Below are 72,089 nucleotides of genomic sequence, written 5' to 3' on the forward strand. Positions count from 1 at the left end.
ACCAGGGGACCGCAAAGGCGGCTCTGTGTCACTGCTGGATTCCTGTGGGCTCCCCACACCAACTCTCTCTATGAATGATATAGATATATATTAGGAAACACATTTGGGATATGACTAAATCACATCTGTATCGAATTTTATGATTAATCAACTTTAAAATGTGAAGAATAGAGCAGTCATTAAACAAAAAAATGCTTGATTGAATCAAGGGGATTCTGTTAAAAAATGATGTATTGAACATATGTTTAATTTCTGACTATATTAGACATCAAACTAATCTCATACAATGCTATTGCATATCTAAATATACCCATTGATCAATGTTCTTCAAACAATACACACAAACCACATTTTGAAGAACAGCTGTTGACAAATATAAATAAAGACATGTGGCACATCGAGGCATTTGTGCAATGTACAGTAATCTTGTTTAGGACACAACACATATTGATCACAATACAAAGCAAAATTGATTAGTACAAATATGTAATCATGGTGCTGTGAGAGTATGCTGATATCTATAAAGTAACTCCAACAGTGAATATGTGAATTATATATCAATATTGTTTAATCCAAAGAATGTAAAGATGAATGAATCTATTGTTTATTAAAGGGACACTGACATGATTTATTTCAATCATTGATTTCACTGTTCAAACTGTTCAAAATGATTGAACATTGACTCCTATTATAATTTTAATGTTGCTACATTTTAATATTAAAGGCAGATAAGCAATATTGGATTCCATAAATATTGTTTGTTGAAGGTATCCACCAATCATCAATAAAAACCAAGGTTGGTCAACCAAAATTGAGCTGCAGATAAACGTACATTCTTGATTTTAAAATACATTTAGCAATAGAATATTTCACATATGATTATAGTATTATATTTAAATGTTTATTAATATTGCATACTCTATCTGAATGACAACATTAATAATTTTAGCTCAGTATACTTTTAATATAAAATTTTATTGATTTGACAATGTTGGTGTTAATGAATTCTCTACTCCATATGTTGATGTAATGAATGGGATTGAGCATGCAATTCAAATCTAATATGTTATTTAAGGATATCCGAAGAATTATTTAATTTTCATCTATTAAAGGGACATTACATATAAATATTGAACAATGTGGATTTAGTATGTAATGTTCTGTCCATGTTTCTAAGACAAATGTCAATTAAAATGAGACATACCATACTGTGACAAGCCCTGCCTTAAGGATCCAGCAGCAACATCCATATCTGTAATATATTAAATGAGGATTGCATATCATTAATACAAATCATGCCATGTTTAAAATCTTTACATTATTAGCAAATCAATTTAAAACTATTAATCCTTTGGTAGTCCCATGAGTTAATTGTTTCCTCAATTAAATTCATGATAAATATATCCTGTACTTTTATTTTCAATCAGTTCTGTTGTTTACTGTAGCTTTAATTATTTTTTGTTGTTATTTCATTCTCATCAATTGATGGGCATATGTTATAATTTATTTGTATTCTTCTTTTTTTATTATGTATAATATTGAAAATAAGAATACTGTATTCTTCACATATATAATAATTCACATTTCATTTTGACCAACATGTGTAAAGCAATGCCACTTACAGCAAAGCCATGTTAACGTGGATGCGCAATTCCATTTTCGCGATCATTGCGCAATGATTCCAAGCGGAATTACGCATCCGTCATTTGACCAACATGTGTAAAGCAATGCCACTTACAGCAAAGCCATGTTAACGTGGATGCGCAATTCCATTTTCGCGATCATTGCGCAATGATTCCAAGCGGAATTACGCATCCGTCATTTGACCAACATGTAGAAAGCAATGCCACTTACAGCAAAGCCATGTTAACGTGGATGCGCAATTCCATTTTCGCGATCATTGCGCAATGATTCCAAGCGGAATTACGCATCCGTCATTTGACCAACATGTAGAAAGCAATGCCACTTACAGCAAAGCCATGTTAACGTGGATGCGCAATTCCATTTTCGCGATCATTGCGCAATGATTCCAAGCGGAATTACGCATCCGTCATTTGACCAACATGTAGAAAGCAATGCCACTTACAGCAAAGCCATGTTAACGTGGATGCGCAATTCCATTTTCGCGATCATTGCGCAATGATTCCAAGCGGAATTACGCATCCGTCATTTGACCAACATGTAGAAAGCAATGCCACTTACAGCAAAGCCATGTTAACGTGGATGCACAATTCCATTTTCGCGATCATTGCGCAATGATTCCAAGCGGAATTACGCATCTGTCATTTGACCAACATGTAGAAAGCAATGCCACTTACAGCAAAGCCATGTTAACGTGGATGCGAAATTCTATTTTCACTCTGTGATGCATATTCTGTAGAGCGCAAAACACATCATTCCTATTTCATGTATCACTAATCTAAAATCAGATATCTAAACATCATATAAGTGTATGTTGTGAGATCTGTATAGGTTTAGTATCTGACTATATACACATTTTTTTATAAAAATAACAAATATTAAGTTATTATATGAAGTTGGATAATTACCTTGTTCAGATTCTCCATCTCCTCCCAGGCCACCGGACGGAGAAGCAGCTGCCCTGGCCCCCACGTCAGGACTTTCAGATCCCGCAGCTGGGAGGGAAGAAGAGGAGGCCGAGGATGGCGAGGATCGAAATCTTTTGGGGACCCGGAGATTGAGGAGCTCGCATAAAGTCACCTCATAAGGGAGTAGGTACAGTTTCCGCGGGGCCTCTCTTTTGCCACCTCTTTTACGGGCTTGTACCCAGTCCCTTATGAGGTTGACTTTTTTTGTTAACCGCAACCTCATATCTCTGAATCTCCTCATGATCTGATCCTGGGTCCTCTGGACGTCACACACCAATCTAACCGCATTGGTGATAGACTCCCAGAGGGCCTTCTTAACGTGCGCATCTGTCAACCTCCTCTTGTTCCCAAACAGCTGGGGATAAAAGTCCTTGACGGCGTGGACCAGTGCAGCGCTCTCCTCCTTGGTGAACCTGGGAGCTGACATGCCTGCTGGGTTGTCTTCTAAAATATATATATATCAAAATATATCGAGTACGCCTGCCGGCATTAGAGAACTGACAAAGATGGCAACGTGTAATGGACTTTTATATGGTGAAGTAAACATGAGATGCACCATGGGACAAGTTATCTGTACATCTGATTGGATAAAAGTTTGAAATATTGTTAGAATGTCTGTGAGACCATCCTGACTCAAGTTGTGTTTGTGTGATGAACTCGGATTGGCCGTTCCTTAATGTTTCATATCTTATTAACTTCCTTACACATACCTCATGGTGGTGCTGTTACTTCATTTTTCATGTAGAATTATTAGTAACTCATGGGCCTATCATGCGGATATGTGTGACGCAGATTTAATATCCGTGATCCGTTAAATATTAATGATTAAATTCTCTTTAAAATCTAATACTGTCACATTATTAAATGTTGGAGACATTTCTCGGCTTAATAACGGTCTTTTTCTTTAATACAAATACACATTTAATATTGTATGTCTTTATTGTTCATAAAATAAATTTGTTGACTTATTGTGAAGTATTGACATTGCTCTATCAAATGTATTTCATAATGCACATTGATTGTGTGCTATTGCGTGACATTAGACTAATGTTTAAAGATGCTAATCTGGTGTTTCAAGATGCGTTTCCCACGCAATATTTCTTAATGATCAAATTCAGGTTATAAGGTCAGTAACTTGGATAATCTGTTTATAAATGTTAAACTACAGGTTTGTTTGTTATTAGCAAATAAACCTCGAGCTTGTATTTGTCGGAAGTGCTCATATATGTTATTTTGCAATGGCGTCTTTATTTTTAAATAGACATTACAAACAAACAATTGTATCAAATGATCTGTAGAGATAGCAGATTGTTTAGACTTTAAAATGTAAATCAATTTATCTTAGTATTTATATATCCTCAACAGAAGAAATTTAAATGCACATGGTTGAGCCAATCACATAAGGCAGCTCTGTGCATCCACCAATCTTCATCTACTGAGCCTATCTCGATATGCTTTTCAAGCAAAGTATGTCAAGATAGGAAGAGAAGTAAATACACTATTTAAATTTCTTAAAGGGACACTGTCCAAACAAATTTAGCGTTGGTGATTCAGATTGAGCATGAAATGTTAAGCAACTTTATAATTTAATCCGATTTGCAAATGTTAACAGTTATCTTGTTATCTTTCTTTGCAAATCAATAATGATATTTTAGATTACGGACAATTGTTTCCAAAAAACCGGGGTTGTCCTTGATGATTGTTGGATAAATTAATCCAACCAAAAAAACCAAGTTCTGTCCAGAGTACTGAAGCAAATAAATTATCTATTTAATGCCTTTTTTTTAAAGTAATGATAGCAACATCACAAGGAGCATTCATAATACGAGACAATTTTTAAAGTTGCTTAAAATAGAATACTCATTCATAATGTATAAATCATTAATTTTTAAACTGTCTCCCTTTAAGTATATTTTGATTTCATGTCCCTTTAAAGAAACATTTCACAATAATGCTTAAAATATCAGAAACCTAGGCACATTCCTTTTGATAAATTAGTATAACATATGAGTAAAGCAAATTTAGATTAACTTCTGGATTGTTTTACACACTGACTGAAATATATTTTGTAAAGGAGGTATTTTGGAGCCTTCAGCTTAGAGGGACATTAAGCTATATGTTATGTATGCATTTTGTACAAGATTATAATATTTGAACAACTTAATATGTTTTGTTATTCAATCATTAGATTGTAATTATATATATTCTTGGATTAAATACATATCTACATAGTCTATTTTGATGCTGATTGTTGGTTGCACATAGATGCCTTATGTAATTGACTAAGATATGTGCATTGATGTATTTTTTTCAAAGTATATTTAAAGACTGAATGTAATTCTATATTACTTTCTAAATATGTTTAAATTATTTTATGATTTTTAAAAAAATCTATACACAATATACTTTGTGAATGTCCCTTTAAGGACCAAAACATTTGGAATGTTGATTTAACATTGACAAAATAAACTAAAGGGGAATTAAAATTATATATAGATATTTGATGTCTAACCCAAGAGGTAAGATTTTAAAAACTACATAATATTAATAACTATAGTTAAATGACTCCACTAGAAAATTACATCGATTAACCTGGCATCCAATAACTAGCTTGTGAAAAATATCAAGTTAAATGACCTACCATTTATAAAAGTAAAAATTTAAATAATTTCGAAAATAATGTTTTGAGATACCTAAGGAAGATACAAGATCTTATAAAATTAATTTTACATTCAACAACACTGTCACTTTAATGTAATTGAACCACTTCCCCTTCTTAAAAGTGAAAATAAATAATTTTTGAGAAATTTTGACTACATATCCGAAATTAATTTAACATCTAAGAATTTCAAAAGAAAAGCGTCGATGGATCTCACTCCCCAATTAATGTTAAAAAAGATAGTTTTATGTAATATTCTCGGAATCAGTAGATTTTCTAAAATTAATGCATTATTTGATCTTATGCATGTGCTTGTCAAATAGCCAACTACCAGTCATGGGAGTCAAAAAAAAATTTATTGACAGATTATATGGATATTTATTATAATCTGTTCAAAAGAATGTATTTAATAATAAAATGTTTATTATTAACATTTAATAAAAAAAAAGTTTATGAAAAAATAAAAAATTCCTGGAAGTCATCAGATGCCAATCTGAAATAAAAAAAAAAAAATTGAACAAAGTTAATACACACGTTGTCAAATATTCATAAAATACATTTACAATCATCTTGTGTCTATGCTCTAACTTTGTTCAACATTTTTTAAAGATATTTATTAAATTGATTTTAAAATAAAATTAAAACATACACCATTATATTGTGGAATAAAAATTAAATTTAAATATCCAAATTTCTAATTATACATAATAATGTATATCACATTTCAACAATATATGTATGCTGAACATAAATGTAATATTTCATGTCCATTCAAATACCTCTATATCAACTATAATATGTATTCCTTTTTCTGATTGTGATCCCTAAATATCTAATGATGAAATAAGTATGACTAATGTATGTAAGCTAACAATAATCAACATTCTTCCTGTGATTCTTAACTAGCATGCACCAACCTGGATAATGCATGGTCTTTGAAAGTCAATTCAGGGGTAAACAGTTGATCTTCAATAGGTGTCTTATTCATCAGTTCATTAAATAGAGGACTGGGAAATACCATCTAAAAAAGTAAAACCATCTAAGTGTCTGATTGTGATCCCTAAATATCTAATTAAGAACTAAATATGACTAATGTATGTAAGCTACTAATATTCAAAAGTCTTCACTAGCATGCATTGGTACACCAACCTGGATAATGCATGGTCTTTAAAAGTCAATTCAGGGGTAAACAGTTGATCTTCAATAGGTGTCTTATTCATCAGTTCATTAAATAGAGGACTGGGAAATACCATCTAAAAATTAGAAAATCATCTAAGTGTCTCCAATAGGATGCCTCCACAGCCTTATTCTATCAAATAGTTGGCACTTACCATGTGAACATGTCTTTGTATGGTTTTCAAGGTCAGCAGATTTGAAAGATAATGCCAGACATGATCCCATTGGTATACTTCAATTTCAATCTTGGCTTTTTCCACTGTCAGTCTGGACAATCTTCACTGTCAGGCTTCTAATTCTTCCCTTTCAGTCTTTAGATTAAGTCAGCTCCCTAATGGCATAAAGAGTTTATTCAAAATTACTACAAGTGTGTGAATCATTTCTGTAGCCCTCTCCCACCCCCCATTTCATAAGAAATTTCTGTCACTAGCTTACTAAGCGTGTGTAGCATCTTGTGTTATGTTCTATCAAGTGTGAAGATGAGTCATATTGAGCAGAACAAACCTCTAATGTGTGACATTGAACCATAGTCATGCTAGAGGATCCCTTTCTGAATATTTACATTTTAAGTAATGTGTAAACTAAATACTAGTTTATAAACTGTATGCCATATGATGTATTTGTGTACAATTCATGCCAGCAACAGTCAAGACATTTATACTTACCAGCTGATGTCCTCTTTAAAAACCAGGTGGCAAAGACTCGATACAGGACCCAATGCCCAGAGCATCACCTATATTAATAAATGAAACACATTTTTAGCATTGGATGAACAATCCTAACATGTTTGCACAATTCTCTACTTGTCATTTCCCTAGAGTTCACATCTATTGATAATACTCCAGTCTAACTTCTATTCTTTACTGTCTAAAGTTGCGGTTGATGATGTCTGCTCTGACATTGAGCCCCTCGTCCCGGAATGGCCCCTCTAGAACAGGATCATCCTCCTCATCTCTGAGGAGGTTTCTGTCCGACCGGACGGCCTGCAGCATCCCAGCCCGCTGTGCAATATTATGCAGGACGCTACAGGCTACAACGATCTTAGCCACCTTCTTTGGGTTGTACTGGAGGGCTCCTCCCGACCTGTCCAGGCACCTGAACCTCATCTTCAGGAGCCCGAACATCCGTTCAACCACCGCCCTGGTTCTCTTATGAGCCCTATTGTAGCGCTCCTCAGACACATCAGTCGGGCTACGCAAGGGGGTAATGAGCCAAGTCCGGCTCATGTACCCAGAATCACCTATAAATTATGAACATAATTCTAACAGAATCCTCAAAATAGTATTTGTAGTACAATAAAAAGTTTTTTACACGATAATCCATTAACAAATGTTTATTTTAAGTTTAAAATATCTAGTTCAATATAATTCTCTATCTTCCCATTTCAGCTAAGACATGCTACATATGCGTATTTCTCCTAAATCAAGGCTTGTGTAAAATGCTAACTACATGGTTACATTACATTCTCTATCTGAGCATTTAAGGTAAGACATGCTACTTATCTGCATTGAACTAAAAGACATTTGCGGAAAGAGACAATGACATGGTTAAATTGCATTAGCTAATATCTTCCCATTTCAGCTAAGACATGCTACATATGCGTATTTCTCCTAAATCAAGGCTTGTGTAAAATGCTAACTACATGGTTACATTACATTCTCTATCTGAGCATTTAAGGTAAGACATGCTACATATCTGCATTGAACTAAAAGACATTTGCGGAAAGAGACAATGACATGGTTAAATTGCATTAGCTAATATGTTCCCATTTCAGCTAAGACATGCTACATATGCGTATTTCTCCTAAATCAAGGCTTGTGTAAAATGCTAACTACATGGTTACATTACATTCTCTATCTGAGCATTTAAGGTAAGACATGCTACATATCTGCATTGAACTAAAAGACATTTGCGGAAAGAGACAATGACATGGTTAAATTGCATTAGCTAATATCTTCCCATTTCAGCTAAGACATGCTACATATGCGTATTTCTCCTAAATCAAGGCTTGTGTAAAATGCTAACTACATGGTTACATTACATTCTCTATCTGAGCATTTAAGGTAAGACATGCTACATATCTGCATTGAACTAAAAGACATTTGCGAAAAGAGACAATGACATGGTTAAATTGCATTAGCTGATATCTTCCCATTTCAGCTAAGACATGCTACATATGCGTATTTCTCCTAAATCAAGGCTTGTGTAAAATGCTAACTACATGGTTACATTACATTCTCTATCTGAGCATTTAAGGTAAGACATGCTACATATCTGCATTGAACTAAAAGACATTTGCGGAAAGAGACAATGACATGGTTAAATTGCATTAGCTAATATCTTCCCATTTCAGCTAAGACATGCTACATATGCGTATTTCTCCTAAATCAAGGCTTGTGTAAAATGCTAACTACATGGTTACATTACATTCTCTATCTGAGCATTTAAGGTAAGACATGCTACATATCTGCATTGAACTAAAAGACATTTGCGGAAAGAGACAATGACATGGTTAAATTGCATTAGCTAATATCTTCCCATTTCAGCTAAGACATGCTACATATGCGTATTTCTCCTAAATCAAGCCTTGTGTAAAATGCTAACTACATGGTTACATTACATTCTCTATCTGAGCATTTAAGGTAAGACATGCTACATATCTGCATTGAACTAAAAGACATTTGCGGAAAGAGACAATGACATGGTTAAATTGCATTAGCTAATATCTTCCCATTTCAGCTAAGACATGCTACATATGCGTATTTCTCCTAAATCAAGGCTTGTGTAAAATGCTAACTACATGGTTACATTACATTCTCTATCTGAGCATTTAAGGTAAGACATGCTACATATCTGCATTGAACTAAAAGACATTTGCGAAAAGAGACAATGACATGGTTAAATTGCATTAGCTAATATCTTCCCATTTCAGCTAAGACATGCTACATATGCGTATTTCTCCTAAATCAAGGCTTGTGTAAAATGCTAACTACATGGTTACATTACATTCTCTATCTGAGCATTTAAGGTAAGACATGCTACATATCTGCATTGAACTAAAAGACATTTGCGGAAAGAGACAATGACATGGTTAAATTGCATTAGCTAATATCTTCCCATTTCAGCTAAGACATGCTACATATGCGTAATTCTCCTAAATCAAGCCTTGTGTAAAATGATAACTACATGGTTACATTACATTCTCTGAGCATTTAAGGTAAGACATGCTACATATCTGCATTGAACTAAAAGACATTTGCGGAAAGAGACAATGACATGTTTAAATTGCATTAGCTAATATCTTCCCATTTCAGCTAAGACATGCTACATATGCGTATTTTTCCTAAATCAAGCCTTGTGTAAAATGATAACTACATGGTTACATTACATTCTCTATCTGAGCATTTAAGGTAAGACATGCTACATATCTGCATTGAACTAAAAGTAGACATTAGCGGGGGGAAAATATATGGTTAAATTGCATCCTATAGCTGAACATTACGCTAACATTTTAAAACTACAGTGGCAATTGTCACAATAATTAACCATGTTGTGCACAAATACTCACCAACGAGATAACCAGGGGGCATTTGTCTTTCCTCAAACTGTCTCCACAGGGAAGACAGAGAGAGGATGCGGGCATCATGACAAGCCCCTCCAAAATTCGCACACACATGCATAATCCTCATCTGTGCGTCACAAACATACTGCACGTTAAGGCTATGAAAATGTTTGCGATTTCTGAAGGGCGAGTCATCAATTGGAGCATGCAGCGCAATGTGGGTACAATCTATGGCTCCCAAGACATTGGGCATTTGAGCAATATCAAAGAATTCCCGCTTCAGGCGCCTCCAATCACCATCATTCTGTGGGAATCCTATGTATTGCTTACTGATACGTACCATGGCGTCCAGAAAGTTATCAAACACCACAGAGAATGTACCTTGAGCCAGGCCATGCATGTACAGTTGTCCGGATTGAAAACTCCCGGAGGCCAGGACGTATAGACAGCTTAGCATCCTACTCATGGCGGGAACAGCAGTCCTTATTCTTATACGTGGCTCCAAATGAGGTTTAAGAAGATCGTAAAGGCCAATGAGCTGTTCGCGATCGAGCCAATACTTATCAAAAACCTCAAAGTCACTCATGTTTTCCAAGGTGGGTCTCACCCTGTAGACACGAGGACCTCGAACCAGATGACCCCTTCGTCTCAGTCTGAGCCGCCGAGGCTGCCTGATTCGACCAACAGCTAGTTCGCCAATAGCAGCACCAGCAGCGTCTACCATGTCATCGTCATCCATCTTTCAAAACAGCGTAACAAGGTAAGCACTTGATCTGATGTGGATCACAAGTGATGCATTGGCCATGTTGTTTGGGGGATTTATAGTATGATTAGTCCAATGGTAGTGAGTTTGTAATGATTGCTAATTGTATTCACTTGTTTGTATGTTAGCGGCGCGAATGCTTTCACAGTGGGCGTTTATTTGTTGTTTGCTGAAATGTTAGTTTCAAACAATGATTGTCAATGTGAAAGTGTCAAATATCACACATACAGTGCATGTTTGTAATGTTTGTTCATATGCGTAATCAATATTTCTTAAACGCGATCTTATAGTAACAAGCACACGTCCAGGCTAACATGAATGAAAGTGCATAGTTGTGTATAATGTGCATCAAATGTGATCGATCAATGTTGCTGCAATATTGTTTGTAAACGATAAAGTAACATCTGCCATCTGTAATATTGTATATATAAGTGATTGCCGAGCAGTCAATATTGTATGCGTCCCTTTAAAATCGCACTAATACTGAATAACTTCCGGCTGTCATCTGTAGTATTGTATATATAAGTGATTTCCGAGCTGTCAATATTGTATGCGTCCCTTTAAAATCGCAATAATAATTCCGAACTTCCCGTCTGCCATCTGTAGTATTGTATATATAAGTGATTTCCGAGCTGTCAATATTGTATGCGTCCCTTTCAAATCGCATTAATACTGAATAACTTCCGGCTGCCATCTGTAGTATTGTATATATAAGTGATTGCCGAGCTGTAAATATTGTATGCGTCCCTTTCAAATCGCACTAATACTGAATAACTTCCGGCTGTCATCTGTAGTATTGTGTATATATAAGTGATTGCCGAGATGTCAATATTGTATGCGTCCCTTTCAAATCGCACTAATGCTGAATAACTTCCGGCTGTCATCTGTTGTATTGTATATATAAGTGATTGCCGAGCTGTAAATATTGTATGCGTCCCTTTAAAATCGCAATAATAATTCCGAACTTCCCGTCTGCCATCTGTAGTATTGTATATATAAGTGATTGCCGAGCTGTCAATATTGTATGCGTCCCATTCAAATGGCACTAATACTGAAGAACTTCCGGCTGTCATCTGTAGTATTATATATATAAGTGATTTGCGATCTGACAATATTTATTAATTGTCCCATTGAAATCGCCTTAATAATGCTGTTCAAAACTGTTGTTTACGTATATGTTGTATTGTAGTATTGAGTGTTAAAGTTCTGAAAGGGGCGGTACAGTGGTGAATCTGTGATGTGTATGGTTGAATCTTCTAATGACGTCATGATATTATTACCCTGCCTATGTAGTTCATAAATCCTCATTGTGTTGTTGTATTTGACTACATTGTTATTGTGTGCTGAATAAAATCTAAATGTGTGCTTTGTGGTTGCGTGATGGGTGATGCGTGTTATGTACATGTACGTATATATTGTGATTGTGTCCCACATATGCTGACTTCTATATAGCGGTCTGGCATTGTTGTTCCTTCCCATAAAGTGACATCTGTAATCTGGTGTACTGATGTTCTTGTTGTACGTAATTCCTAATGGTTTCTGGTGATGGAATCATGATGTTAAAAGTACAGTAAAATACATATGTTGTGTTTTGTGATTCCTCTAGAGAATGTAATGTGTTTGTCCCCCATCATTTGAATGCACATGTATGAGTGAATGTTAAAAGTAATGTATGTGCATCCATGAGTGATCATGTGTTAAGCCTATGTAGATATGCTGTTGCTGCAAGCATATGAGTTGAATAACTGAAATGCAATAATAAAGGTAAATGAGAATTGTTTCCCATTGTGTAGTGTTTGTGAATCCTGAAAAGTTGACATTATTTTTGTGTCCGTTTAAATGTAATATTTTTAAAACTAAAATTTTGTTAATAGTGATGTTGAATTGTAGTTGATGTAATATAAAATTCTGAAAGAATGTAATGGTGTTGTGAATATTCAAACAGTAAAATCCATAAATCCACCGCATGAAATCATGTCTTTTCTAGCGCTGGTATTTGGAGTTTTTCTGTCTACGCTATTTGCGTGCGTTAGGGAAATGAGGGTTTCGCGTGCACGAGCACGTCTTCCCAATAGAAGTCAATGGAGGCTCTAAAAATTGGTAATTTTTTTTTTCTAAGACTGGTTTTCATCGTAAAGTGAGTGACGTCATGAGCTTGTGTGAAAAAGTAACTAAATCGTGTTCTTTTTGTAATAAATAAATATTTTGTGTATGTCATGTGGTGTATATTGTTTGTATGCATCGATGAGTGTATGTTTGTGATAATGTTATTAGTTAGATGTAGGTATTTGAGGGTCTTTTCCCGTGTGTCAATGTAAGTCAATGGGAAAATGGATTTGTGTTGTTTTTTTTCAAACACCCGAGATCTCGCAACTTTAATCCTTTGTATTTTGCTGAAAAATTATTAAATATGAAAAATAAACATAGTGTAGTGTTTGTATGACTGTAAGTGTAGTTTGTGTAATAATTTTTATTTGATTCGTGGATGTTTTTTTGTCGGTATATGTTTACTACTGGGTCTGAGGTGTCGGTAGAAATGTGAGCGTTAGGTTTTTTTTGAGTGTCGGTAACTGAACTCTAAATACCGGAGTACGTAAGAAACCCGCGTTAGGAGCCTCTAACGCTGGTTTTCACGGCTAACGCCGAACTCCAAATCTAGGCCTTAGAGAGCTGTGTATATCAGAATGATCAGCCATACACTCTGCAACGGAGTGACCTAGCAAACTGCCGGTATCTATGGTATAAGGACATCACCCTGCATACGCCAGTGTACTAAGGGCAGAGAAGAGAAGACCTTACACAAACAACAGATACAACGGAGTGGGATACAAAGGTAAGAACTTGCTCAAGTTTGAAGATCAGTCCCGGGAAACTGTAACATCATCAGACAGAGACGCTTGGGAATACTTCCTGAACACAGAGGTAAGGTGGTTGCTGGCTAATACTATAAGGATATTGGCGGTATGACTTGATTATCAGAAGTATGTTTGGATACAAATGCTAAAGGAATACCGCCAAAGATTGCGAGCTAACGAATATTTTCTGAATTCCCCTATGCATCATTGAGGTGGATTCTTTCACCACCCTGCCATTTTCGGAATCCACCTGGATGCAGCATAGAATAAAGCCTTAAAAAAACACGCAACCGCCCACATGAAATAACTAAAAAATACGCAACCGCCCGCAAGAAATTAAAAAAAAACCAATGAACCGCCCGCACAAAGAATTAAGAAAAAAATTAACCACCCGCACAAAGTATAAAAAATATAAAACTAACCACACACATGAAGTATTAAGAAAAAAAAATAAACATAACCACCCCTACTAAGTATTAACAAAAAAAACTAACTCTTACACCGCCAAACCCCCACAACGCCAACTAAATAAATTACAATATTAACCCCTAAACCTCCAAATGCATCATTGAGGTGGATTCTTTCACCACCCTGCCATTTTCGGAATCCACCTGGATGCAGCGTAGAATAAAGCCTTAAAAAAAAAACATGCAACCGCCCACATGAAATAACTAAAAAATACGCAACCGCCCACAAGAAATAAAAAAAAACAATGAACCGCCTGCACAAAGTATTAAGAAAAAAATGAACCGCCCGCACAGAGTATAAAAAATATAAAACTATTAAGAAAATGAAATAAACATAACCACCCCTACTAAGTATTAACAAAAACACTGCCAAACCCCCACAACGCCAACTAAATAAATTACAATATTAACCCCTAAACCTCTAAACCCTACAACACCAACTAATTATACTATTAACCCCTAAACCGACAACCCCCCACATTGCAATAAACCTAATTAACCTAGTTAGTCAGGGTTAGTCAGGCAGAGTAGTCAGGCAAGCAGAGTTCAGTAGCAGTATATCAATCCAACAATACAGTGGTTATAACAGGCAGAGTAGTGAGACAGGCAGGGATCATCAGCGATAAGGCAAATAGCAGTAGCGATCTATCACACCCAGGAGCACACAAAGTAACACCTATACTTGTTCAGTGATAGATCGTTACTGAAGGACTTACATAGCCGCAGGATTCAGGCCACAGGAATCAGGACCAGCATTGACAGAGGAGTGTGCGGCGATGACGTCAGCACCACATGCATCTGGACCCGACACAGTCCCTGACAATGAGCCGAGAAGGAGACGCTGTGCCCCTAGCAACGGCTAGAGCGGCACGGCATGACATAGACCCCCACTCAAGGGTTCCCTCTGGGAACCAGAGTCAGCTTTTAAGGATGAGTAACATGGAATCTGGAGACCAAAGATGGAGCATGTACATCACGGGCAGGAACCCAGGAACGATCTGCCACAGAATAACCCTTCCAATGTACAAGATACTGTTGTAGTTGTCTGCACCTGTATCTGGAGTCCAGGATCTTGGCAACCTCATATTCAGGATCTCTATGGACCAGGAGTGGAGGAGGAAGAGCTCTGAGTTGGGTGTATCTTTTCCTGATGTAAGGCTTGAGTAGAGAGATGTGGAAGACTGGGTGTATACGTAGGGTTTTGGACAAGGCCACTTTGTAGGCAACCGGAGATAGTCTCTTCAGGATTTTGTAAGGACCAATAAACCTAGGCCCTAATTTGTGACAGGGTTGATGTAGACGAATATGTCGAGTAGAGACCCAAACACGTTCACCTACCGAGAAGGCACATACAGAGGCTCTATGAAGATCAGCAAACTTCTTGTATCTAAAACAGATGAACATAGCTGAGAGCGAATACATCGCCAATAACTGGTGAGTCAGTAACATGACGGTATGCCGCAGGAACCCCAGTGGACTGAGCAGAAAGAGGGAAGATACGAAGTTGATACCCTACTGTGGCTTCACGGTAATGCCATGAAGTCGTACCACATGCAAGAGAAAAAGAGATGATAATTCCTGGGCCAATGGCAGTTTTGTTAAGGGTACAAAGTGAGCCAGTCTGGAGAACTGATCCACCACAACCCAAATAACTGTATGGTGGTCAGAAGGTGGGAGGTCCAAATGAAGTCCATAGTTATGTGTGTCCATGGTTGTTTGGGAATGGACAATGGTTGGAGCAAGCCAGGAGGCAAGGATCGGGGAGTATTGTTGGCAGCACAAGTTGTGCAGCCTTTCACATAATCCTGAGCGTCAGACTTCATAGTAGGCCACCATATATAATGGATAAGACACTTAAAAGTCCTAGTCAAAGCAGGATGTCCTGAGAGTTTACTATCATGAGCCCAGGATAGCATAGGTGTGTGTAGGTTCAGAGGCACAAAGAGGATATTGGGGGCCACAGGGGCTCCAGGAGGTTTACTGGACTGGGCACGTTGCAGTATTTGCAGAAGTGTGGTATTTAGTTGAGCAACCACACAGGAGGGAGGTATGATTTGTTCAATAGGAGCTTCAGAAAAATCACTTGAGTGAGGGAACTGATGGGAAAGGGCGTCCGCCTTCTTGTTCTTGGTCCCAGGAAGATAAGAGACGACAAAGTTAAAATGGGAAAAGAACAAGGCCCACCTGGCCTGTCGAGGATTGAGTTAACAAGCAGTCTCTAGGTAAGTTAGATTCTTGTGGTCGGTGAGAATCTGTATGGGATTGGCAGTGCTGGCGGTGCCCTCTAACCAATGACGCCATTCAGTTAAAGCCATCTTAATGGCTAATAGTTCATGATTACCCACATCGTAATTCCTCTCTGCAGGAGTAAAGCATTTAGAGAAAAAGGCTACAGGGTGTGACTTGGAAGTCTAAGGATCCCTTTGGCTTAGAACTGCTCCTGCCCCTATGTCGGAGGCATCAACCTCTAAAGTGAACTGTAGGTCAGGATCAGGATGGCGGAGCACAGGAGCAGAACAGAAAGCCTTTTTCAGACAAGAGAAGGCATTTATGGCTTCAGGAGGCCAATGTTTACAGTCTTTGTTCTGTTTTGTCAATTCAGTGAGTGGAGCGACTGTTTGAGAAAAGTTCTTTATAAACTTGCGGTAATAATTGGAGAACCCCAAGAACCTCTGTAATTCTTTAATGAAGTAGGTTGAGGACATTCTAGAGCTGCAGTGAGTTTAGCAGGATCTATGGCAAAACCCTCCTTCTAGATGACATAACCAAGGAATTGGATCTGAACTTGATCAAACTGACATTTTTCTAGCTTGGCTACCAAAGAATTGTCTCTGAGACGAAGAAGTACCTGTCTCACGCATTTATGATGTTCCTCCAAAGTGGAAGTGAAAACAAGGATGTCATCCAGATAGATGATGACAGTGCGTTTGAGGAGGTCACGGAAGACATTGTTGACAAATGCCTGGAAGACAGTAAGGGCGTTACACAGCTCAAAGGGCATTACAAGGTACTTCTCCATGAATTTGGTTTCAACTTTGGAGAGTGGATAAGTCCTCCCTTTAGGAAGTGGGGCTCCGGGAAAGAGGTCAATTTAGCAGTCATAAGGACGATGGGGTGGAAGCACGTCGGCTGCTTTTTTCTCAAACACAGCTGCGAAGTCTGCATATACTGAGGGAAGGTTTGGAGGAGTCTGTATGCTGGCTATGAGGATGCGGAACAGAGGAGTTACTTTAGCAAGACAGGAGTGGAAACAGGAAATACCCCAGGAGGCCAGTTGTCCTTCAGCCCAGTCGAACTGTGGGTTGTGTATACGAAGCCAAGGAAGATCAAGGATGACAGGCTGTGCTGTGGAATGAATGACCTTGAACTGCAGCTGTTTGGTATGAAGGACTCCCAGAGTCAGGGTCAGGGTTGCTGACTCAAAGTGGATCAACCCAGAACCAAGGGGGGTACCATCCAGAGTAGTTATTTTGAGACAATGTCTCTTCTGCAGAAGCGGTAAGCCAACTTGAATCAATCATAAAACAGTGATCCAGAAAGTTTCCTACTGCCCCTTAATCAATGAAGGCTTGAGTGTGGACAGTATTCTGAAGGAAGGTGAGGGTAACAGGCACCAGAACCCGAAAGGAGTGAGGGGATTTAGTAGAGATCATGCTTAGAGGTACCCCAATATTATCTCCTAAGCAGTGGCTTTTCCCAGAGCAATGTCACAGTTCTTTAGTTGGTGGGAGTTAGAACCACAATAAAAGCATAGTCTCAATTTCCTTCTTCTCTGTCTTTCAGACTCTGAGGGTTTGAAGGAGGAAAGATCCATGGGTTCCTCTACTGGGGTGGCTGGAGAAGTTGAAGGGGTAGAAGATACTGCAGAAACCGGATGAATAAAAGGACGGGAGGGAAGTAGTCTCCGAGTTCTGTCTCTCTCGGCTTGTCTCTCCTGGAAGCAAGAGTCTAGACTGATGCAAAGTGTTATAAAGTCATCAAAAGAAGAGGGAATATCACGATAAGTGAGTTCATCTTTGATGTGTTCATGCAGACCCCTCCTAAAGGCTGCCTTGAGGGCACTGCCATCCCAACTGGTCTCTTGTGCCAAGGTGTGAAACTCAATGGCAAATTGTGCCACAGTTTTATTGCCCTGGTGGAGATCTAGGAGAGAAAATTCTGCAGCAGAAGTAAGGTCAGAAGTCCCAAACACAGAAGTAAGTGCAGAAATGAACGCATTAGTGTCGTTCAGGAGTGGAGCATTCTGTTCCAAAAGGGGAGAGACCCAGGCTAGGGTCTTGTCTTTCAGTAAGGAAATGATAAAGGTGACCCTTGATTGGTGAGACTGAAAGGTGTGAGGATCATTGTGGAAGTGCAGCCTGCATTGGTTAAGAAAACCCCTGCAATCAGTAGTACCTTCATATTTGTCAGGCAATGGTATCTGGGGTATACATCCAGAAGCAGAGGAGGAAGTCGCAGTACCATGAGCAGAGACTGCCGGTACAACAACAGGAGCGGTATTCCTCACTGTAACTAGTAAAGAGAGTTAAGCGGTTATAGCCTCTAGCTTGGAATCCATATTCTGCAACTGTGTGGTATGGGTTTCCAACATCTGTCCCTGAAGATAAACTGCTTGTGCCACCTCATCTGGCTCCATGGCCCAAGTATAATGTAATGCTCGTAGGATAATCCACTATCAGACCGAACTCGGCCAGTAGTCTTCTTATCCCGGCGTTGAGCCGGAATAATGGGGAATATCCCAGAGCAGAGAAAGTTTGTAAGATGAGATAAGTAGCACTCACCACAGGCAGGATAGTCTTCAGCCGCAACGGTAAAGCAGTCCAAAGGTAAACCACTAGAATGGTCAGGCAGCTAGGGTTTGGCCACAGTAAAGCAGTCCAAGGGTTAACCACTAGAATGGTCAGGCAGGCAGGGTTTGGCAACAGAGAGGCAATCCAGAAATGTAGGGGTTAATCAGGCAGAGTAGTCAGACAGGCAGAGTTCAGTAGCAGTATATCAATCAGCAATTTAGGGGTTAATAAGGCAGTGTAGTCAGGCAAGCAGAGTTCAGTAGCAGTATCACAATCTAACAATTCAGGGGTTATAACAGGCAGAGTAGTCAGACAGGCAGGGATCATCAACCATAAGGCAAATAGCAGTAACGATCACAAGCAGGAGCACACAAAGTAACACCAATACTAGGGCAGTGATAGATCGTTACTGAAGAACTTACATAGGCGTAGGATTCACCACAGGAATCTGGACCGGCATGGACAGAGGAGCGTTCGGCGATGACGTCAGTGCCGCAAGCATTCGGACCCGACACAGCCCCTGACAACGAGCAGGGAAAGAGACGCCGCACCTTAGCAGCGGCTAGAGTGGCACGGCGTGACAATTACATTCAAAATAAAAAATCCTAACATTAAATTACAAATAATTTATTTAACATTACAAAAAATAAAAAAGTCTAACATTACAGAAAAAAATAAACACAATTATGAAAAATAAAAAAAATTAAACCTAATACCTATGAAAATAAAAAAGCACCCCAAAATAAAAACAACCGCAAATCTAAACTAAACTACCAATAGCCCTTAAAATGGCCTTATGTAGGGCATTGCCCTAAGTTAAACAGCTCCTTTACATTTAAAAAATACTAAGTCCCAACTAACAGTAAAAACCCCCCACCCACCAAACCCCCGAAAATAAAAAAAACCTAACACTAAAAAACAAATAAAAGCAAGTGAAGGCAGCACAGAGCAGAGGTGCGGAGCTGGCTTCCCCAATGCAAGGATCCTCAGCGGTGATCCTCAGCGGTGGTTCTCAGCGGTGGTTCTCAGTGGTGGTCCTCAGTGGCGGTCTTCAGCGGTGGCAGTCTTCAGCGATGTGGAGGCTCCTCTTCATGCAATTGTCCGTCGCACACTGAAGATTGAATGCAAGATACCCCATATTTATTGGGGTACCTTGGATTCCTATTAGCTGAAAAGTTTAAATCAACCAATAGGACAAGAGGTACTGAAATCTTATTGGCTGATTTGAACAGCTAATAGGATTTCAGTAGCTCTAATCCTATTGGCTGTTTTTAAAATTTCAGCCAATAGGAATGCAAGGTAACCAAAAGTAATTTGCGGTACCTAGCATTCAATTTTTAGTGTACGCCGGAGACTGGATGAAGAAGCCTCCACGCCACTGAGGATCGCCGCTGCTGAAGACCTCTGCTGAGGATCACCACTCCGGATCCGTGCATTGGGGAAGACCGCTCCGCACATCTATTCCACGCTGCCTTTGCACAGGAAGGAGATAGAAGATGACGGAGCCTCCTGGAAGAAGACCTTCTCCGCTGGACTTCAGGAATGGTGAGTACCTATTTGGGGCTTAGTTTTAGGATTTTTTGTATTTATTTTTTTAAGACTAGGGATTTAATGGGCTGTAAAAGAGCTGATTGCCCTTGTAAGGGCAGTAGAAGAGCTGAATGCCCTTTTAAGGGCAATGCCCATACAAATGCCCCTTTAGGGGCAATGGGTAGTTTAGTTTTTTTTAGTGTTAGTTTTTTTTGGGGGGTAATTGGTAATTTTTTTTAAGTAAAAGAACTGTTTAACTTAGGGCAATGCCCTACAAAAGGTCCTTTTAAAGACTATTGGTAGTTTAGTATTAAATTAGGGGGTGTTTTTATTTTGGGGGAGATTTTTTATTTTTATAGGGGTATTAGTTTAGGTTTACATTTTTTATTTTGGATAGCTTTGTTTATTTATTTCTGTAGTTTTACATTTTTTATTTTTAGTAAAATTAGCTTGGGGGTTTGGATTTTTTAAACCTAGACTGCCCTCTGGGCAGGCTTATCACCTAGTATTTAATAATCACAAAAGACAGTAGGATAAATCTCAATATATACAGAAACATCAATTACAAAATTAAAGTTTACCACATATAACTGAGGTGTATTTATACATATACATTCATACGAAACAGAAACATATTTATTTTGTTGACCTTTTCCTAAGACATATAGTAGTGACTGTGATTTGGGAATGGTGCATGATAACAGTTCCTGTTTTTCAGGTAAATTTCTATGTAATTTACCAACTGTTGATGGAAGAGCATATTGTTAATTGTTTTCATTAAAATTGTTTCTGAATGTTTATCGTTTGCTTTGTATAGCCTTTAAATCACAAGCTAGGTGCTAATGAAATTCTCTGGCTTGTTTTTTACTGTCTGAATTTTATCAAAAAACAAAACAAAACAAATATTAACCTGTCATTCAACAATTGCATTTGCTCAATAAACATTGAGACAACTATTACTACATTGGAAGGTAACTGGCAAGTGTCAGAAATATCAACTTGTGCAATGTTACCAGGCTGGAACAATTTTAAGCAACTTTCTAATTTACTCCAATTATCAATTTTTATTTGTTCTCTTGGTATCTTCATTTGAAAAAGCAGGAATGTAAGCTTATGAGCCAGCCCATCCTTGGTTCAGCACCTGGGTAGCGCTTGCTGATTGGTGGCTAGGTATTCTCCATTTTGTACACATACTCACTAGATGGAGGGTGATGTTGTGCTTCTTCACAGGTGTTCCTTGATAGCATGCATTCTTCTGGTGTAATTGGAAAGTATAATAATATGTGATCCTTTTATCACAAGGCAGTGAAATAAAATTTAAAAAAAACGACAGCCATTATAAATCATTCAGGGTGCCGTTCCAGTAAAATGGAGATCAAATATCTGGTGAGTTATCAATCTTGACTGTGATTAACATGGTACGTTTGTAATTGCTTTAAAAAAAACAAAAAAATTAGAGAACGTTTCTGCTTTTCCACCATTAAAAGTACATTTCAGAAAAATTGGAATTTATCTCTTAGTTTTAATTAGAAATATATATATTAAGTTGACCAGACATCCATATTTTTGTAGGACAGTCCTAAATGTGTCCTTAATTTTTTATAGGGCTAAGCTATGCTGTCCTGCATCATCCTGAATATGCCAGAATGGGTTTCCTGTCCCTTGTCCCAGTGTTTAAATGACAAGAACCAACTTCCCTTTCCACAAAATCAGCTGACGGCATCCTAAATGTCTTCTATAATTTTCAAGTCATGTAGAGCAGGAAGTATGGTAATCTGTGTGCTATACCATAAGTCTGAGTAAGACAGATAGATAGATAACACCTTTATTACCCATTCCCAGCTTTGCACAACTAACATTGTTATACTAATATACACTTAGATTACAAGTTTTGCGCTATACAGGGTATTTAACGAACACAACAAAAGTTGCTTATTTCACCCTCCATAGCGCTGCCATTACAAGTTTTAGAAAAGCGGGCTTGTGCGTGCGATATGGTTATGTTGAGCTCAATACGGCACAAAATACAAGCGCTGCTTTGACGTGCTCGTGCAAGCTTTCCCCATAGACATCAATGGGGAGAGAGTGTTAGAAAAAAAACCTAATACCTGCGATCGCGGAATGAAAAGCTCTGTGAGGGAGCCCCATTGATGTCTATGAGGAAAAAAAATATGTTTAAACCTAACACCCTAACATAAACCCCACATCTAAACACCCCTAAACCGCTGCCCCCGACAGCGCCAACACCTACATAATGTTATTAACCCCTAATCTGCAGCTCCCGATATTGCCGACACCGAAATAAATCTATTAACCCCTAATCTGCCACTCCTGATATTGCCGCCATTAAACTAAAGTTATTAACTCCTATTCCCCCGCACCCCAACATCGCCCACACTATAATAAAGAAATTAACCCCTATTCTGCCACTAAATAAAATTATTAACCCCTAAACCTCTGTCCTCCAACATCACTAACACTAAATAAACCCTATTAACCCCAAAACTGCCAGCCCCCCACATTGCAACAACCTAAATTAAACTATTAACACCTAACCCTAAACCTAACCGTAACCCTTATTCTAAACATAACCCTAAACCTAACACCCCCTAACTTTAACACAATTAAAATAGAGCTAAATTAAAGTTACAATTATTAACTAAATAATACCTATTTAAAACTAAATACAAACTTACCTGTGAAATAAAACCTAAGCTAGCTACGATATAACAAATAGTTACATTGTAGCTAGCTTAGGTTTTAATTTTATTTCACAGGTAAGTTTGTATTTATTTTAACTAGGTAGACTAGTTAGTAAATAGTTATTAACTATTTACTAACTACCTAGTTATAATAAATACAAACTTACCAGTGAAATAAAAACTAAGCTGCCTTACACTAAAATCTAACATTACAAAAATAAAAAACCTAACACTACAAAAAATAACAAATGAAATTATCAAAAATAATACTAATTATTCCTATTCTAATACCCTATTTAAAAAAAAAAAACACCCCAAAATAAAAAACCCTAATCTATAATAAACCATGGGCCCTTAAAATGGCCTTTTGTAGGGCATTGCCCTAAAGAAATCAGCTCTTTTTCTACAAAAGAAAAACATACACCCCCTAACAGTATACAAACCCCCACCCCCCAAACCCACAAAATAAAAATAAAGTAAAACCTAATCTACCCATTGCCCTAAAAGGGGAATTTGTATGGGCATTTTCCTTATATGGCATTCATCTCTTTTGCTGCCCATTAAAAATTAAAAATGGCTATTCTATATATAAAAAAAAAACTACACAAATTACACAAAATAACAAATTAATTATCGAAAATAATAACAATTACTCCTATTCTAATACCCATTTAAAAAAAAAAAAGAAAAAAAAAAAGAAACCTAATCCTATAATATAAAAGGCCAAGTGTGTTTGTCCGAAGCTGTCATGCGCAGTAGAGACAGCACAAGGACAAACACACCTGGCCTTTGAGTCCCTAGCAGCAGCTGATCTGCGGCAGAAGTTGGCAGTGACCGGGAGTGAATTGCCGTGAAGGGGACGTGGCCGGTCGTAAATGGAGCGTGGCAGGCCGTGAGGGGGGCATGGTCATATGCGGTCGCACGATAGAGAGATAGAGACTGAGGGGAGAGAGATAGAGAGGGGAGAAAAATAGAGAGGGGATAGAAAGAGGGGGAGAGAGAGTAGGGAGATAGAGAGGAGGGGAGAGAGAGAGGAGGGGAGAGAGAGAGGGGGGAAAGAGAGAGGGACGGGAGAGAGAGAGGGGGATAGAGAGAGAGGGGGGAGAGAGAGGGGGGAGAGAGAGGGGGGGGGGGGAGAGGGGGGGAGAGAGAGAGGGGGGAAGAGAGGGAGAGAGAGAGAGGGGGGAGATGGAGGGGAGAGAGAGGGGGGGAGAGCGAGGAGGGAGAGAGAGAGCAAAAGAGAGGGGGAGAGAGCACAATAGAAAGGGGGAGATAGAGAGTGCAAAAGAGAGGGGAGAGAATGTAAAAGAGAGGGGGGAGAGAGCGCAACAGAGAGGGGGAGAGAGAGCACAAAAGAGAGGGGGAGGGAGAGAGCGCAAAAGAGGGGGAGAGGGAGAGCGCAAAAGAGGGGGAGAGGGAGAGCGCAAAAGAGAGGGGGGAAGAGCGCAAAAGAAAGAGAGGAGAGAGCGCAAATGAAAGGGGGAGATAGAGAGTGCAAAAGAGAGGGGAGAGAGTGTAAAAGAGAGGGGGAGAGAGCGCAAAAGAGAGGGGGAGAGAGAGCGCAAAAGAGAGGAGGGGAGAGAGCGCAAAAGAGTGGGGAGAGAGAGCACAAAAGAGAGGGGGAGAGAGAGAGCGCAAAAGAGGGGGAGAGAGAGAGCGCAAAATAGAGGGGTGAAGAGCGCAAAAGAGAGGGAGGAGAGAGCGCAAAAGAGAGGGGGGAGAGAGTGCAAAAGAGATGGGGGGAGAGAGCGCAAAAGAGATGGGGGAGAGAGAGCGCAAAAGAGATGGGGAAGAGAAAGCGCAAAAGAGAGGGAGGAGAGAGCGCAAAAGAAAGGGGAGAGAGCACAAAAGGGGGGGGTAGAGAGAGAGCAAAAGAGGGGGGAGAGAGAGCACAAAAGAGGGGGGAGAGAGAGCGCAAAAGAGAGGGGGGAAGAGCGCAAAAGAGAGGGGGGAGAGAGCGCAAAAGAGAGGGGGAGAGAGAGAGCGCAAAAGAGGGGGAGAGAGAGAGCGCAAAAGAGATCCGGGGTCAGAGAGGGGGAGAGAGCGCAAAAGAGAGGGGGGGAGAGAGCGCAAAAGAGATGGGGGAGAGAGAGCGCAAAAGAAAGGGGAGAGAGAGCGCAAAAGAACGGTGCAGAGAGATCGCAAAAGAGAGGGGGGAGAGAAAGCGCAAAAGAGAGGGGAGAAAGAGAGCACAAAAGAGAGGCGGGAAAGAAATCACAAAAGAGAAGGGGGAGAGAGAGCGCAAAAGAGAGGGGGGAGAGAGAGCGCAAAAGAGAGGGGGGAGAGAGAGCGCAAAAGAGAGGGGGGAGAGAGCGCAAAAGAGAGGGGAGAGAGCGCAAAAGAGAGGGGGAGAGAGTACAAATGAGAGGGGAGAGAGAGGGGGGGAGAGAGGGCGCAAAAGAGAGGAGAGAGAGAGAGGGGGAGAGAGCACAAAAGAGATGGGGAGAGAGAGCACAAAATAGATGGAGGAGAGAGAGAGCAAAAAAGTGTGGGAGAGAGAGAGAGCGCAAAAGAGAGGGGGAGAGAGCGCAAAAGAGAGGGGGGGGAGAGAGAGCGCAAAAGAGAGGGGGAGAGAGCGCAAAAGAGGGGGGGGGGAGAGAGCGCAAAAGAGGGGGGAGAGAGAACCCTAATCCTATAATATAAAAGGCCAAGTGTGTTTGTCCGAAGCTGTCATGCGCAGTAGAGACAGCACAAGGACAAACACACCTGGCCTTTGAGTCCCTAGCAGCAGCTGATCTGCGGCAGAAGTTGGCAGTGACCGGGAGTGAATTGCCGTGAAGGGGACGTGGCCGGTCGTAAATGGAGCGTGGCAGGCCGTGAGGGGGGCATGGTCATATGCGGTCGCACGATAGAGAGATAGAGACTGAGGGGAGAGAGATAGAGAGGGGAGAAAAATAGAGAGGGGATAGAAAGAGGGGGAGAGAGAGTAGGGAGATAGAGAGGGGGGGGAGAGAGAGAGGGGGGAAGAGAGGGAGAGAGAGAGAGGGGGGAAGAGCGAGGAGGGAGAGAGAGAGAGAGCAAAAGAGAGGGGGAGAGAGCGCAAAAGAAAGGGGAGATAGAGAGTGCAAAAGAGAGGGGAGAGAATGTAAAAGAGAGCGGGGAGAGAGCGCAACAGAGAGGGGGAGAGAGAGCACAAAAGAGAGGGGGAGGGAGAGAGCGCAAAAGAGGGGGAGAGGGAGAGCGCAAAAGAGGGGGAGAGGGAGAGCGCAAAAGAGAGGGGGGAAGAGCGCAAAAGAAAGGGAGGAGAGAGTGCAAAAGAAAGGGGGAGATAGAGAGTGCAAAAGAGAGGGGAGACAGTGTAAAAGAGAGGGGGAGAGAGCGCAAAAGAGAGGGGGAGAGAGAGCGCAAAAGAGAGGAGGGGAGAGAGCGCAAAAGAGGGGGGAGAGAGAGCACAAAAGAGAGGGGGAGAGAGAGAGCGCAAAAGAGGGGGAGAGAGAGAGTGCAAAATAGAGGGGTGAAGAGCGCAAAAGAGAGGGAGGAGAGAGCGCAAAAGAGAGGGGGGAGAGAGTGCAAAAGAGATGGGGGGAGAGAGCGCAAAAGAGATGGGGGAGAGAGAGCGCAAAAGAGATGGGGAAGAGAAAGCGCAAAAGAGAGGGAGGAGAGAGCGCAAAAGAAAGGGGAGAGAGCACAAAAGGGGGGGGGGTAGAGAGAGAGCAAAAGAGGGGGGAGAGAGAGCACAAAAGAGGGGGGAGAGAGCGCAAAAGAGAGGGGAGAGAGCGCAAAAGAGAGGGGGAGAGAGTACAAATGAGAGGGGAGAGAGAGGGGGGGAGAGAGAGCGCAAAAGAGAGGAGAGAGAGAGAGGGGGGAGAGAGCACAAAAGAGATGGGGAGAGAGAGCACAAAATAGATGGAGGAGAGAGAGAGCAAAAAAGTGTGGGAGAGAGAGAGAGCGCAAAAGAGAGGGGGGGGGGAGAGAGCGCAAAAGAGAGGGGGGGGAGAGAGAGCGCAAAAGAGAGGGGGAGAGAGCGCAAAAGAGGGGGGGGGGAGAGAGCGCAAAAGAGGGGGGAGAGAGAACCCTAATCCTATAATATAAAAGGCCAAGTGTGTTTGTCCGAAGCTGTCATGCGCAGTAGAGACAGCACAAGGACAAACACACCTGGCCTTTGAGTCCCTAGCAGCAGCTGATCTGCGGCAGAAGTTGGCAGTGACCGGGAGTGAATTGCCGTGAAGGGGACGTGGCCGGTCGTAAATGGAGCGTGGCAGGCCGTGAGGGGGGCATGGTCATATGCGGTCGCACGATAGAGAGATAGAGACTGAGGGGAGAGAGATAGAGAGGGGAGAAAAATAGAGAGGGGATAGAAAGAGGGGGAGAGAGAGTAGGGAGATAGAGAGGGGGGGAGAGAGAGAGGGGGGAAGAGAGGGAGAGAGAGAGAGGGGGGAAGAGCGAGGAGGGAGAGAGAGAGAGAGCAAAAGAGAGGGGGAGAGAGCGCAAAAGAAAGGGGAGATAGAGAGTGCAAAAGAGAGGGGAGAGAATGTAAAAGAGAGCGGGGAGAGAGCGCAACAGAGAGGGGGAGAGAGAGCACAAAAGAGAGGGGGAGGGAGAGAGCGCAAAAGAGGGGGAGAGGGAGAGCGCAAAAGAGGGGGAGAGGGAGAGCGCAAAAGAGAGGGGGGAAGAGCGCAAAAGAAAGGGAGGAGAGAGTGCAAAAGAAAGGGGGAGATAGAGAGTGCAAAAGAGAGGGGAGACAGTGTAAAAGAGAGGGGGAGAGAGCGCAAAAGAGAGGGGGAGAGAGAGCGCAAAAGAGAGGAGGGGAGAGAGCGCAAAAGAGGGGGGAGAGAGAGCACAAAAGAGAGGGGGAGAGAGAGAGCGCAAAAGAGGGGGAGAGAGAGAGTGCAAAATAGAGGGGTGAAGAGCGCAAAAGAGAGGGAGGAGAGAGCGCAAAAGAGAGGGGGGAGAGAGTGCAAAAGAGATGGGGGAGAGAGCGCAAAAGAGATGGGGGAGAGAGAGCGCAAAAGAGATGGGGAAGAGAAAGCGCAAAAGAGAGGGAGGAGAGAGCGCAAAAGAAAGGGGAGAGAGCACAAAAGGGGGGGGGTAGAGAGAGAGCAAAAGAGGGGGGAGAGAGAGCACAAAAGAGGGGGGAGAGAGAGCGCAAAAGAGAGGGGGGAAGAGCGCAAAAGAGAGGGGGGAGAGAGCGCAAAAGAGAGGGGGGGGGAGAGAGCAAAAGAGATGGGGGGAGAGAGAGCGCAAAAGAGATCCGGGGTCAGAGAGGGGGAGAGAGCGCAAAAGAGAGGGGGGGAGAGAGCGCAAAAGAGATGGGGGAGAGAGAGCGCAAAAGAGATGGGGGAGAGAGAGCGCAAAAAAACGGTGCAGAGAGATCGCAAAAGAGAGGGGGGAGAGAAAGCGCAAAAGAGAGGGGAGAAAGAGAGCACAAAAGAGAGGCGGGGAAGAAATCACAAAAGAGAAGGGGGAGAGAGAGCGCAAAAGAGAGGGGGGAGAGAGAGCGCAAAAGAGAGGGGGAGAGAGAGCGCAAAAGAGAGGGGGGAGAGAGCGCAAAAGAGAGGGGAGAGAGCGCAAAAGAGAGGGGGAGAGAGTACTAATGAGAGGGGAGAGAGAGGGGGGGGAGAGAGAGAGCAAAAGAGAGGAGAGAGAGAGAGGGGGGAGAGAGCACAAAAGAGATGGGGAGAGAGAGCACAAAAGAGATGGAGGAGAGAGAGAGCAAAAAAGTGTGGGAGAGAGAGAGAGCGCAAAAGAGAGGGGGGGAGAGAGAGCGCAAAAGAGAGGGGGGGAGAGAGAGCGCAAAAGAGAGCGGGAGAGAGCGCAAAAGAGGGGGGGGAGAGAGCGCAAAAGAGGGGGGAGAGAGAACCCTAATCCTATAATATAAAAGGCCAAGTGTGTTTGTCTGAAGCTGTCAGGCGCAGTAGAGACAGCAATAGGACAAACACACCTGGCCTTTGAGTCCCTAGCAGCAGCTGATCTGCGGCAGAAGTGGGCAGTGACCGGGCATGAGTGGGGGGCGTGACCGACGTGAAGGGGGCACGGTTGGGCGTGAATTGCCGTAAAGGGGCGTGGCCGGACGTAAAGGGGTGTGGCCATATGCGGTCACGCGATAGAGAGATAGAGACTGAGGGGAGAGAGATAGAGAGATAGAGAGGGGAGAGAGATAGAGAGGGGAGAGAGAAGGGGGGAGAGAGAGAGGGGGAGAGAGAGAGAGGGGGGAGAGAGAGGGGGAGAGAGAGGGGGGAGAGAGAGAGGGGGGAAGAGAGGGAGAGAGAGAGAGAGGGGGGGGAGAGAGGGGAGATAGAGGGGATAGAGAGGGGGGGAGAGCGAGGGGGGAGAGAGAAAGAGAGAGCAAAAGAGAGGGGGGAGAGAGCGCAAAATAAAGGGGGAGAAAGAGAGTGCAAAAGAGAGGGGAGAGAGCGCAAAAGAGAGGGGGGAGAGAGCGCAAAAGTGAGGGGGAGAGTGAGAGCGTAAAAGAGAGGGGGGTAGAGCACAAAAGAGAGGGGGAGAGAGAGAGTGCAAAAGAGGGGGGAGAGAGAGCACAAAAGAGAGGGGGAGAGAGAGAGCGCAAAAGAGGGGGAGAGAGAGCGCAAAAGAGAAGGGGGAAGAGCGCAAAAGAGAGGGGGAGAGAGCACAAAAGAGAGGGGGGAGAGAGCGCAAAAGAGAGGGGGAGAAAGAGCGCAAAAGAGATGGGGGAGAGAGAGCGCAAAAGAGATGCGGATGGAGAGAGCGCAAAAGAGATGCGGATGGAGAGAGCGTGCAAAAGAGATGGGGGGAGAGAGAGCGAAAAAGAGATGGGGGGAGAGAAAGCGCAAAAGAGAAGGGGGAGGGAGCGCAAAAGAAAGGGGAGAGAGAGCACAAAAGAGAGGGGGGTAGAGAGAGAGCAAAAGAGGGGGGAGAGAGCGCAAATTAGAGGGGGGGAAGAACGCAAAAGAGAGGGGGGAGAGAGCACAAAAGAGAGGGGGGAGAGAGCGCAAAAGACAGGGGGGGAGAGAGCGCAAAAGAGATGGGGGAAAGAGCGCAAAAGAGAGGGAGGAGAGAGCGCAAAAGACAGGGGGGAGAGAGCGCAAGAGATGCGGGGGGAGAGAGCGCAAAAGAGAGGGGGAGAGAGATTGCAAAAGAGAGGGGGGAGAGAAAGCGCAAAAGAGAGGGGAGAAAGAGAGCGCAAAAGAGAGGGGGGGGGAGAGAAATCGCAAAAGAGAGGGGGGGAGAGTGCAAAAGAGAGGGGAGAGAGAGAGTGCAAAAGAGAGGGGGAGAGAGAGAGTGCAAAAGAGAGGGGAGAGAGAGAGCGCAAAAGAGAGGAGAGAGAGCGAGGGGGTAGAGAGCACAAGCACAAAAGAGATGGGGAGATAGAGCGCAAAAGAGATGGAGGAAAGAGAGAGCACAAAAGAGTGGGGAAGAGAGAGAGCGCAAAAGAGAGGGGAGAGAGAGCGCGCAAAAGAGAGATGGAAGAGAGCGCAAAAGAGGGGGGGAGCGAGCGCAAAAGAGTGGGGAGAGAAAGAGCGCAAAAGAGAGGGGAGAGAGAGAGAGAGAGGGGGAGAGAGCGCAAAAGAGATGGGGAGAGAGAGTGCAAAAGAGAGGGGGAGAGAGCACAAAAGAGAGGGGAGAGAGAGCACAAAAGAGAGGGGAGAGAGAGTGCAAAAGTGGGGGGGAGAGAGAGCGCAAAAGAGGGGGAGAGAGAGAGCGCAAAAGAGAGGGGGGAAGAGCGCTAAAGAGAGGGTGGAGAGAGAGAGCAAAAGAGAGGGGGGAGAGCGCAAAAGAGAGGGGGGGAGAGAGCGCAAAAGAGATGGGGGAGAGAGCGCAAAAGAGAGGGGGGAGAGAGAGTGCAAAAGAGAGGGGGAGAGAAAGAGCGCAAAAGAGAGGGGGGAAGAGCGCAAAAGAGAGTGAGGAGAGAGCGCAAAAGAGAGGGGGGAGAGAGTGCAAAAGAGATGGGTGCAGAGAGCGCAAAAGAGATGGGGAGAGAGAGCGCAAAAGAGATGGGGGGAGAGAGAGCGCAAAAGAGATGGGGGGAGAGAGAGGGGGGAGAGAGCACAAAAGAGATGGGGAGAGAGAGCACAAAAGAGATGGAGGAGAGAGAGAGCAAAAAAGTGTGGGAGAGAGAGAGAGAGAGCGCAAAAGAGAGGGGAGAGAGCGCAAAAGAGAGGGGGAGAGAGCGCAAAAGAGGGGGGGAGAGCGCAAAAGAGGGGGGAGAGAGAACCCTAATCCTATAATATAAAAGGCCAAGTGTGTTTGTCCGAAGCTGTCAGGCGCAGTAGAGACAGCAAAAGGACAAACACACCTGGCCTTTGAGTCCCTAGCAGCAGCTGATCTGCGGCAGAAGTGGGCAGTGACCGGGCGTGAGTGGGGGGCGTGACCGACGTGAAGGGGGCATGGTTGGGCGTGAATTGCCGTAAAGGGGCGTGGCCGGTCGTAAAGGGGTGTGGCCATATGCGGTCACGCGATAGAGAGATAGAGACTGAGGGGAGAGAGATAGAGAGATAGAGAGGGGAGAGAGATAGAGAGGGGAGAGAGAAGGGGGAGAGAGAGAGGGGGAGAGAGAGAGGGGGGAGAGAGAGGAGGAGAGAGAGGGGGGAAGAGAGGGAGAGAGAGAGAGAGAGAGAGGGGGGGAGAGAGGGGAGAGAGAGGGGATAGAGAGGGGGGGGAGAGCGAGGGGGGAGAGAGAGAGCAAAAGAGAGGGGGGAGTAAGCGCAAAATAAAGGGGGAGAAAGAGAGTGCAAAAGAGAGGGGAGAGAGCGCAAAACAGAGGGTGGAGAGAACGCAAAAGTGAGGGGGAGAGTGAGAGCGTAAAAGAGAGAGGGGGAGAGCGCAAAAGAGAGGGGGAGATAGAGAGTGCAAAAGAGGGGGGAGAGAGAGCACAAAAGAGAGGGGGAGAGAGAGAGCGCAAAAGAGGGGAAGAGAGAGCGCAAAAGAGAAGGGGGAAGAGCGCAAAAGAGAGGGGGAGAGAGCACAAAAGAGAGAGGGGAGAGAGCGCAAAAGAGAGGGGGAGAAAGAGCGCAAAAGAGATGGGGGAGAGAGAGCGCAAAAGAGATGCGGATGGAGAGAGCGCAAAAGAGATGCGGATGGAGAGAGCGTGCAAAAGAGATGGGGGGAGAGAGAGCGAAAAAGAGATGGGGGGAGAGAAAGCGCAAAAGAGAAGGGGGAGAGAGCACAAAAGAAAGGGGAGAGAGAGCACAAAAGAGAGGGGGTAGAGAGAGAGCAAAAGAGGGGGGAGAGAGCGCAAATTAGAGGGGGGAAGAGCGCAAAAGAGAGGGGGAGAGAGCGCAAAAGAGAGGGGGGAGAGAGCGCAAAAGACAGGGGGGGAGAGAGTGCAAAAGAGATGGGGGAGAGAGCGCAAAAGAGAGGGGGGAGAGAGCGCAAAAGACAGGGGGGGAGAGAGCGCAAGAGAGAGGGGGAGAGAGATTGCAAAAGAGAGGGGGGAGAGAAAGCGCAAAAGAGAGGGGAGAAAGAGAGCGCAAAAGAGAGGGGGGGAGAGAAATCGCAAAAGAGAGGGGGGAGAGAGAGCGCAAAAGAGAGGGGGGAGAGGGCAAAAGAGAGGGGGGAGAGGGCAAAAGAGAGGGGAGAGAGAGAGAGTGCAAAAGAGAGGGGGAGAGAGAGAGTGCAAAAGAGAGGGGAGAGAGAGAGCGCAAAAGAGAGGAGAGAGAGCAAGGGGGTAGAGAGCACAAAAGAGATGGGGAGATAGAGCGCAAAAGAGATGGAGGAGAGAGAGAGCACAAAAGAGTGGGGAAGAGAGAGAGCGCAAAAGAGAGGGGGGAGAGAGAGCGCGCAAAAGAGAGATGGAAGAGAGCGCAAAAGAGGGGGGGAGCGAGCGCAAAAGAATGGGGAGAGAGAGAGCGCAAAAGAGAGGGGAGAGAGAGAGTGCAAAAGAGAGGGGGAAAGAGCACAAAAGAGAGGGGAGAGAGAGCGCAAAAGTGGGGGGGGAGAGAGAGCGCAAAAGAGGGGGAGAGAGAGAGCGCAAAAGAGAGGGGGGAAGAGCGCTAAAGAGAGGGGGGAGAGAGAGAGCAAAAGAGAGGGGGGGAGAGCGCAAAAGAGATGGGGGAGAGAGCGCAAAAGAGAGGGGAGAGAGAGTGCAAAAGTGAGGGGGAGAGAAAGAGTGCAAAAGAGAGGGGGGAAGAGCGCAAAAGAGAGGGAGGAGAGAGCGCAAAAGAGAGGGGGGAGAGAGTGCAAAAGAGATGGGTGCAGAGAGCGCAAAAGAGATGGGGGAGAGAGAGCGCAAAAGAGATGGGGGGAGAGAGAGCGCAAAAGAGTTGGGGGAAGAGAAAGCGCAAAAGAGAGGGGGAGAGAGCGCAAAAGAAAGGGGAGAGAGAGCGCAAAAGAGAGGGGGGTAGAGAGAGAGCAAAAGAGGGGGGAGAGAGAGCACAAAAGAGGGGGGAGAGAGAGAGCGCAAAAGAGAGGGGGGAAGAGCGCAAAAGAGAGGGGGGAGAGAGCGCAAAAGAGAGGGGGGAGAGAGCGCAAAAGAGAGGGGGGAGAGAGAGCAAAAGAGATGGGGGGAGAGAGAGCGCAAAAGAGATGGGGGAGAGAGAGCGCAAAAGTGATCCGGGGTCAGAGAGGGGGGAGAGAGCACAAAAGAGAGGGGGGGAGAGAGCGCAAAAGAGATGGGGGGAGAGAGAGTGCAAAAGAGATGGGGGAGAGAGTGCGAAAAAGAAAGGTAGAGAGAGATCGCAAAAGAGAGGGGAGAAAGAGAGCGCAAAAGAGAGGCGGGAAAGAAATCGCAAAAGAGAAGGGGGAGAGAGAGCGCAAAAGAGAGGGGGGAGAGGGGGCGGAGCCAGCCGCCATGGAGATAGGGCGCACAGATACAGAGCTCCTACAAATTATCTACATTTTATGGCTTTAATATACAATTTAAACACTTTACTTATAGTCTTTTATTTTGGTAACAATTCAGAATTTCATCTGGACTGCCTTAACTGGTTCTACATAGCAGCAGCTACACAGATTTGGGCTTTATTTCTCTGATGCCACGAGGAGGATCAGCCTAGAGATCGACATTTACACTGTGGAGCCGCCAATGCAATCTAGTAAGCCTGCTGACTGGATTATCATTTTGTGGCTTAGGCACTGATCACAACTGCTGAAGATAGTGTTGACCCTCAATCTGGGACCCCCGGAGGTAATTTCTAACACTCAATATGGAACCTCTCACCCTGCTACACGCTATCGAGCGTGCGCTGCGCCAACACCAAGAAACTTTTCTAGCTCAGCTGGAGACTGCATTTTTTCTCCCTCTCACTCATGCTCCTGCCGCGAACTCTGAGGACAGCGCAATGAATGGACCTTGCGATGGCACGGACTTAGATTCCCAGCAACTGATGTCCCATGGGGCCTTGGATCTCCAAACGCAGATGAGTATTACCTTACCGGGGGGGGATAGTGCTTACCTAGTGGCCATTGTAGTCCTCCCTCCAGACACAGCAACGGACTTAGACTCTGGTGACATTTTCTTTAAAACGGAGGGGTCTTTGGTCTCATGGCGACAGGCTTGGGAAAATACTAGCCAGGTACCGTATGGGCTCTTCACAGATTTTTGCAGCAGCAGTCATATAACTAACAGTTGCGGTGATTTAGGAAAGCAGACTCTATCCCCTGTATTCTTTTCAGCTGTCTGTGTGGACTTACCTCTAAGGCTTATCTTACCTTGCCTTAGCTTGCCTCGGTTAGCTGATTTTCACAATCAACTGCAAACCTGTGTAACCAAATTGGAGAACCATATGCTCCTCAAATGTGGAAATGGTCGGCTGAACACAAAAGCCTTGAACCCCAGGGGTATTGGTTAAAAGTAAAAAAAATAAAAAGAGAGAAGCGCTCAACCTGGGAACGAACAATAGCATAATAGCTTGTTCTATGGCTAGTTACCACCCTAGAAGCAGCCTCTTTTTGCTCAATATTTTAACCAATATTTATTTGCTCAATATTTTAACCAATATTTATTGGTTAAAAGGACAGATCTATGTGGCTAGGAATCGGTTGAACACTGACCTACTGCATACTGCCTCAAATAGCCGGTTTGATTTAGAACATGGTCTTGGACATTGATTGATTTATTTTCAAATGGAACTTAAAGCTATAACCTGAGACACGGTTGCATATATATCTTGTGAACTTTTTATAATACCAGGTCAAGATAGTTAAATACAAAGTTCCTTAAAGTTATTTGTTTTAGAGAGCATATATAGAATTAGAGTTTTCAAATCATTTCTTAGTTCAGTGTGCTTAATATGCCTGTGTTTTCTTACATTATGTTGTTGTACAGTGTAAGCAACTGCAATGGTATGCTAATAATACCCAATTTCACCATATTTATTTTGCCTATGAAACTTGACTATCTTGTGTAAAGTGCTGGTCTATCCATGGAAAAGTGTTTCTTAATTCATTGTGCAGCTTACTTTTTATTAAGCATTGACTGGTATAATGATGATTTATGTCAGGTTCACTTTATATATGCCCTACAGTTTTATACTCTTATGTTTAATTGTGTTAAATAGGTATATGGTGTGCTTTCCCACAGTCCTACTTTCTCATATATCTAATTTACTTGAGAGGTTTAAGGGTAGTTGATGCACTCTACATATGTCTCACGTATAAGACTTTATCCTACAATATTCTAGTAGATAGAGGTATAGTAATTTCATATAGTGCTCATATCAATTATGTATGTTTCTCTGCCATCATAAGCCAAATATGTCTAGCTATGCTCCTAGATAATAGTTGATATACCAGTCACAGACAGTTACCTTACCTCATCTTTACCTATTACACATGTAAGCTGGTTTGCTGCTGTTGATTGACCTTTGCATGATTACCTAGTTTTATTTATTAGAGTACCTAAAGGTTTTATGGATATACAATAGTTATGTGTCCCTCATCTCACCATGTTGCAGTTATGTGATTGTTTCATACTGTTTTGTTGTCGATGGGTGGTATGTTTCCACCACCACAAGTATTGCCTTTCATAACACTACTCTGAGTATGTATACTTTTCTCTTCTATGCTCATATAAGTTTAAATTGTTCTGACATGTGGAGAACCTGGTAGCTGCCTATTTACTGCATTTGAGGGAAGGGGATAGCTAATTTTGACACAATAGCCTATTGTTGGATATAGGGCCCATATCCAACTAACATGGGTGCTAAGATATATTATTGCCATAAAGGCTGATTTATGCCCCTATCCCGTACTCCCATAGAAGCAATGTTGCTATAATCATACTTTTATATTAAATTGGCGAATATACTATATGTTTGTAACTATATATCCCCAATACCAAGCTCTATCTTGGTATATCAGAATGATTTACACACCCTTCCCCTTCCCCACTAAGTTTAACTTATCATTTTACACCCTATAAGTCTAACTCCCAGAACAAAAAATTCTCCACCATGTTTTGCTTATGCTTTACAATAGCAATAACTCTGATCCCCCCAAAGTTTAATGATGTCTATATTTAGTTTACATAGGCCAACCACTTGTTAATTGTACAATATCCCTAGTAAACCCTTTTTCACCCTAGACGCAAAAGAATCACCACAACTTTTTTACTCTCTTAGTACCAAAGTACTGACTTTACCTACTCCATTTAGATCAGCAGGTCTGATCAATAATACTAGCTAGCTGAGTCTATAATCTCAATACTCACCCTGCCTTCCTTACAGTTTTACTTGCTCTCCTCCTCAACATAGTAATATCATATAATTGGCGCCCTACACCCTGAAAGTCTCCTCTGGCATATATTCCATTCATTGTATTTATTTTACCACCTCCCCCCCCCCTACTATTTCATAATATGTCTCCTACTTTTAGGAGAATTAAAAAAGCGGTTTCTCTTGCTTATACCGCACCTATCATTACCCCCTTAGTATCCCTTCCTATTTCATATTGTACTGTAATACGGAACCCACCCATTTTGATCAGGCCAATAGGTCTGCTTGACTTATACCTGCTGAGTTTTTCTTCCATCAACATATATCAGAGGCCTTTTTGAGACCAGATATATAGCAGTTAATACCTCGATGTGTGGGTCGGAAGGCTCTAGTATGGTTCCTGCTTATTATTATTAAGGGGGTTTTGATTTTGATTTTGTTATAGCATGTTTAATGTATTACATCCTACATTTTAAAGGTTATAAAACTGAGGTATAATGATGAGATCCAAAGATGGTCTTTTTGGCCAATATTTACCTTCCTCTACTTTAACGCTTTTAGAGAGTCTCTTAGCGTTGGGCATCCTCTATATACAATGTCTACATGGTATGTAAACTGTTGTTGTTTTTTTTCTCATTTCTTATGTGTTTATTTTGCTACTCCAGGAACATTGAAACCTTTACCGTATGTAACATGTAGTGCAAAAATTTATTTATATAACTGATGTATGCCTTTCATTATATCTCAATAAAAACATATTAAAAAAAAAAAAAAAAAAGAGAGGGGGGAGAGAGAGCGCAAAAGAGAGGGGGGGAGAGAGAGCGCAAAAGAGAGGGGGGAGAGAGCGCAAAAGAGAGGGGAGAGAGAGAGCACAAAAGAGAGGGGGAGAGAGTACAAATGAGAGAGGAGAGAGAGGGGGGGAGAGAGAGCGCAAAAGAGAGGAGAGAGACAGAGGGGAGAGAGAGCACAAAAGAGATGGAGGAGAGAGAGAGCAAAAGAGTGTGGAAGAGAGAGAGTGCGCAAAAGAGAGGGGGGAGAGAGAGAGCGCAAAAGAGAGGGGGAGAGAGCGCAAAAGAAGGGGGGGGAGAGCGCAAAAGAGGGGGGAGAGAGAACCCTAATCCTATAATATAAAAGGCCAAGTGTGTTTGTCCGAAGCTGTCAGGCGCAGTAGAGACAGCACGAGGACAAACACACCTGGCCTTTGAGTCCCTAGCAGCAGCTGATCTGCGGCAGAAGTGGGCAGTGACCGGGCATGAGTGGGGGGCGTGACCGACGTGAAGGGGGCATGGTCGGGCGTGAATTGCCGTAAAGGGGGCGTGGCCAGTCGTAAAGGGGTGTGGCCATATGCGGTCGCGCGATAGAGAGATAGAGACTGAGGGGAGAGAGATAGAGAGATAGAGAGGGGAGAGAGATAGAGAGGGGAGAGAGATAGAGAGGGGGAGAGAGAGAGAGAGATAGAAAGGAGGGGAAAGAGAGAGGGGGGAGAGAGAGAGGGGGGGAGAGAGAGAGGGGGGAGAGAGAGGGGGAGAGAGAGGGGGGAGAGAGAGAGGGGGAAGAGAGGGAGAGAGAGAGAGGGGGGGAGAGGGGAGAGAGAGGGGATAGAGAGGGGGGAGAGCGAGGGGGGAGAGAGAGAGAGCAAAAGAGAGGGGGGGAGAGAGAGCGCAAAATAAAGGGGGAGAAAGAGAGTGCAAAAGAAAGGGGAGAGAGCGCAAAAGAGAGGGGGAGAGAGCGCAAAAGAGAGGGGGAGAGTGAGAGCGTAAAAGAGAGGGGGGGAGAGCGCAAAAGAGAGGGGGAGAGAGAGAGCGCAAAAGAGGGGGGAGAGAGAGCACAAAAGAGAGGGGGAGAGAGAGCGCAAAAAAGGGGGATAGAGAGTGCAAAAGAGAAGGGGGAAGAGTGCAAAAGAGAGGGGGAGAGAGCACAAAAGAGAGGGGGGAGAGAGCACAAAAGACAGGGTGAGAGAGAGCAAAAGAGATGGGGGAGAGAGAGCGCAAAAGAGATGCGGATGGAGAGAGCGCAAAAGAGAGGGGGAGAGAGCGTGCAAAAGAGATGGGGGGAGAGAGAGCGAAAAATAGATGGGGGGAGAGAAAGCGCAAAAGAGAAGGGGGAGAGAGCGCAAAAGAAAGGGGAGAGAGAGCGCAAAAGAGAGGGGGGTAGAGAGAGAGCAAAAGAGGGGGAGAGAGAGCGCAAAAGAGGGGGGAGAGAGCGCAAATTAGAGGGGGGGGAGATCGCAAAAGAGAGGGGGGAGAGAGCACAAAAGACAGGGGGGGAGAGAGCGCAAAAGAGATGGGGGAGAGAGAGCGCAAAAGAGATGGGGAGAGAGAGAGCGCAAAAGAGATGCGGGGGAGAGAGCGCAAAAGAGAGGGGGAGAGAGATTGCAAAAGAGAGGGGGGGAGAGAAAGCGCAAAAGAGAGGGGAGAAAGAGAGCGCAAAAGAGAGGGGGGGAGAGAAATTGCAAAAGAGAGGGGGGAGAGAGAGCGCAAAAGAGAGGGGGTAGAGAGAGCGCAAAAGAGAGGGGGGAGAGAGAGCGCAAAAGAGAGGGAGAGAGAGAGAGTGCAAAAGAGAGGGAGCGAGAGAGAGTGCAAAAGAGAGGGGAGAGAGAGAGGGGGAGAGAGAGAGCGCAAAAGAGAGGAGAGAGCGAGAGGGGGAGAGAGCACAAAAGAGATGGGGAGATAGAGCGCAAAAGAGATGGAGGAGAGAGAGAGCGCAAAAGAGTGGGGGAGAGAGAGAGCACAAAAGAGAGGGGGGAGAGAGAGCGCACAAAAGAGAGGTGGAAGAGAGCGCAAAAGAGGGGGGGAGAGAGCGCAAAAGAGTGGGGAGAGAGAGAGCGCAAAAGAGAGGGGAGAGAGAGAGAGGGGGGAGAGAGCGCAAAAGAGAGGGGGAGAGAGAGCGCAAAAGAGGGGGAGAGAGCACAAAAGAGAGGGGAGAGAGAGCGCAAAAGTGGGGGGAGAGAGAGCGCAAAAGAGGGGGGAGAGAGAGAGAGCGCAAAAGAGAGGGGGAATTGCGCTAAAGAGAGGGGGGAGAGAGAGCGCAAAGAGAGGGGGGAGAGCGCAAAATAGAGGGGAGAGAGAGAGTGCAAAAGAGATGGGGGAGAGAGCGCAAAAGAGAGGGGGAGAGAGAGTGCAAAAGAGAGGGGGAGAGAGAGAGCGCAAAAGAGGGGGAGAGAGAGAGCGCAAAAGAGAGGGGGGAAGAGAGCACAAGAGAGCGAGGAGAGAGCGCAAAAGAGAGGGGGAGAGAGTGCAAAAGGGATGGGTGCAGAGAGCGCAAAAGAGATGGGGGGAGAGAGAGCGCAAAAGAGATGGGGGGAGAGAAAGCGCAAAAGAGAGGGGGGAGAGAGCGCAAAAGAAAGGGGAGAGAGAGCGCAAAAGAGAGGGGGGTAGAGAGAGAACACAAGAGGGGGGTGAGAGAGCACAAAAGAGGGGGGAGAGAGAGAGAGAGCGCAAAAGAGAGGGGGGAAGAGCGCAAAAGAGAGGGGGGGAGAGAGCGCAAAAGAGAGGGGGAGAGAGCGCAAAAGAGAGGGGGGAGAGAGAGCAAAAGATATGGGGAGAGAGAGCGCAAAAGAGATGGGGGAGAGAGAGCGCAAAAGAGATCCGGGGTCAGAGAGGGGGAGAGAGAGCACAAAAGAGATCCGGGGTCAGAGAGGGGGGAGAGAGAGCAAAAGAGAGGGGGGGAGAGAGTGCAAAAGAGATGGGGGGAGAGAGAGCGCAAAAGAGATGGGGGAGAGAGCGCGCAAAAGAAAGGTGGAGAGAGATCGCAAAAGCGAGGGGGAGAGAAAGCGCAAAAGAGAGGGGAGAAAGAGAGCGCAAAAGAGAGGCGGGAAAGAAAACGCAAAAGAGAGGGGGGAGAGAGAGCGCAAAAGAGAAGGGGGAGAGAGAGCGCAAAAGAGAGGGGGGAGAAAGAGCGCAAAAGAGAGGGGGGGAGAGAGCGCAAAAGAGAGGGGAGAGAGAGAGCGCAAAAGAGAGGGGGAGAGAGTACAAATGAGAGGAGAGAGAGAGAGGGGGAGAGAGCGCAAAAGAGAGGAGAGAGCGAGAGGGGGGAGAGAGCACAAAAGAGATGGGGAAAGAGAGCACAAAAGAGATGGAGGAGAGAGAGAGCAAAAGAGTGTGGGAGAGAGAGAGAGCGCAAAAGAGAGGGGGGAGAGAGAGAGCGCAAAAGAGAGGGGGAGAGAGCGCAAAAGAGGGGGGGAGCGCAAAAGAGGGGGGAGAGAGAACCCTAATCCTATAATATAAAAGGCCAAGTGTGTTTGTCCGAAGCTGTCAGGCGCATTAGAGATAGCACAAGGACAAACACACCTGGCCTTTGAGTCCCTAGCAGCAGCTGATCTGTGGCAGAAGTGGGCAGTAACCGGGTGTGAGTGAGGGGCGTGACCGACGTGAAGGGGACATGGTCGGGCGTGAATTGCCATAAAGGGGGCATGGCCGGCCGTAAAGGGGTGTGGCCATATGCAGTCGCGCATAGAGAGATAGAGACTGAGGGGAGAGAGATAGAGAGATAGAGAGGGGAGAGAGATAGAGAGGGGATAGAGAGGGGGGAAGAGAGAGAGAGATAGAAAGGAGGGGAGAGAGAGAGGGGGGGAGAGAGAGGGGGGGGAGAGAGAGAGGGGGGAGAGAGAGGGGGAGAGAGAGGGGGGGGAGAGAGAGGGGGGAAGAGAGGGAGAGAGAGAGAGAGGGGGGGAGAGAGGGGAGAGAGAGGGGATAGAGAGGGGGGAGAGCGAGGGGGAGAGAGAGAGAGAGAGAGAGAGAGAGCAAAAGAGAAGGGGGAGAGAGCGCAAAATAAAGGGGGAGAAAGAGAGTGCAAAAGAGAGGGGAGAGAGCGCAAAAGAGAGAGGGGAGAGAGCACAAAAGTGAGGGGGAGAGTGAGAGCGTAAAAGAGAGGGGGGGAGAGTGCAAAAGAGAGGGGGAGAGAGAGAGCGCAAAAGAGGGGGGAGAGAGAGCAAAAAAGAGAGGGGGAGAGAGAGAGCGCAAAAGAGAAGGGGGAAGAGTGCAAAAGAGAGGGGGAGAGAGCACAAAAGGGATGGGGGAGAGAGCGCAAAAGAGAGGGGGAGAGAGCGCAAAAGAGATGGGGGGAGAGAGAGCGCAAAAGAGATGCGGATGGAGAGAGCGCAAAAGAGAGGGGGAGAGAGCGTGCAAAAGAGATGGGGGGAGAGAGAGCGAAAAAGAGATGGGGGGGAGAGAAAGCGCAAAAGAGAAGGGGGAGAGAGCGCAAAAGAAAGGGGAGAGAGAGCGCAAAAGAGAGGGGGTAGAGAGAGAGCAAAAGAGGGGGAGAGAGAGCGCAAAAGAGGGGGGATAGAGCGCAAATTAGAGGGGGGGAAGAGCGCAAAAGAGAGGGGGGAAAGAGCACAAACAAGAGGGGGGAGAGAGCACAAAAGACAGGGGGGGAGAGAGCGCAAAAGTGATGGGGGGAGAGAGAGCGCAAAAGAGATGGGGGGAGAGAGAGCGCAAAAGAGATGCAGGGGGAGAGAGTGCAAAAGAGAGGGGGAGAGAGATTGCAAAAGACAGGGGGGAGATAAATCGCAAAAGAGAGGGGGGAGAGAGGGCAAAAGAGAGGGTAGAGAGAGAGAGTGCAAAAGAGAGGGGGAGAAAGAGTTCAAAAGAGAGGGGAGAGAGAGAGGGGAGAGAGAGAGCGCAAAAGAGAGGAGAGAGAGGGGGGAGAGAGCACAAAAGAGATGGGGAGATAGAGCACAAACGAGATGGAGGAGAGAGAGAGAGAGTGCAAAAGAGAGGGGGGAGAGAGAGCGCGCAAAAGAGAGGTGGAAGAGAGCGTAAAAGAGGGGGGGAGAGAGAGCGCAAAAGAGGGGGGGAGAGAGAGCGCAAAAGAGTGGGGAGAGAGAGCGCAAAAGAGTGGGGAGAGAGAGAGGAGGGAGAGAGCGCAAAAGAGATGGGGGCGAGAGAGCGCAAAAGAGAGGGGGAGAGAGCACAAAAGAGAGGGGAGAGAGAGCGCAAAAGTGGGGGAGAGAGAGAGCGCAAAAGATAGGGGGGAAGAGTGCAAAAGAGAGGGGGGAGAGAGAGTGCAAAAGAGAGGGGGGGAGAGCGCAAAAGAGAGGGGGAGAGAGCGCAAAAGAGATGAGGGAGAGAACGCAAAAGAGAGGGGGAGAGAGAGTGCAAAAGAGAGGGGAGAGAGAGCACAAAAGAGAGGGGGAGAGAGAGAGCGCAAAAGAGAGGGGAGAGAGAGCGCAAAAGAGAGGGGGAAAGAGAGCGCAAAAGAGAGGGGGGAGAGAGCGCAAAAGAGATGGGGGAGAGAGAGCGCAAAAGAGATTGTGGAGAGAAAGCGCGCAAAAGAGAGGGGGAAAGAGAGAGCGCAAAAGAGAGGGGGAGAGAGAGAGCACAAAAGAGAGGGGGGAGAGAGAGAGAGCAAAAGAGAGGGGGAGAGAGAGAGTGCAAAAGAGAGGGGGGAGAGAGCGCAAAAGAGAGGGGGGAGAGAGAAAGCTCAAAAGAGAGGGGGAGAGAGATAGAGCTCAAAAGAGAGGGGGAGAGAGCAAAAGAGAGGAGGGAGAGAGAGAGAGCAAAAGAGAGGGGGAGGGAGAGAGCAAGGGGTGGGACCGCTGTACTGCAAAAGATGGCCTGTGTGAACGGGCTTTAGGACTAGTCTATAATAAACTACCAATAGTCCTTAAAAGGGCCTTTTGTGGGGAATTGCTCTAAATAAATCAGCTCTTTTACTAAACAAAAATACCAAGACCCACTAACATTACAAACCTCCACCCCCCAAACCCACAAAATAAAAAAACTATCTAAAAAAAAACTAATCTACCCATTGCCCTGAAAAGAGCATTTGTATGGGCATTGCCCTTAAAAGGGCATTCAGCTCTTTTAAGAACTGCCCAAACCTTAATCTATAGAGAGATAGAGAGGGGAGAGAGATAGAGAGGGGATAGAGAGGGGGGGAGAGAGAGAGAGAGAGAGAGAGAGATAGAAAGGAGGGGAGAGAGAGAGGGGGGAGAGAGAGGGGGGGAGAGAGAGAGAGGGGGGAGAGAGAGGGGGGAGAGAGAGGGGGGAAGAGAGGGAGAGAGAGAGAGAGAGAGGGGGGGAGAGAGGGGAGAGAGAGGGGATAGAGAGGGGGGAGAGCGAGGGGGAGAGAGAGAGAGAGCAAAAGAGAGGGGGGGGGAGAGAGCGCAAAATAAAGGGGGAGAAAGAGAGTGCAAAAGAGAGGGGAGAGAGCGCAAAAGAGAGAGGGGAGAAAGCGCAAAAGTGAGGGGGAGAGTGAGAGCATAAAAGAGAGGGGGGAGAGTGCAAAAGAGAGGGGGAGAGAGAGAGCACAAAAGAGGGGGGAGAGAGAGCACAAAAGAGAGTGGGAGAGAGAGAGCACAAAGGAGAAGGGGGAAGAGTGCAAAAGAGAGGGGGAGAGAGCACAAAAGGGATGGGGGAGAGAGCGCAAAAGAGAGGGGGAGAGAGCGCAAAAGAGATGGGGGGAGAGAGAGCGCAAAAGAGATGCGGATGGAGAGAGCGCAAAAGAGAGGGGGAGAGAGCATGCAAAAGAGATGGGGGGAGAGAGAGCGAAAAAGAGATGGGGGGGAGAGAAAGCGCAAAAGAGAAGGGGGAGAGAGCGCAAAAGAAAGGGGAGAGAGAGCGCAAAAGAGAGGGGGTAGAGAGAGAGCAAAAGAGGGGGAGAGAGAGCGCAAAAGAGGGGGGAGAGAGCGCAAATTAGAGGGGGGGGAAGAGCGCAAAAGAGAGGGGGGAAAGAGCACAAACAAGAGGGGGGAGAGAGCACAAAAGACAGGGGGGGAGAGAGCGCAAAAGTGATGGGGGGAGAGAGAGCGCAAAAGAGATGGGGGGAGAGAGATCGCAAAAGAGATGTGGGGGGAGAGAGTGCAAAAGAGAGGGGGAGAGAGATTGCAAAAGACAGGGGGAGATAAAGCGCAAAAGAGAGGGGGGAGAGAGGGCAAAAGAGAGGGTAGAGAGAGAGAGTGCAAAAGAGAGGGGGAGAGAGAGTTCAAAAGAGAGGGGAGAGAGAGAGGGGAGAGAGAGAGCGCAAAAGAGAGGAGAGAGAGAGAGAGGGGGGAGAGAGCACAAAAGAGATGGGGAGATAGAGCACAAAAGAGATGGAGGAGAGAGAGAGAGCGCAAAAGAGAGGGGGGAGAGAGAGCGCGCAAAAGAGAGGTGGAAGAGAGCGCAAAAGAGGGGGGAGAGAGAGCGCAAAAGAGGGGGGGAGAGAGAGCGCAAAAGAGTGGGGAGAGAGAGCGCAAAAGAGAGGGGAGAGAGAGAGAGGGGGGAGAGAGCGCAAAAGAGATGGGGGAGAGAGAGCGCAAAAGAGAGGGGGAGAGAGCACAAAAGAGAGGGGAGAGAGAGCGCAAAAGTGGGGGAGAGAGAGCGCAAAAGAGAGGGGGGAAGAGTGCAAAAGAGAGGGGGGAGAGAGAGCGCAAAAGAGAGGGGGGGAGAGCGCAAAAGAGAGGGGGGAGAGAGAGCGCAAAAGAAATGAGGGAGAGAACGCAAAAGAGAGGGGGAGAGAGAGTGCAAAAGAGAGGGGAGAGAGAGCGCAAAAGAGAGGGGGAGAGAGAGAGCGCAAAAGAGAGGGGAGAGAGAGCGCAAAAGAGAGGGGGAGAGAGAGAGAGCGCAAAAGAGAGGGGGGAGAGAGCGCAAAAGAGATGGGGGAGAGAGAGCGCAAAAGAGATTGTGGAGAGAAAGCGCGCAAAAGAGAGGGGGAAAGAGAGAGCGCAAAAGAGAGGGGGAGAGAGAGAGCACAAAAGAGAGGGGGGAGAGAGAGAGAGCAAAAGAGAGGGGGAGAGAGAGAGTGCAAAAGAGAGGGGGGAGAGAGCGCAAAAGAGAGGGGGGAGAGAGAAAGCTCAAAAGAGAGGGGGAGAGAGAGAGAGCTCAAAAGAGAGGGGGAGAGAGCAAAAGAGAGGAGAGAGAGAGAGCAAAAGAGAGGGGGAGGGAGAGAGCAAGGGGTGGGACCGCTGTACTGCAAAAGATGGCCCGTGTGAACGGGCTTTAGGACTAGTCTATAATAAACTACCAATAGTCCTTAAAAGGGCCTTTTGTGGGGAATTGCTCTAAATAAATCAGCTCTTTTACTAAACAAAAATACCAAGACCCACTAACATTACAAACCTCCACCCCCCAAACCCACAAAATAAAAAAACTATCTAAAAAAAAACTAATCTACCCATTGCCCTGAAAAGGGCATTTGTATGGGCATTGCCCTTAAAAGGGCATTCAGCTCTTTTAAGAACTGCCCAAACCTTAATCTAAAAAAAAAACACCCCTAAAAACCTTACAAAAACACTAACCCCTCCTTAGGTACAGTTGCTGAAGTCCCGCTTGAATGTTCTTCATCCCGGCAGCTCCATCTTCATCCAGGCAGATGCGCGGAGGTGGAGTGGTCGATGCGCGGAGGCAGAGGTCCAAGGCAGAGGTCCATGCGGAAGTCCATTGAAACGATGTGGAGGTCCTCTTCATGTGATCATCCACCACATACTGAGGATTGAAATGCAAGGTACCCCTTTTATATTGGGGGTACCATTGCATTCCTAATGGCTGAAAATTTTGAATCAGCCAATAGGAATTAGGGCTGCTAAAATCCTATTGGCTGTTCAAATCAACCAACAGGATTTAACCAGCTCTCATTCTATTGGCTAATTTGAATTGACTTCCGCCTGGACCTCCGCCGTGTACCTCCGCCTTGGACCTTCGCCTGGATCTCCACCTCCGTGCATCAACCGCTCCGCCTCTGCAGGGATGAAGAAGATGCTGGTCCCGCGATGGATGAAGATGGAACCATCTGGATGAAGATGGAGCCGCCAGGATGAAGATCGTTCATGCGGGACATCAGCAACTCTGAGTACCTAAAGAGGGGTTAGTGTCAGGGTTTTTTTAAGGTTTTTTGGGTGGGGTTTTTTTAGATTAGGGGTTGGGCAGTTCTTAAAAGAGCTGAATGCCCTTTTAAGGGCAGTAAAAAGAGCGTAATGCCCTTTTAAGGGCAATGCCCATACAAATGCCCTTTAAAGGGCAATGCCCATACAAATGTCCTTTTCAGGGCAATGGGTATATTGAGTTTTTTGGATTTTATTTTTTATTTTGGGGGTTTGGGGGGATGGGGGTTTGTAATGTTAGTGGGTCTTTGTATTTTTGTTTAGAAAAAGAGCTGATATCTTTAGGGCAATGCCCTACAAAAGGCCCTTTTAAGGGCTATTGGTAGTTTATTATAGATTAGGTTTCTTTTATTTTGGGGTGTTTTTTTAAAAAAAGGGTATTAGAATAGGAATAATTGTTATTATTTTGGATAATTCGTTTGTTATTTTTTGTAATGGTAGTTGTTTTATTTTTTGTAATTTTAGTGCTTATTTTTTGTAATGGTAGGTTTTTTTATTTTTGTAATGTTAGGTTTTAGTGTAAGGGAGCTTAGGTTTTATTTGACAGGTTAGTTTGTATTTATTTTAACTAGGTAGTTAGTAAATAGTTAATAACTATTAACTAACTAATCTACCTAGTTACAATACAAACTTACCTGTGAAATAAAAATAAAACCTAAGCTAGCTACAATATAACTATTAGTTATATTGTAGCTAGTTTAGGTTTTATTTCACAGGTAAGTACGTACAGTATTTAGTTTTAATAGGTATTATTTAGTTAATAATTGTAACTTTAATTTAGCTCTATTTTAATTATGTTAAAGTTAGGGGGTGTTAGGTTTAGGGTTACGGTTAGGGTTAGGTTTAGGGTTAGGTTTAGGGGTTAATAGTTTAATTTAGGTTGTTGTGATGTGGGGGGCTGGCGGTTGGTTTATTTAGTGGTAGTGATGTAGGAGGCCAGAGGTTTAGGGGTTAATAACTTTATTTAGTGGCTGCGATGTCATAGCTATAAGAAAAGTATAAATATAATGGCAATTAGTAAAAGGTATAAAGATATTTTTAGATAATATCATTATATTTGGGAAAAAAAAACATTGTAGTAGAAAAAAGGACATATTTAAAGGGATAGGAAAGTCAAAATTAAACTTTCATAATTAAGGATACACCAAAAAAATGTATGACAATTCTATTATTCTTGTTCCCTTGATATCCATTGTTAAAAAGCATATGCACTTATCCCTAGCAGCAGCAATGCACTACTAGGAGCTAACTGGTGGTTGGCCGCTACACACATTTGTCTCTTGTCATTTGTTCACCAGATGTGTCCAGCTATGTCCCAGTAGTGCACTGCTGCTTTGGACCTGACCTCTAAATGACAGAATGACATGCAAGGTCTAGGAGGGGGACTTTAGAATCTGTGAGGGGGCGCATTTTGGATTTTAGCCCTGGGAGCCAGATTCTCTAGAAATGGCCCTGCCTTTGTTTAGGACCTCATTCTTGTCTGTGATGGTCCTTGTGCTCAAATTTACAACTACATCTTCTGCGCTGCTCCTGATCTGGTTATTCTCGTTCTGTCCACCCCTTCTGGTGTAGGTTCTGGTTCATTTCTTCCCCCCTTTTTTGAACCTAGGTAGGTGGTTTTGATGTTATCTTGTTTCTGTTGTCTGTGTTTTATCAGGTATTTTCATTATCATGATCACTGCACTCTGCTCCACTGCTATCAACAGTGTTAATTGGTTTGCTGGTTTTCTTGGCTCTGTTGTATCTTCTGTTAGGTGTTTTTTTCTCTGTAATCACCTTCAACGGCAAGTAGCTTTTTGTTCTTGAAGATGACTAGGTCCTGTTGGTATTTATTGACCTTGTCTTGTAAGTTTCGTATCCATTCTTCTTTCGGATCATTCTGTAGTATGGTCAGTTTTGTTTGTTCCAAGATCTCTATGTCTCCCCCAATTTGTTTATTCAGTCTTGTTACCTCTTCCAGATGAGCAGCATCAGTTCAAACAAACATTTGTTGAGGATACTGCACCATTTTCTGCAGAACTCCGTATTGTTCCTTCCAATGGTTGGGATACTCTTCATCCTCAGACCCCTCTGGATCATTTTTCTCTTGTAGTAGTCTGCTATGTAGTATCTATTTCCCGACTCTTAAGGTTTAGAAGTTCGTAGAATAAGTTGATTGGTACTTCCCCAATGTCACCTTCTTCACATTCTTGTAAGATCCTATCGGCATCCTCATCAGTGTACGCAAAGGTGTCACTGCAGTCCTCTTGTTCATAGCCGGAGGTGTATGTACTTGCTGTGTGCTCCATATTTTGTGTGTGTTCACTTAGGGATGAACATAAGTTGCCTTTTGCCACTCTTTGGCATTGCAGAGTGCTATAAGGAGATTGGTACAATACTTTTAGTTCTGGGTTCCATGCACTCACTGTATTGGTGAATTGCCTGGGTGTTCTCTATGGTAGATAGGTAGAAACTTCAAAGGAAGAAGAGGCACTCACAGGGCTTAATAAACATTGTTTTTATTAGTAATTCATCAACAAAGGTTCAGTCAATGTTTCAGTCCTCACAGGGACCTTTGTCAAGTTTCTAATAGAAAGGTACATACTTTAAAATCATAGTTAATACCCCTAAATGTAAAGCAACACATCCATAGGGTTACAACCACAAAAAAATAAATTAAATTGACTATACATATATAAATTAGAGACATATAAATCTATATTAAATCTATGTAGAAATTAATACTCATGTTCAGTTAGGTAAACTGTATACAATTGGTAGATATGCAGGTAGCTAATAATACAAATAGTTGAAAAACGATATTTATCAACCAAACACAACTCTTATTATTAAACTCAACACTGTCATGTACATTTAGTATAGTTGATGACTGTGTGTGAGTTATGGGGCAATGTAGATTCAAATCTCTATTAATATAGTATCCTTACAGCATGTATAAAGGGAATGTACATACAAGTATATCCAACAGACTGCTACCCAACTAACAGCGAACTCCTTCCATACGGAAGCACTGAAGAAAGGAATAATAAGAGCCCAGATGATGCAAGTGATTCACAACAACAGTGACAAAAAGAATAAAGTAAAACAACTGTTTATCCTCGTTGACTAGATACCCCCATTAAAAAGAGGGGGTGATAGAAACCTTGAATTACTCAAGAGGGAAGCAAGGTAGATCAGCCGCTTGGAAACACTGGTCCCCAGAGGATTAAACACCAGCATTGACTATGCGCTATTCTACTATAAACTAGACATGTGCACCGCTAAAAAATTCGGTTCGTTTTCGGTTCGGATCGATTCGGACTTTTAGAATTTCGTTTCGGATCGAATCTGATTCGGCAAAATTTGAATAAATTCGTTTCGGATTTATTCGGATCCGAATAAATTCGTTTCGGATTTATTCGGATTCGGCTGAATTCGGTTCTATTCCGTTCCGAAATTCGGTATGTTTTTAGTACACTAACACCCATTTAGTACACTAAGTCACTAACACCCATAAACTACCTATGAACCACTAAACCGAGGCCCCCCCACATCGCAAACCCTATAATAACATTATTTAACCCCTAATCTGCCGATCGGATATCGCCGCCGCCTACATTATAGCTATTAACCCCTAATCTGCTGTCCCTAACACCGCCGACCCCTACATTATAGTTATTAACCCCTAATCTGCCTCCCCCAACGTCGCCGCAATCTAACTATAAGTATTAACCCCTAATCTGCCGACCCGATATCGCCGCCGCCTACATTATAGCTATTAACCCCTAATCTGCTGTCCCTAACACCGCCGACCCCTACATTATAGTTATTAACCCCTAATCTGCCTCCCCCAACGTCGCCGCAATCTAACTATAAGTATTAACCCCTAATCTGCCGACCCGATATCGCCGCCGCCTACATTATAGCTATTAACCCCTAATCTGCTGTCCCTAACACCGCCGACCCCTACATTATAGTTATTAACCCCTAATCTGCCTCCCCCAACGTCGCCGCAATCTAACTACAAGTATTAACCCCTAATCTGCCGACCCGATATCGCCGCCGCCTACATTATAACTATTAACCCCTAATCTGCTGTCCCTAACACCGCCGACCCCTACATTATAGTTATTAACCCCTAATCTGCCTCCCCCCAACGTCGCCGCAATCTAACTACAAGTATTAACCCCTAATCTGCCGACCGCAAATCGCCGCCACTATAATAAATGTATTAACCCCTAAACCGCCGCACTCCCGCCACGCAAACACTATAATACATTTTATTAACCCCTAATCTGCCCTCCCTAACATCGCCGCCACCTACCTACAATTATTAACCCCTAATCTCCCGCCCCCATCGTCGCCGCTACTATAATAAGGTTATTAACCCCTAAACCTAAGTCTAACCCTAACCCTAACACCCCCTAACTTAAATATAATTTAAATAAAACGAAATAAGTTTACTATAGTTAAATAAATGAATCCTATTTAAAACTAAATACTTACCTGTAAAATAAACCCTAAGATAGCTGCAATATAACTAATAGTTACTTTGTAGCTATTTTAGGATTTATATTTATTTTACAGGCAACTTTGTATTTATTTTAACTAGGTACAATAGTTATTAAATAGTTATTGACTAATTAATAGCTACCTAGTTAAAATAATTACAAAATTACCTGTAAAATAAATCCTAACCTAAGTTACAATTAAACCTAACACTACACTGTCATTAAATAAATTAACTACAAGTACCTACAATTATCTACAATTAAATAAACTAAAGTACAAAACCCCCCACTAAATTACAAAAAAAAACAAACACTAAATTACAAAAAATAAAAAAATATTACAAGAATTTTAAACTAATTACACCTAATCTAAGCCCCCTAATAAAATAACAAAGCCCCCCAAAATAAAAAAAATGCCCTACCCTATACTAAATTACAAAAGTTAACAGCTCTATTACCTTACCAGCCCTGAACAGGGCCCTTTGCGGGGCATGCCCCAAAGAAAACAGCTCTTTTGCCTGTAAAAAAAAAAACACAATCCCCCCCCCACATTACAACCCACCACCCACATACCCCTACTCTAACCCAAACCCCCCTTAAATAAACCTAACACTACCCCCCTGAAGATCTCCCTACCTTGAGTCGTGTTCACCCAGCCAGGCCGAAGTCTTCATCCGATGGGGCAGAAGAGGACATCCAGACCGGCAGAAGTCTTCATCCAAGCGGGGCAAGAAGAGGTCTTCCATCCATCATACAAGTACCAAAATACAAACAAACACTAAATTACAAAAAATAATAAAATATTACAATAATTTTAAACTAATTACACCTAATCTAAGCCCCCTACTAGCTATTAATATAGCTTCAATATAACTAATAGTTACATTGTAGCTATTTTAGGATTTATATTTATTTTACAGGCAACTTTGTATTTATTTTAACTAGGTACAATAGCTATTAAATAGTTAATAACTATTTAATAACTACCTAGCTAAAATAAATACAAATTTACCTGTAAAATAAATCATAACCTAAGTTACAATTACACCTAACACTACACTATCATTAAATTAACTAAATAAATGAATCCTATATAAAACTAAAGACTTACCTGTAAAATAAACCCTAATATAGCTGCAATATAACTAATAGTTACATTGTAGCTATTTTAGCATTTATATTTATTGTACAGGTAACTTTGTATTTATTTTAACTAGGTACAATAGCTATTAAATAGATATTTACTGTTTAATAGCTACCTAGTTAAAATAATTACAAAATTACCTGTAAAATAAATCCTAACCTAAGTTACAATTAAACCTAACACTACACTATCATTAAATAAATTAACTACAAGTACCTACAATTAAATACAATTAAAAAACTAAACTAAAGTACAACCCCCCCCCCCACTAAATTACAAAAAATAAAAAAATATTACAAGAATTTTAAACTAATTACACCTAATCTAAGCCCCCTAATAAAATAACAAAGCCCCCCAAAATAAAAAAAATGCCCTACCCTATACTAAATTACAAAAGTTAACAGCTCTATTACCTTACCAGCCCTGAAAAGGGCCTTTTGCGGGGCATGCCCCAAAGAAAACAGCTCTTTTGCCTGTAAAAAAAAACACAATCCCCCCCCCACATTACAACCCACCACCCACATACCCCTACTCTAACCCAAACCCCCCTTAAATAAACCTAACACTACCCCCCTGAAGATCTCCCTACCTTGAGTCGTGTTCACCCAGCCGGGCCGAAGTCTTCATCCGATGGGGCAGAAGAGGACATCCAGACTGGCAGAAGTCTTCATCCAAGCGGGGCAAGAAGAGGTCTTCCATCCATCAGAAAAGTACAAAAAAACAAACAAACACTAAATTAGCAAAAATAATAAAATATTACAATAATTTTAAACTAATTACACCTAATCTAAGCCCCCTACTAGCTATTAATATAGCTACAATATAACTAATAGTTACATTGTAGCTATTTTAGGATTTATATTTATTTTACAGGCAACTTTGTATTTATTTTAACTAGGTACAATAGCTATTAAATAGTTAATAACTACCTAGCTAAAATAAATACAAATTTACCTGTAAAATAAACCCTAACCTAAGTTACAATTACACCTAACACTACACTGTCATTAAATTAACTAAATAAATTAATCCTATATAAAACTAAATACTTACCTGTAAAATAAACCCTAATATAGCTACAATATAACTAATAGTTACATTGTAGCTATTTTAGCATTTATATTTATTTTACAGGCAACTTTGTATTTATTTTAACTAGGTACAATAGCTATTAAATAGTTATTGACTAATTAATAGCTACCTAGTTAAAATAATTACAAAATTACCTGTAAAATAAATCCTAACCTAAGTTACTATTAAACCTAACTCTACACTATCATTAAATAAATTAACTACAAGTACCTACAATTAAATACAATGAAATAAACTAAACTAAAGTACAAAAAAAACAAACACTAAATTACAAAAAATAAAAAAAATTACAAGAATTTTAAACTAATTACACCTAATCTAAGCCCCCTAATAAAATAACAAAGCCCCCCAAAATAAAAAAATGCCCTACCCTATACTAAATTACAAAAGTAATCAGCTCTATTACCTTACCAGCCCTTAAAAGGGCCTTTTGCGGGGGCATGCCCCAAAGAAAACAGCTCTTTTGCCTGTAAAAAAAAACACAATACCCCCCCCCACATTACAACCCACTACCCACATACCCCTACTCTAACCCAAACCCCCCTTAAATAAACCTAACACTACCCCCCTGAAGATCTCTCTACCGTGTCTTCACCCAGCGGGCCGAAGTCTTCATCCGATGGGGCAGAAGAGGACATCCAGACCGGCAGAAGTCTTCATCCAAGCGGGGCAAGAAGAGGTCTTCCATCCATCAGAAGTCTTGATCCAGGCGGCATCTTCTCTGTTCATCCATCCGGAGCGGAGCGGCAGCATCCTGAAGACATCCCACGCAGAGCATCCTCTTCTTTCTTGATCCGACGACTAGGTGACTGTACCTTTAAGTGACGTCATCCAAGATGGCGTCCCTTGAATTCCGATTGGCTGATAGGATTCTATCAGCCAATCGGAATTAAGGTAGGAAAAATCTGATTGGCTGATTCAATCAGCCAATCAGATTCAAGTTCAATCCGATTGGCTGATCCAATCAGCCAATCAGATTGAGCTCGCATTCTATTGGCTGATCGGAACAGCCAATAGAATGCGAGGTCAATCTGATTGGCTGATTCCATCAGCCAATCGGATTGAACTTGAATCTGATTGGCTGATTAAATCAGCCAATCAGATTTTTCCTACCTTAATTCCGATTGGCTGATAGAATCCTATCAGCCAATCGGAATTCAAGGGACGCCATCTTGGATGACGTCACTTAAAGGTACAGTCACCTAGTCGTCGGATCAAGAAAGAAGAGGATGCTCTGCGTGGGATGTCTTCAGGATGCTGCCGCTCCGCTCCGGATGGATGAACAGAGAAGATGCCGCCTGGATCAAGACTTCTGATGGATGGAAGACCTCTTCTTGCCCCGCTTGGATGAAGACTTCTGCCGGTCTGGATGTCCTCTTCTGCCCCATCGGATGAAGACTTCGGCCCGCTGGGTGAAGACACGGTAGAGAGATCTTCAGGGGGGTAGTGTTAGGTTTATTTAAGGGGGGTTTGGGTTAGAGTAGGGGTATGTGGGTGGTGGGTTGTAATGTGGGGGGGGGGTATTGTGTTTTTTTTTTACAGGCAAAAGAGCTGTTTTCTTTGGGGCATGCCCCCGCAAAAGGCCCTTTTAAGGGCTGGTAAGGTAATAGAGCTGATTACTTTTGTAATTTAGTATAGGGTAGGGCATTTTTTTATTTTGGGGGGCTTTGTTATTTTATTAGGGGGCTTAGATTAGGTGTAATTAGTTTAAAATTCTTGTAATTTTTTTTATTTTTTGTAATTTAGTGTTTGTTTTTTTTGTACTTTAGTTTAGTTTATTTCATTGTATTTAATTGTAGGTACTTGTAGTTAATTTATTTAATGATAGTGTAGAGTTAGGTTTAATAGTAACTTAGGTTAGGATTTATTTTACAGGTAATTTTGTAATTATTTTAACTAGGTAGCTATTAATTAGTCAATAACTATTTAATAGCTATTGTACCTAGTTAAAATAAATACAAAGTTGCCTGTAAAATAAATATAAATGCTAAAATAGCTACAATGTAACTATTAGTTATATTGTAGCTATATTAGGGTTTATTTTACAGGTAAGTATTTAGTTTTATATAGGATTAATTTATTTAGTTAATTTAATGACAGTGTAGTGTTAGGTGTAATTGTAACTTAGGTTAGGGTTTATTTTACAGGTAAATTTGTATTTATTTTAGCTAGGTAGTTATTAACTATTTAATAGCTATTGTACCTAGTTAAAATAAATACAAAGTTGCCTGTAAAATAAATATAAATCCTAAAATAGCTACAATGTAACTATTAGTTATATTGTAGCTATATTAATAGCTAGTAGGGGGCTTAGATTAGGTGTAATTAGTTTAAAATTATTGTAATATTTTATTATTTTTGCTAATTTAGTGTTTGTTTGTTTTTTTGTACTTTTCTGATGGATGGAAGACCTCTTCTTGCCCCGCTTGGATGAAGACTTCTGCCGGTCTGGATGTCCTCTTCTGCCCCATCGGATGAAGACTTCGGCCCGGCTGGGTGAACACGACTCAAGGTAGGGAGATCTTCAGGGGGGTAGTGCTAGGTTTATTTAAGGGGGGTTTGGGTTAGAGTAGGGGTATGTGGGTGGGGGGTTGTAATGTGGGGGGAGGGATTGTGTTTTTTTTTTACAGGCAAAAGAGCTGTTTTCTTTGGGGCATGCCCCGCAAAGGGCCCTGTTCAGGGCTGGTAAGGTAATAGAGCTGTTAACTTTTGTAATTTAGTATAGGTTAGGGCATTTTTTTTATTTTGGGGGGCTTTGTTATTTTATTAGGGGGCTTAGATTAGGTGTAATTAGTTTAAAATTCTTGTAATATTTTTTTATTTTTTGTAATTTAGTGGGGGGGGGTTTGTACTTTAGTTTAGTTTTTTTAATTGCATTTAATTGTAGGTACTTGTAGTTAATTTATTTAATGATAGTGTAGTGTTAGGTTTAATTGTAACTTAGGTTAGGATTTATTTTACAGGTAATTTTGTAATTATTTTAACTAGGTAGCTATTAAATAGTCAATATCTATTTAATAGCTATTGAACCTAGTTAAAATGAATACAAAGTTGCCTGTACAATAAATATAAATGCTAAAATAGCTACAATGTAACTATTAGTTATATTGCAGCTATATTAGGGTTTATTTTACAGGTAAGTCTTTAGTTTTATATAGGATTCATTTATTTAGTTAATTTAATGATAGTGTAGTGTTAGGTGTAATTGTAACTTAGGTTATGATTTATTTTACAGGTAAATTTGTATTTATTTTAGCTAGGTAGTTATTAAATAGTTATTAACTATTTAATAACTATTGTACCTAGTTAAAATAAATACAAAGTTGCCTGTAAAATACATATAAATCCTAAAATAGCTACAATGTAACTATTAGTTATATTGAAGCTATATTAATAGCTAGTAGGGGGCTTAGATTAGGTGTAATTAGTTTAAAATTATTGTAATATTTTATTATTTTTGGTAATTTAGTGTTTGTTTGTATTTTGGTACTTGTATGATGGATGGAAGACCTCTTCTTGCCCCGCTTGGATGAAGACTTCTGCCGGTCTGGATGTCCTCTTCTGCCCCATCGGATGAAGACTTCGGCCCGGCTGGGTGAACACGACTCAAGGTAGGGAGATCTTCAGGGGGGTAGTGTTAGGTTTATTTAAGGGGGGTGTGGGTTAGAGTAGGGGTATGTGGGTGGTGGGTTGTAATGTGGGGGGGGGATTGTGTTTTTTTTTTACAGGCAAAAGAGCTGTTTTCTTTGGGGCATGCCCCGCAAAGGGCCCTGTTCAGGGCTGGTAAGGTAATAGAGCTGTTAACTTTTGTAATTTAGTATAGGGTAGGGCATTTTTTTTTATTTTGGGGGGCTTTGTTATTTTATTAGGGGGCTTAGATTAGGTGTAATTAGTTTAAAATTCTTGTAATATTTTTTTATTTTTTGTAATTTAGTGTTTGGTTTTTTTTTTTAATTTAGTGGGGGGGTTTTGTACTTTAGTTTATTTAATTGTAGATAATTGTAGGTACTTGTAGTTAATTTATTTAATGACAGTGTAGTGTTAGGTTTAATTGTAACTTAGGTTAGGATTTATTTTACAGGTAATTTTGTAATTATTTTAACTAGGTAGCTATTAATTAGTCAATAACTATTTAATAGCTATTGTACCTAGTTAAAATAAATACAAAGTTGTCTGTAAAATAAATATAAATGCTAAAATAGCTACAATGTAACTATTAGTTATATTGCAGCTATATTAGGGTTTATTTTACAGGTAAGTATTTTGTTTTAAATATGATTCATTTATTTAGTTAATTTAATGATAGTGTAGTGTTAGGTGTTAGTGTAACTTAGGTTAGGATTTATTTTACAGGTAAATTTGTATTTATTTTAGCTAGGTAGTTATTAAATAGTTATTAACTATTTAATAACTATTGTACCTAGTTAAAATAAATACAAAGTTGCCTGTAAAATAAAAATAAATCCTAAAATAGCTACAAAGTAACTATTAGTTATATTGCAGCTATCTTAGGGTTTATTTTACAGGTAAGTCTTTAGTTTTAAATAGGATTCATTTATTTAACTATAGTAAATTTATTTCGTTTTATTTAAATTATATTTAAGTTAGGGGGTGTTAGGGTTAGGGTTAGACTTAGGTTTAGGGGTTAATAACCTTATTATAGTAGCGGCGACGATGGGGGCGGGAGATTAGGGGTTAATAATTGTAGGTAGGTGGCGGCGATGTTAGGGAGGGCAGATTAGGGGTTAATAAAATGTATTATAGTGTTTGCGAGGCGGGAGTGCGGCGGTTTAGGGGTTAATACATTTATTATAGTGGCGGCGATTTGCGGTCGGCAGATTAGGGGTTAATAACTATAATGTAGGGGTCGGCGGTGTTAGGGACAGCAGGTTAGGGGTTAATAGCTATAATGTAGGCGGCGGCGATATCGGGTCGGCAGATTAGGGGTTAATACTTATAGTTAGATTGCGGCGACGTTGGGGGAGGCAGATTAGGGGTTAATAACTATAATGTAGGGGTCGGCGGTGTTAGGGACAGCAGATTAGGGGTTAATAGTTATAATGTAGGCGGCGGCGATATCGGGTCGGCAGATTAGGGGTTAATACTTGTAGTTAGATTGCGGCGACGTTGGGGGAGGCAGATTAGGGGTTAATAACTATAATGTAGGGTTCGGCGGTGTTAGGGACAGCAGATTAGGGGTTAATAGCTATAATGTAGGTGGCGGCGATATTCGGTCGGCAGATTAGGGGTTAATAAAATAATGCAGGTGTCAGCGATAGCGGAGGCAGCAGATTAGGGGTTAATAAGTGTCAGATTAGGGGTGTTTAGAGACTCGGGGTACATGTTAGGGTGTTAGGTGCAGACTTAGTGTTTCCCCATAGGAAACAATGGGGCTGCGGTGTTAGTTTTTTTTCAGCCGAAACTCCCATTGTTTCCTATGGGGAAATGCCGAATCTTAACGAGCTAATTCGGATTTATTCGGAGATACGGCAGCTATTTCGGATTCATTCGGTAGATTCGGAAGTATTTTAATTCGGAAATCCGAATCGATCCGAATCTCCGAATTTACCGAATTTACCGAATTTCCGAATTAATCCGAAACGAACCGCACATGTCTACTATAAACTGGATGTGGTTATGCAACCTGAGAAGGACACATGATCTATATATATTTGCAAACAGTAGTAATAGCAGTGTGGTTTCTCTACGCACCTAAGGGGCCCTTGTAAACTAGATTTAGGATGTAAGTCAGATCCGTTTCCTTATAATATTCCTTATAATGTTCATTTTTTTTGTTATTTATTTTTTGCTATGTCTTTATTATTTAAATTTTCATGTGTATTTTTTATTTTTATTTTTTTTTGCTTTTGATTCCATACATGTCTCTCATCGAGTTTAAAGTTTAATATGTACCTGCTGTAACTCCATACATACCCTCACATAGCACTTTTATTACATTCACATTAGACTCTGTTCCAGCATACCCTTACATACTTTGATTTATTGTCGTCTGTATTCATAATGGCTCTTTGTTACATACATGACACATACTCCACATCTATTTTTTTTTTTTATCCCAATATCTCCAGTTTGTGTATGTACATTTACACACGCATGAGTAATATTCTCTGCAGCCTTACAACATTATATAGCGCAATACACGTCTTCTCCAATTCCAGGTATATTATACAATCCCCACATTGTGTATATACAGTGGCACACACATATATAATGTTTGTTGCAGTCTTTGCAAGTATCTATAGTGTAATACACTTTTAGTACTTTAGTGCATTTCTGCCCGTAAACTTGTGTTTACGGTTGCCATGACAACCAACACGTACCCCCCCCTGGCTAAGTGCTAGTCGTACGGCTGATGACATCACCATCATCAGCGTCCCCCAGTCCAAACAGTATTTAAGAGCGGGACAGACATACAACTGTTCACCTCTGAAAATACTGCACATATATTGACTACGGTAAGTTCTTTTTACCTTGCTCCATTTGTTCTATTCCTTGGCCTAAACACCATCACGTTGGCTCTTTAATATTAGACTTATGGGGTTAACATTATGCATTCTCGCAACACATTACATGGGAATACTTTTTATGTGTACTTTACACGTTCTCTTAAAGGGACACTGAACCCCAAATTTTTCTTTTGTAATTCAGAAAGAGCGTGCAATTTTAAGCAACTTTCTAATTTACTCCTATTATCAATTTTTCTTCGTTCTCTTGCTATCTTTATTTGAAAAAGAAGGCATCTAAGCTTTTTTTGGGTTCAGTACTCGGGGCAGCACTTTTTTATAGGTGGATGAATTTATCCACCAATCAGCAAGGACAACTCAGGTTGTTCACCAAAAATGGTCCGGCATCTAAACTTACATTCTTGCATTTCAAATAAAGATACCAAAAGAATGAAGAAAATTTTATAATAGGAGTAAATTAGAAAGTTGCTTAAAATTTCATGCTCTATCTGAATCAGGAAAGAACAATTTTGGTTACAGTGTCCCTTTAAACATTATGAATCTCATATGTTTGTATGGTTGTATTACAGATAATATGCAATGTAGTTCTTCTACAATATAGTGACTATATTATACTATTGTTATAATACTACGCTACAAGATACCTTAGCTATCATTCTTGATATATGTACTAACGTGTCCGTTATGGTACTAGTGCCTGTTAACCACTTTTAGTGTCTATACACTGTTGGATACACTTGTATGTACATTCCCTTTATACATGCTGTAAGGATACTATATTAATAGAGATTTGAATCTACATTGCCTCATAACTCACAGACAGTCATTAACTATACTAAATGTACATGACAGTGTTGAGTGTAATAATAAGAGCTGTGTTTGGTTCATAAATATTGTTTTTCAACTATTTGTATTATTAGCTACCTGCATATCTAATAATTGTATACAGTTTACCTAACTGAACATGAGTATTCATTTCTACATAGATTTATATGCGGTCTCTAATTTATATATGTACAGTCAATTTAATTTTATTTTTTGTGGTTGTAACCCTATGGATGTGTTGCTTTCCATTTAGGGGTATTAGCTATGATTTTAACTTATGTACCTGTCTATTAGAAATAGTCTTGACAAAGGTCCCTGTGAGGACCAAAATGTTGACTGAACCTTTGTTGATGAATTACTAATAAAAATAATGTTTATTAAGCCCTGTCAATTCAAATACTTTGCCATATACCATATCCCTTTCAACCTTTTTATTAATATTTATTTTAATATGTTGTTACATCATATATGTGTAAAACTGTATTATAATGTGTTTGTGATTTGTTTTGTACAACTTTTTTTAAACCATTACACACATTTTGTTTGCACTGAAGCACAACCATTTACTTTCAACTTGTTATATATGCGCTATTGCTTATCGTGACCCATGCTAACATTAGCTCGCCACATGTAATCTAGCCACGTTTATGTAAACAAACAATGACACAAAATAAACCAAAAACAATTACAGTATTTTGCTTTACAGAATCAATTCAGCACACGCCTACGCAAACCCTTCTTCCCTGGCCACAATTACTTTTGAAATTATATTTGCAGTTTCATGCAAACTTTTATTTTGCCACATCTGTGAATTCTGTCACTTATTCTTAAAGGGGCATTAAACACTTTGAGATGGTAATATAAAATGATAAATTGTATATATAAAACAACTCTGCAATATACTTTCATTATTTATTTTGCCCTCTTTGCCTGTAATTCCATTCTGAAATTGTGAGCTTTTCAGTTCCTGTTAGAAATGGAAGTGCAGAACACTGTTAAATCCAGCACAACCATTGGCTGCACACTCTAGTGACCTATTTATAACGATCCCTAATTGGCCACAGCAGAGAAGGTAACACAAGTTACAACATGGCAGCTCCCAGTGTTTTATAGACACTAAAACTTTACACTTATTTTGTCACTTTTTAAACAACTAATGAAACTTAAAAAAATACATCTACATGTTACTCATGGACTAATCTTTTCTTTGAATGCATCATTCTATCTAGCATGTATTTAGTGTTTAATGTCCCTTTAATCCTAATTTTAGTAGGTATACATTTATTAATTCAACCATGTTTTTTATCTTATTAACTTTTTTTCATTTATATAAAACATTGACAGGGAGACGCATGGTTAACAACAATTTTTATATCAGGTATTTATTTTTTATAAAAATAATATCAACTAAAAGACCTCCTTTAATCACTCAATGCGAGGGGTGAGCACTGGATCCCTTATTTGAGGAGGCAGTAGTCTACAGCACTAATTTATGTCACAACTTGACATTTAAAAAAAAAATAATCTAGAAGTTAGCCCAAAGATTTAGTCAAAAAGTTATTTTCAGTTTATGGCGTGAGTGAATATATATATTCCTTCTACTTCCCCAGCGGAGCAGCAGAGCAGCACCTGAAGACAAGTTTTTATAATTCTTTAGTCATTATTCAAAGCTAACAAGGGATTTCCATGTTAAAAGAAAACAGAGAAAAAATATAAAAAATAAGATTTGTGTTATTATTGTGTCTACTACCTAAGTATACCACCGACTAAGCAGAATCTAGAAATTTCAAAGCTACAACCCTAACTTGGAAAAGACCCCTTAAGAGGACCCTAAATGCAATGCCCCTATCCACTCTCACAGGTGATAATGCAAACACTTACATCATATAAACATATGCACTATAAATACTAGGTTTTGTATCACTCTGTGACCACTACCCAAGTACACCACAGACTAAGCAAAAGTCAATGGCACCAAAGTTAGGACCCTAAATTAGGGTTAAAACCTTTCAGGAGTCCCTTGAAGGATGGACCCTATTTAATGGCGAATATATACATAATATCTGCCCTATATAACTAGGCTTTGTGTTACTTACTGACTACTACTTAAAGGGACACTGAACCCAGATTTTTTCTTTTGGGATTCCGATAGAGCATGTCATTTTAAGCAACTTTCTAATTTACTCCTATTATCAAATTTTCTTCATTCTCTTGGTATCTTTATTTGAAATGCAAGAATGTAAGTTTAGATGCCGACCCATTTTTGGTGAACAACCTGGGTTGTTCTTGCTGATTGGTGGATAAATTCATCCACCAATAAACAAGTGCTTTCCATCGTCCTGAACCATAAAAATAGCTTAGATGCCTTCTTTTTCAAATAAAAAAGCAAGAGAACGAAGAAAAATTGATAATAGGAGTAAATTAGAAAGTTGCTTAAAATCGCATGCTCTATCTAAATCACGAAAGAAAAAAATTTGGCTTCAGTGTCCCTCTAAGTATTCCACCGACTGAGCAGAATCCAATGACACCAAGGTTAGGACCCCATCTTGGGGATCAAACCTCTCAAGAGCCCCCTGAATGCACTACCCTATCCACTCTTTTAGATGATAATGGAAAATATATTAATTGTATAAACAACTTCCCTACAAAAACTAGGCTTTGTGTTACTTAGTGACTACTACCCAAGTATACCACAGACAAAGCAGAATCCAATGACACAAAAGTTAGAACCTTCACTTTGGGATAAGACCCCTCAGGAGCCCCCTGAATACACCCCCTCTATTCACTTTCCTAGGTGTCAGTCGCAAATATGTAAAAACGTTATTGCTAGCTGCTGCTCTGTAGGGACATTCTCAAACTTGCTCTATTCCTTCAAATCTTGTGGTTTAGCTGAGCATGCTCCACCAATTAAACCATTAATGGAAACCACAGAGGCAATTGCCACCCTGCCACCACCACAGTCTGCCCCTGTATATTACACAGACACACATTTACATGCATACACAAACAAACACACAGTTACTGTACATACATACACAGTCACACATATTTACAGACAGACACAGGAAATAGACAGAATTTTTTTTCATCAGGATCACTATACAGATGTGAAGATGGTCCCCACTCAGATAGTTTATTCACAGACTTGCAGTTGCATCACATGACCTAGATAACCTGCATGGGTGAAATTAAACATAAACATCAACTTGGAGACAACACTGAAAAGCAGCAGTTCCCAAAAGTCCAAAAATACAAAATACAAAAGCTCCAGTTGCTGTATGTACAAAAAAAAAATACTTTTATTAAGGGAACTCTAAATTTGTTATACAAAATTATTTACAAAATCCATACATGATAAAATCATCAAAGTTAAAATTAAATAAAACAATTGTTGGCTGCTACTTCATAATACATAATTCATCATAACAGTTGCGAAGTTCACCAAAACACTGACCAATCAAAATCCTTATTTATTTATTGGATATATGGGCCTCTAGTTATCAAGCTCCGTACGTACCTGCCTTCGCCGGCCCCAATACGCTCGCCTAAGCTCGCCTACCATCGCCGCCGCGGACCTGAATACGTTTGCCAAAGTTATAAAAAAAGCTGTCAAAAAGCCGTGCACCAAGTATGGAGCGATGAGTAGCGGACTGTGATAGTTATCACTCATCCAATCTCGCTGCTCTTCGGCTTTTCTACAGCTTTATTGATAAGCTGTCACTAAATATTCACACTATACTATACTGTTCTACCCCCTATACCGCCGCCCCCCGCAACTAAATAAAGTTATTAACCCCTATACCGCCGCTCCTAGACCCTGCCGCAACTATAATAAATGTATTAACCCCTAAACCGCTGCTCACAGACCCCTCAGTCACCTACATAATACCTATTAACCCCTATCCTGCCCCCCTATACCTCCGCCACCTATAATAAATTTATTAACCCCTATCCTGCGGATCCCGTACCCCGCCGCAACTAAATACATTGTTTAACCCCTAAACCGTCGCTCACGGACCCCGCCGCTACCTATATTAAACTTATTAACCCCTAATCTGCCCCCCTACACCGTCGCCACCTATAATAAATTTATTAACCCCTATCCTGCCCCCCCTATACTGCCGCCACCTATAATAAAGTTATTAACCCCTATTCTGCAGATCCCGGACCCCGCCGCAACTAAATAAATTGTTTAACCCCTAAACCGCCGCTCCCGGACCCCGCCGCTACCTATATTAAACTAATTAACCCCTATCCTGACCCCCTATACCGCCGCAACCTATAATAAAATTATTAACCCCTAAACCTGTCTAACACCCCCCTAACTTAAATATTAATTAGATAAATCTAAATAATATTACTCTTATTAAATTAATTATTCCTATTTAAAACTAAATACTTACCTATAAAATAAACCCTAATATATCTACAATGTAATTAATAATTACATTGTAGCTATTTTAGGATTTATATTTATTTTACAGGTAACTGTATTTATTTTAACTAGGTACAATAGTTATTAAATAGTTATTAACAATTTAATAACTACCTAGCTAAAATAAATACAAAATTACCTGTAAAATAAATCCTAACCTAAGTTACGAGTAAACCTAACACTACACTATCATTAAATTAATTAAATAAATTAGCTACCAATACCTACAATTAAATACAATTAAATAAACTAAACTAAATTACAAAAAAAACCACTAAATTACAGAAAATAAAAAAATATTACAAGAATGTTAAACTAATTACACCTAATCTAAGCCCCCTAATAAAATAAACCCCCCAAAATAATAAAAGTCCCTACCCTATTCTACATTACAAAGTAATCAGCTCTTTTACCAGCCTTTAAAAGGGTTTTTTGCGGGGCATGCCCCAAAGTAATAAGCTCTTTTGCCTGTAAAAAAAAAATACAACCCCCCCAACATTAAAACCCACCACCCACATACCCCTACTCTAACCCACCCAAACCCCCCTTAAATAAACCTAACACTACCCCCCTGAAGATCTCCCTACCTTGAGTCATGTTCACCCAGCCGGGCCGAAGTCATCATCCAAGGGGCGCTGAAGAGGTCTTCCATCCGATAGAAGTCATCATCCAAAGGGCACTGAAGAGGTCTTCCATGCGATAGAAGTCTTCATCCAAGGGGCGCTGAAAAGGTCTTCCTTCATCCAGGCGGCGTCTTCAATCTTCATCCATCCGGAGCGGAGCGGAGCCATCTTCTTCCCAGCCGACGCAGATCCATCCTCTTCAACCGACGCCTACTCGCCGAATGAAAGTTCCTTTAAATGACGTCATCCAAGATGGCGTCCCTCGAATTCCGATTGGCTGATAGGATTCTATCAGCCAATCGGAATTAAGGTAAGAAAAATCTGATTGGCTGATTCAATTAGCCAATCAGATTGAGTTTGCATTCTATTGGCTGATCGGAACAGCCAATAGAATGCAAGCTCAATCTGATTGGCTGATTGGATCAGCCAATACGATTGAACTTGAATCTGATTGGCTGATTCAATCAGCTAATCAGATTTTTCCTACCTTAATTCCGATTGGCTGATAGAATCCTATCAGCCAATCGGAATTCGAGGGACGCCATCTTGGATGACGTCATTTAAAGGAACCTTCATTCGGTGAGTAGGCGTCGGTTGAAGAGGATGGATCCGCGTCGGCTGGGAAGAAGATGGCTCCGCTCCTGATGGATGAAGATTGAAGATGCCGCCTGGATGAAGACTTCTATTGGATGGAAGACCTCTTCAGCGCCCCTTGGATGAAGACTTCTATCGGATGGAAGACCTCTTCAGCGCCCCTTGGATGATGACTTCGGCCCGGCTGGGTGAACACGACTCAAGATAGGGAGATCTTCAGGGGGGTAGTGTTACGTTTATTTAAGGGGGGTTTGGGTGGGTTAGAGTAGGGGTATGTGGGTGGTGGGTTTTAATGTTGGGGGGGTTGTATTTTTTTTACAGGCAAAAGAGCTGATTACTTTGGGGCATGCCCCGCAAAAAGCCCTTTTAAGGGCTGTTAAAAGAGCTGATTACTTTGTAATGTAGAATAGGGTAGGGACTTTTATTATTTTTTTTTTTATTTTTTTTTATTAGGGGGCTTAGATTAGGTGTAATTAGTTTAACATTCTTGTAATATTTTTTTTATTTTCTGTTATTTAGTGTTTTTTCTTTGTAATTTAGTTTAGTTTATTTATTTATTTATTTATTTTTTTTTTGACATTGACAGGGTTCTTGTTTTATTGAAAAAATGCCAACTTTTTTACAACATAGTTATAATTTTGTTTTGATTGCTGATTTCACTCAACATAATATTGGAATATTAAACTTGTTTTAAAATACATATAACTGGATTTAAAAACTATTAAAAACACACAAAAAATGTCTAGTTTTCTAGATCCTTACCAAAGCTCTTTTTCATCCTAGAAATTGGTTTGCCAAAACTTTGCTGTTGATTTTTTTTTTTTTTTTTTTTTTTTTTAAATTCTTTTATTGAGATATTTCCAAGATATACATAGAGAAACATAAAAGAAACATTCAAATTTACATCAATTGTTACAATAAATGAAAGTTTGTTACAGTTACACATTTAGGCTCGTATCAGTAAGACTCGAGGTTAACTATTACTGTTGGATTAGGTGACAGATGCCAATCAGCCGACACTCAAAATTGAAAGTTATCTATGGGTTAAAATAGTAGTGAAAATAACAAGTGAAGATAACTGAAAGTAACAATGACCTCCTCCAGATTGTTATAGGTTAACTCTACTTTGTCGGTATGATTACATTCTAGGTGTAGAGAAGTTGCGTGTGAAGTTATTGTTCTGTGGTCAATTGGTCAAAGTGTATAAGGGAGTAGATTGCTATTAGGTATTTATATATTCTTCCCATAAGAATGTTATGTTGTGAAATTCTTCTGCTCGTTTGGTGCTGGTGTAATGGTATTTTTCCAGCTGGAGATAGTGCGTTACTTTGGATTTCCAAACTTCGGGGGATGGCAGGTTTGTTTTTTTCCAATTGAGTGGTATTAGTCTTTTAGCTGAATTGATCATGATCGCAAGGAGTGTTTGTTTTAATTTGCAGGGGATTTTAGGGAATTTATTGAAGAGAAAAACCCAGGGTGTGAACGGGAGTGGTGTACCCATGACTTTTTCAATCTCTGGTCTGAGGGAGCGCCAAAAAGATGCTGCTATCGGGCAGGTCCACCAGATATGTGCAAAAGTGGCTGGCTCTTTACAATTCCTCCAGCACATGGTGGTTGTGTTGGGAAATAAGTGGTGTAGTCGAACAGGTGTGTAGTACCACCTGCTTAGCAGTTTAATATTCATTTCTAACATCGAAATGGATGATGAGGCTTTTGTCATCTGGTGGAAAATGATAGTCCAGTCTGGTGGGTCTAGAGTGGTTCCTAAGTCCGTTTCCCATTTAGCTACGTATGTAGGGGGTGTTGAGTGGGACGCTTGTGATAGTGTTTTGTATGTTAAGGATAATATTCCTTTCTGTAGGTGAGTCTGAGAGCATATTGTTTCAAAATTTGAGAGTTGTCTTTTAAATTGAGATCTGGAAGGATGTGTCAATAAGTAATGTTTCAATTGTGTGTAAGTATACCAATTTTGGAAGTGCATCCCGAGAATATCACAGGTTGCTTGTTGTGGTTGAATGTCACTATCTTTATATAATAGGTGGTGTGGGATTGAGTTTTGTAGAGAGGGGGTGGAATGGGTTGTGTTAGTTGTTTTTATAAAAAATGAAAACGGTGTATTTTTGCTGACCGGTGTCAGGGGGGAGTATGTGGTGGAGACGGTGGGGTATTTCTTAAGTATTTTGTCCCATTGTCTAAAGGTTTCGTGCACTAGCCTTGGGGTTGTATGTAGTAATTTACGTTGGGCATTTGGAATCCAGCAATTGCCGCACAAGTAGTGCTTATCAGATAGTGATTGCTCTAGTTGGATCCATTCCTTGTTCATATTATGTTTGCACCAATCGGCAATTCGCGTGAGAAAAACTGCCTGTCTATAGCGCAGTAGATTTGGGGCACCGATCCCTCCTAATTCTTTTGGGCGATATAAAGTGGAAGTAGCAATACGGGGTCTTTTGTGCGACCATATGAAGCAGTTTATTTGTTTTTGCAGGGAGAATAGTAGGTGTTCTGGGAGAGGGACTGGGAGAGTTTGTAGATAATATAGGATTTTAGGTAAAATAATCATTTTGATCGCGTTGATTTTCCCTAGCCAGGAGAGAGGTTTACAGTTCCATGAACTGAGGGTGGTTTGAGTAGTTAGATTAAGGGCTTTATAGTTTAGGGAAATTATGGTTTCTATAGACGGTGAAATGTAAACTCCTAAATATTTAATGGCCTTGGGCTGTATGCGGAAATGATGTCGTTGCTGTATTCTCTCTACTGCATTTGAGTGCAAATGTATGGCTAATAGTTCAGATTTTGAAATGTTAATTTTAAAGTTGGAGTATAATCCATAGGTTTGTAGTGTTTGCAACAAAGGGGGTAGTGATATCTCGGGTTCCTCTAACGTTAAGAAGATATCATCCGCATATAAGGTTATCTTATACGTGGTAGGTCCAATCTCCATTCCACGAATGTTAGCATTATGTCTGACATGTAAGGCTAGCACCTCCATCGCTAGTATAAATAGAAGAGGCGAGAGTGGACAGCCCTGCCTTGTTCCATTTTTAATTTTGAAAGGGGAAGAGATAGAATCATTTAATTTGATTTTGGCCTGTGGGTTATTGTAGAGGGTGAAAATTTGTCCTATGATTTTTTGGGGAAAGCCGAATGTGTGCATAGTTTGTTTCAGAAAAGACCAATCTAGCCTATCAAAGGCCTTTTCTGCATCCATAGCTAGAAATGCCGATGGGATTTTTTGGGTGGTTGCATATTCCATAAGGTCTAGTATTTTGGTGGTGTTGTCCCTGGCTTCTCTAGAGGGTGTGAAACCTGCTTGGTTGATGTGTATGAGTGAGGGTAGGATTAGGTTTATTCTGGTAGCTATGATTTTTGCAAACAGTTTTATGTCAAAGTTCAAGAGGGAGATGGGGCGGAAATTCGCGGGTGTGTCTGGGGGTTTACCCGGTTTCGGAAGTACCACAACTTGGGCTTCCAACATTGAAGATGGGAAGGGGTTGTCATCTGCTACGTCGTTGAACATCGTAGTGAGGTGAGGAGTCAGTATGTCCGAAAAGGTTTTATAGTATTTGGCTGTAAAGCCATCTGGCCCAGGACTTTTTCCAATTTTTAGGGTTTTAATAGCTATCTGAACTTCCTGGGGGGATATTGGTTTGTTAAGTTGATTTTTTTGATCTTCTGTCAGTACTGGTGTTGGGTATTTTGTGATATAATCTATGAGTTTAGCAGAATGATCTATTGTGGGATCTTTTGGGAGGTTGTATAATGAGGTGTAGTATTCATGAAAGGCCTTCAAGATATCTGGGGTAGTTTGAAGTGGGTTTCCTTTGGGGTTTTGTAATTCGTAAATATGGGACTTGAATCTTTTTTTCTTTAATGCTCTAGCTAGGAGTTTACCTGATCTATTGTTTTCAAAATAAAACATACTGTTGGTTTTCTTTCGCTGAGATTGGTATTCTATGTCCAAAAAGTTGTCTAGTTCTGTTCGGGTTGTTTGGATTTCTGTTAAAATATTAGTATTCGCTGGAGATTTCTTATGCGCGTGTTCTAGCTGTGTGTATTTTGTTGTTAGGTCTTGGTACTTTTTGCGGTGAGTCTGTGTGTAATGGGCCTTTATATTGATCAGCTCCCCGCGGAGCACGCATTTGTGTGCCTCCCAGATTGTAAAGTTATTTTCAATCGACTGGGAATTTATGGTGAAATATTCTTCAATAAGTCTGGTTAGTTTAGGGACCGCGTCTGGGTGATCTAGAAGGCTGTCATCCATTTTCCACTGGTATGGGGTGAGAGGGGTGTTAGGCCATGTGAATTTAAGTTGGACAGACGAGTGGTCTGACCAAAAGGTAGGTACTATGTCGCATCTATTTATATGGGAAAGACCGCTCTGGTTTGTAAGGATGTAGTCTAGTCTACTGTAGGATTTGTTGGGGTGGGAAAAGAAGGTGTAGTCTCTCTTCTCACGGTGCATGAATCTCCAAGTGTCATAGAGCTTCATGTCTCTCATTCCCTGCCATATGGTTCTTGAAAGTTTTCGAGGGGTTTGTATGTTTACATTGGTGCTATCGATGGTGGGCTGTAATGGTACATTGAAATCACCAGACAGAAAAATTGGGCCTTTAGCTAAGTCTAACACCCTAGTGAACATAGTGCGAAAAAAGGGGAGCTGGTGGGTATTAGGAGCGTATATATTTATGAGTGTTATGGGTCTTCCGTACAATAGGCCTGTCAGACCCAGAAATCGGCCTTCCCCATCTGCGATCCTTTTGATGATAGTAAATGGGGTAGATTTATGTATTAGAATGCTCACCCCATTTTTTTTATTCGGGCCTGTGCTGTGGAAGTGTGTGGTAAAGTGCTTCCCGAAATATTTGGGTATGTTATGTGATTTAAAATGTGTTTCCTGAAGGAAAAGGATGTCTATGTGTCGCTTTGTCAAATCAGACAGGGCTTTGGATCTCTTAATTGGTGAGTTAAAACCTTTTACGTTTTGAGTTAGGAGGGTCAGTTGAGGAGGTATGTCACGGGTCATTGTTGGCATTATAGAGTTGTAGGCATTCGTGGTATGATTGAGTGTTGAGGCGTGTATTGGCATGAGGCTCGAGAGTAATATATGTGCTTATGATCATTGTAACAGGTATTAGAATTGCAGTAAACTGAGTATATATCATGTAACAATATAACCATTTTTTCGGAAAGAAAAACATAATAAACAAACAGAACATATTAAACAGATTGAACAAACAAAAGGCTCCCTTCCTAATATAGGTCATTTCTGAGAGCACTTGTGAAGGGGAATACTATTGGCTAACCCTTAAGGTATATACATGGTTGTTTATCCCATTATTTAGAGGTGATCTAAGTTTTGGAAATACAGATACATAGAGAATGTGGCTGTTAGCGGAGCGCATTAGCTCTTAGTGATACTCGGCTAAGCATGCCGGGATAAGAGTTGCCTAGAGTATAAGGCGTACATCCTTAGGTGATAGTTGATTCACTTAGTGTTGGAATAGTGGGTTATCTGACCTAGCTATGTGAATGTGCTATGGGTCTAGTAGGGGAATTCAGTGCATTTTTGCCAGGAATATAACATGTATTTGGTTTCCCCAGCGGTGACCAGTTGCATGCAAGGGTTGAGGGTATTCATGGATTGAGAAGGTCAATATCACCTTCTCTAAGTACGTACTGTACATAGTCACCGCTGAGGTGTGTGGTTACATCTCGCCAATATAACAACATTTAACTGGAAGTATAGAACTTTTCTAAACAGTAAACATGTAGACAAACTGCTGTATACTTATCATGGCTTTAGTACAAGAAAAAGGAGGTTTCTCTCAAGTTCAATGGGTTGAGTCTTTGTAGGTATCATGGTTTTGCAATAATGATGTTGGATGTGCCTGGGAGAGTTGTGATTGGTTAGAATT

Source organism: Bombina bombina, chromosome 5 (genome assembly GCF_027579735.1).
Source record: "Bombina bombina isolate aBomBom1 chromosome 5, aBomBom1.pri, whole genome shotgun sequence".
Lineage (NCBI taxonomy): Eukaryota > Metazoa > Chordata > Amphibia > Anura > Bombinatoridae > Bombina > Bombina bombina.